At 33.3% G+C, this 72,089-nt stretch overlaps 5 protein-coding genes and 1 long non-coding RNA gene across 7 annotated transcripts in view; all 6 read right to left on the bottom strand.

Moving 5' to 3' along the window:
* Positions 1-906, bottom strand: part of LOC128205501 (uncharacterized) — a 1,326-nt gene extending 420 nt beyond the window's left edge. Inside the window, exons 1-3 of the long non-coding RNA XR_008256262.1 lie at positions 798-906; positions 537-592; positions 1-297 (exon numbers count right to left, since the gene is read on the bottom strand). The exon at positions 1-297 is cut by the window's left edge and continues 420 nt beyond it. This is a non-coding gene — a long non-coding RNA (uncharacterized LOC128205501). The remainder of the gene's footprint in view (positions 298-536; positions 593-797) is intronic.
* Positions 907-20,851: 19,945 nt separating this feature from the next.
* Positions 20,852-23,411, bottom strand: LOC128204681 (multiple epidermal growth factor-like domains protein 10). Its single transcript, XM_052906080.1, has 4 exons — positions 22,442-23,411; positions 21,888-22,002; positions 21,538-21,593; positions 20,852-21,054 (listed from the first exon to the last, which is right to left on the bottom strand). Exons 1-4 carry the CDS (start codon positions 23,358-23,360, stop codon positions 20,852-20,854), a joined length of 1,293 nt encoding a protein of 430 aa, XP_052762040.1. The 5' UTR covers positions 23,361-23,411.
* A 19,634-nt stretch (positions 23,412-43,045) lies between these two features.
* Positions 43,046-44,617, bottom strand: LOC128205494 (uncharacterized). The gene has a single exon (XM_052907188.1). The coding sequence runs from the start codon at positions 44,490-44,492 to the stop codon at positions 43,413-43,415; it is 1,080 nt and encodes a 359-aa protein (XP_052763148.1). The 5' UTR covers positions 44,493-44,617; the 3' UTR covers positions 43,046-43,412.
* A 16,022-nt stretch (positions 44,618-60,639) lies between these two features.
* LOC128205496 (receptor-type tyrosine-protein phosphatase kappa-like) lies at positions 60,640-64,660 on the bottom strand. Of its 2 annotated transcripts, none has more exons than XM_052907189.1 (5): positions 64,532-64,660; positions 64,217-64,357; positions 63,944-64,092; positions 63,258-63,393; positions 60,640-62,929 (listed from the first exon to the last, which is right to left on the bottom strand). In XM_052907189.1, the coding sequence occupies exons 1-5, from the start codon at positions 64,622-64,624 to the stop codon at positions 62,822-62,824; spliced, it is 627 nt and encodes a 208-aa protein (XP_052763149.1). In that variant the 5' UTR covers positions 64,625-64,660; the 3' UTR covers positions 60,640-62,821. The 2 variants fall into 2 exon arrangements, with proteins under 2 accessions (XP_052763149.1, XP_052763150.1); XM_052907190.1 differs by having other exon boundaries at positions 63,944-64,089.
* Positions 64,661-64,807: 147 nt separating this feature from the next.
* Positions 64,808-68,587, bottom strand: LOC128204680 (receptor-type tyrosine-protein phosphatase kappa-like). The gene is made up of 9 exons (XM_052906079.1): positions 68,428-68,587; positions 68,190-68,226; positions 67,830-67,933; positions 67,512-67,637; positions 66,842-66,990; positions 66,374-66,509; positions 65,705-65,833; positions 65,398-65,500; positions 64,808-64,929 (listed from the first exon to the last, which is right to left on the bottom strand). The coding sequence occupies exons 3-9, from the start codon at positions 67,926-67,928 to the stop codon at positions 64,808-64,810; spliced, it is 864 nt and encodes a 287-aa protein (XP_052762039.1). The 5' UTR covers positions 67,929-67,933; positions 68,190-68,226; positions 68,428-68,587.
* On the bottom strand, positions 68,179-71,462 carry LOC128204679 (delta-like protein D). The gene is made up of 9 exons (XM_052906078.1): positions 70,952-71,462; positions 70,409-70,532; positions 70,165-70,253; positions 69,846-69,944; positions 69,386-69,544; positions 69,019-69,182; positions 68,749-68,836; positions 68,428-68,492; positions 68,179-68,226 (listed from the first exon to the last, which is right to left on the bottom strand). Exons 1-9 carry the CDS (start codon positions 71,460-71,462, stop codon positions 68,179-68,181), a joined length of 1,347 nt encoding a protein of 448 aa, XP_052762038.1.
* Positions 71,463-72,089: the final 627 nt, after the last annotated feature.

Below are 72,089 nucleotides of genomic sequence, written 5' to 3'. Positions count from 1 at the left end.
GAATACTTTCAGAATTGCAACGCTCTGTTACTCCAGCTTCCCCTGACACTAACAGCATTGTGTAGGTATCATTCCTATAACGTTCCTTTAAATGAGTTGCATTCAGTGTTTCATATGGTCCAGGTTGGGCTATACTACCTCCTACAATATTCATTGTGATAATAACCGGGCTGATACCCTCTGTCATTTCAGCTTGTCTTGTCCCTACCAGACTGGTGTAGGTATCACTCCTGTGATTGTCCACCATGCTACTGTTACTTAATGTTTCGTATTGCCCAGGTTGAGTTGCTTTTCCTTCTATAACAGTTATAAAATCGACTTTAACAAAATACTTTATGAACACATGTATATCATTCCAATTTACATTAACACATAGTATGCGTTGAAATTTACGTCTTGCTGCAAACTCTACCAATATGTTTCGAATTTAGAAATACAATATTCATTCAATTTTGATCATGCGATACACATCAGGCAAATGTAACTGCATTTTAATAGACTATAACAAATAAAGTATGATTGAGTGTATTGTATACCAGAATATGTAGTATCTTGCTCGTCGTTATGGTCTTGTGTCTCCCTTTGTAATAATCTAAAATTGAAATTTTAATAACTGCCAATTCCAATTAACTAGAAGCAACAGTGTTATGATAAGGTCAATTTCAAGCATGAACAACACAAGTACACTTGCAGTTATTTTTTAGAGGTAATAAATCTTCCAATTGTATTATAGATCATAGCTCGAAATTACTTAAAATGAATGTTTTTCGTTATGAATTATTAAAAGTACATAATACCTTCGTTTGAAAATGATGACAACAACGACAACCGCTACGACTAATATAATAGCACCTATTGCAACACCAACAGCCGCGCCAACAGCCGCACCAACGTTTGGTTTATCTGTCGTAGTCGGTTCACTCTTTTCCGCTAAATGTATATGATAACGTGTTTGTGTTTTTCATCAAGAAAATCATAATGAAAAAAATACAAAAATGCATAAAAAGGACGATCAACTTGATAAAAACTTGACCTTTTTTATGAACGTATAACAATATATTTTAAAAGATGTCTTAATTAGCCATACTTCTCAATATTTTTCTCGAGAGACGATCACACCATTTTTTAAATGGTTGTATGTTTTAGTTTAAACATTCCAAAATTAATTTTCCTTAACTATATTGATTTAACAGACATACTTGTCTTATATTTTATTGCAATCAATAACGTAAGCGATTTTATAAGCATTGGTAATAAGTTATATTACAATGATATCAGAACTCACATGTTTCCAAACAATGTTCCCCGTACCGCCCTTCTATACAAACGACACATTTACCCCCTGTGTATAAATCTTTACATTTACACTTTCTATCAATAAAAGAGCAAGTTTTGTCTAAGCAGCCCGGACTACATGGTTCTGAACATTCATCTCCGATACAATTTTCACATTTGTCACCACTATAACTACTACTGCAGTTGCATGATCCATCACTTAAGTTGCAAATGTCCCCCTCACAACCTCGACTGCATTGCAAAGAGCAGTTTACTCCATACCTGCCCTCCACACACGAGTTACATGTACTTCCAGTAAAATTAGGCTTACAAGTATCACAGGTTCCGTTATTGTAGCATGCAGTACCATCGCATCCAATAGAACAGTTCTGTTTACAATTGTTCTCCAATCCGTAAGATCCGTCTTTACAAGAATGACAGTCATCTCGGTTTGTACATGTGCACGTTGGAGTAATGCATGTCATCATGCAGTAATTACTTGTGTCAAAATATCCTACTGCGCACGATAAACAGTCCAAATGTGTATTACAGAAGCAATGTGGAAATGTGCAAAACTGTTCACAGTGTTCACCAAATTTTCCAGATGGACATCTTCCACAAACAACGGTAATTATTAAACTAAATAATATTAAATTGATTACCATGGTGGTAATTATTTTATAAGCAAGTAAAGTTTATAACTCCAAATTTAATCAGAACTTAAATATTCCTTATCCAGTAACGCACAATAAATATGTCCTTCTTCGATTGATATTCGAAACTATTATACTTGCTGCGACAGATCAGGAAGTAAAATATCCAGGATTACAGAATATTTAACTAATGCCTCTCAATATCAATATGTCATGAGCGGTTAAACGGCGGTATGAACATTTAATATACCTACAAGCATGTTTAAAGCTGATTATATATTTTCCAAGTGGACAACAATCCAAGACTTTTATTAAACCTAATTATAGCACTATTGTGCCAGTTTATTTCATGTTCAAGTCAACAGTAAAGATATAAGACGCATACACTTAAATCTAAATTGAGGTATTTCTTATTCATAAACCTCGGTTTTTGCGGCTTCAATTGATATTTGAAACCAATGTTTTTATTGTGACTCAATGTTAGATCAGATGTTTGCCACTCTATTGTAATGTAATTGGTTCACTTTGATGTAGAGGTATGACACACAACCATTTACCCTGTTTTTTTCTTATTTTTTGAAGAAAAAAACGGACACGATAAAGGGCCCAGGCTAGAAAAGAAAGAAAAGTTAGAGTTGTATTTATATAGCAATATAAACTTCAGGAACACATACGGCATAAACCTTAACATTGCGCTTGTGTAACGGCACAGGCAGTAAAAGCCTCGCAGATATCAAACGAAAAAACACACACAGTCACAATGCAACCGGTACGTCATATTTCCCGGTACAGTAACATAGTGGGGGGGGGGGGTTCAATTTAGGTGACAAAATTATACGAAATGAACGGTCACAACAACTACTTCTTCGGTACAAACGCAGCTAGAAAACATACAATATTATAACCTTAACGATTTATCTTGGGTTTTTATAATGTTTTGAACGGCTCAGAGGTATGGGATTTGAGATAAGATGAGAATTGGAAATATTTTGTTATGATATCCATAGACTTTATAATTTTATAACAAGCGTGTCAAGCAGCCTCCAAGATATTGATTGGGCAAATATCTCTGACAAAATGATAAAGAGGGGCGGTTGGATAGAAAGTCAAGATTATAATAATGGGGGATGGGACAGTTCCTACGTTAAAAGAGGCGGAGAATGTCGGGTGGCGTGTTGCAATCTCCCTTGATTTGATGGGGTAACTTATATCTCTGACAAAATGAATGAGAATGGCGGTTGGATGGCAAAAAAGCTTTTGTCAATTGGGGGAAGATCGATTCCTATGTTGAAGAACGCGGACAATAACGTTGGTTTGTTGCAGTTTCTGAATATTTACACCTCAACTTCTATTCCTTAAATGAACAGCCTTTCGGCAATTGCGTTCATCAATCGATGAACGCAACATCTTCGGATATGTTCGGATCGCAATTCATTGCATAACAATATACATAAAAACTTGATCTTGTTATTGTTTGTATTGTGTCAGCAGGTCTAGTTAAATATAAATCAACATTTTAGAAGTCATTAAATTTTAAACGTTTTTTTTTGTCAAAAGTGTTTCAATTTTACTTTTAAAAATGATTTCAAGTGGTTGATCTTTTCCCGCGTTATTGTGACGTCATTTGAAAAAAATGTTTCCGGTAACAGTCGGGTCGTCCCATTTACAGAATGGGTAAGAAAGGATTACTAAAAGGTAATCCGAAATGAAATTAAGTATTTTTTAAACGTTTCTTGAATGAAAAAAATGAACTATTGGTGAAAATATAAGGAATGAATTGCGAGGTTGATGTCATTATCGGGGATATGAACGCAATTGGGCTGGTCAAAGTATGCGTTGAGTCCTTTGGACTCCACACACTTAGACCAGCCTAATTGCGTTCATACCCCGATAATGACATCAAGCCCGCAATTTATTCCTTAACAAAATAATGGAGAGGGGCTGATGGATGGCAAGTCAAGATTTTATCAACTGGGGAAGGCCAATACCTATGCTGAAAGAGGCGGACAATGCCGGGTGGCGTTGTGCAGTCTTATTGCTTGTATGGGAGCAAGAGAACATGGTCGATAGGGGAATTTTGTAAACAACTGTATATCACTTGGCTGATGAATGCTGAAAAATTGTGAAAAAAAAATGTAGGGTAACAAAATATTTCAAGAGAGTGAACATGTTAATGAATTCTTTTCTCGCAAAAGCATCTCTTCGTTATCTATGACATTTGATTATTTTTTATTATAATTAGTTTCTTTGAACAATTTACTAATAACAGTTAGTGCCCAGGTTGAGTTGATTCTCCTCCTACAACATTCATAAAATCGACATTTGTAACACAATACTTTAGAAACACATATGTATGATAGCTCTGTTTATTTGAACATACTATATGTTGAAGTATACGTACTGCTCTAAACTCCGCCAATTGCAAACGGATTTAGAAATACAACGTATGCAATTATATAATATTCATTATTTCTTTTATAACGCGATACGTACAGCAAAGATGTAACTGTTTAATTGTTAAGTAATAAATAACAAATAAAATATGATTAAGTGTATTGTGTACCAGGATGTGTAGTCTCCTGCTCGTCAGTATGGCCTTGTGCCTCCCTTTGTGATAATCTAAAATGCAATTATTCATAATTTAAAAACAATATAAATATTTTATTTTAATTAGCTAGAAGCAACAGTTGTATGATAAGGTCAACAAAATAATGAACAAAGAATGTCTATGAACGAACATGAAAAGAATACAATAAACGGATACCGAAATCAACTATAGAAATCAAACGTGGGCGCATGGCACCAAAATAGTTGTGTAACAATAAACCTTCTTCTAAACAAAACAGTTATAACGACAGCAGCATCAAACACTACTACAGCACCAATAACTTCCCCTGTAAGTGCACCAGTTGGAAAGTTGTTTGTTTTGTTGGGACGTCTCGATTGAACTGAAACGTAATGATGCTTTTAAATGCGAACTAAATAAAAATCAGTTTGTGAAGTGAGATTCAGCGCAAAACAGTGTCTTTTAACATACAAAGAATCAGATTTAGAAGATATTTCGTTTCACTTTTGTTTGCGTTTTAAAGAACAACCGAAAGGTATAATTGATAGTTGACAAAACGTACCGTCCGTCTTCACAAACGTCACACTTACCTCCCTTGTAAAAGTATTTACAATCACACTTCCCATCGGTAGAAGAGCAAGAATTTTCTAAGCAGCCAAGGCTACATGGTTTTGTACATCCCTCTCCATACCGATCTCTGATACAATTTTCACATTGTTCTCCACTATAATTACTCCTGCAATTGCAAGTTCCATCACGTATATTGCAAATGTTCTCCTCACAACTTTGACTGCATTGCAAGACGCAGTTGTCTCCATAGATGCCATTTATGCATGAGTCACACTTTTCACCATAAAAATAATTTCTGCAGTTGCATTTCCCGTCCCGTGAGTTGCAGACTTTTCCCGCACAACCTGGGCTACATTGCAAAGAGCAGTTTGCTCCATATTGGCCACTCACATTTACCACTCTATTTGTTATGTCAGATCAGGAAGTAAAATATCCAATATTTTAGAAGATTAAACTAATGCCTCTTAATGTGAGATCTGATATAGTTCACCCTATTGTACTTTAGTCAAATATTTTCTTCTTTAGTGCAGCAATAATACCATTATATTCTCATCATTATCTATGGATGTCCTTGTTTAAAAGAAATACAAAGACAAACGTTTACCAAACGGGTCCGATTATGAACATAAATTGATAGATGATTATATGAAACCGAAGTAGGAACACTAAGCAGCCTAATGTTAATTGTGCGATCGATTAAAGGCACATTGACAAAAGCCTAGACGACATTTATTGAGACGCACAGCCACTAGTAACACACGACTTTTATCGTCGTATTCCTTTACTTCAGGTGATGAATATATTTGGAACAAAGGGTGTTTACAGGGCATTTCGAAAACATGTATTAATGTAGAGTAAACAGTTCATCTCGGGTTCAACAAGAGTTGATTATTTGAGTGTTATGTGATATCACCTGATCTTAGATGTAATGCAAAACAAAGCTAAAAGAGAAATACCATTTAATAAGAGGTAAGCTGCAGTCGTCTTCACCGCCGTTGGGCACCTTTAAATCCGACAACATGGGGATGGGAAATAAATTGAAGGGTTAGGTTTGCTTTGGTAAGGGGGTTTCGAGACAACCAAAATACTTCAGTTGCAAATTATACATTTCATTTACAATAGCTATATAACATTAAAAGTTAATTATAATGTTTACGGTTGAACAATAAGGTAAAGCAAGGAACCAATTATGTCGATTCACATTTGCATAACGTAGAGTATTTTTTTCAAATATTCTCAAAGATATGTTTATAATAGTTTTTGCAGTAACTGCTTTTTATTTTGATACTTCCCATGCCAAGTACACGTTTCATACTCAAATTTTTTTTATGTTCATATGTTTTTTGTATGCGTATTTCACTATCATCTTTCAGTAAACACATTAAACTGAATTTAAATTATCTGTAGTTGGTATAACATTGACACGATAAACCTGGCCGAAGTCGTAGATATACGAGCTATGTTGTAATGTTTAAATACTTAATTGCGAAAACAACTGTTTTAAAGACAGTGTATAGTATAAGAACACACTCGTCAATGAACCGACCACCAACTCAAAGTGCACCCGTATCACCTTCTTAATACTCTTTACAATAACGTTTACATTTTATTGCGGATCAATTGATATGCAGGCATTTTTGACTAAATGCTTTTGAACAGTTACGCCAATTTCGGCTTTCAACGACCGCGTTGTATTTTTCATCTCCATTATATTCTTTATTGTACTACCTTAGTTACATTATCAAAGCAACATACGGTTGTCAAAGGGATTAAGTCCATTGTATCATTGCGACCACATATGATCTTGCGACGATACACTATTAGACATTACTTGAAGGTAATATCCGGTAGCATCCATATATATACCTGCAGGTTGCAAATTAAATTCCTTGTGTTTTTGTACAGCCGTGTTCAATAGTACTTGTTTCAAAACTTTTCAAAACAACCATTTTAACAAAATACCTTTTCAGCTTTTTTTGTTATTAAATCTAGGCAAATATAATAAGGCAAATCGTATACAAAGAAAATCATCCGGCAGTTAAAAGAATGCTAGAGTATAACATCCTCTTAATTGAAAACCTGTAAGTTGACCTTATATAATGTAAATACTCTCATTGTCAGTTCGGTATGATTTATTGCCTTCTCGTGTAGCGCGAAACGTTGATATTGCCATAAGTCTCACTGAAATCAGGGTCGGGTCACTACTGCTAACATATAGAATTTCGAAAATGCATTTAGCTGCAATTGACACACTGATCATTTTTCTAAAAATCAACGGTCCAAATAGCCCAGTTATTTAACCATTGCATTAATACACACCAAGTTATTCAAGGATCTCTGTTCCCGTCTTAAAAAAAAAATGTGATGTTGCAATAATTATAAACAGAAATAAAGAAATATTGTCGTTTAAATAGATTATTTTGTTATATTATTAGAACATTAAAACGATTCATGTATCACACCATATTTTTTACTCAGTTTTTGCCATAGGGCTATTGTAATTTAGTTAAACCCATTCAATTAGAAATAGGGTAAATCATACTTAATTTTTAAAAGTTAAAATCTTAAGACTATTCCAAATGGTACAGCACCAATGAGTCAAAGAAGTTATTCTATTTGTTTAGAAATATTTGCGAAAATGAAACTGCAGTTTTCGAAAGTCACAGAATCCCGATTGATTTGTTTTCGAACAATTACATAACGCTTGATATAAAATTTCAAGGCATGTTTCCTTTAAATTTCAAGTCTTAAAACGGTTTCATTAGGCCATATTTATACGTTCTGATATAGTGTGATCCATATAAGACCGTATTGCACTTAAGTAGAATACGAACTACTGTGTTCTGCGACTTGCATTGAGTGTGGATTTATGATAGGTATGTAATGAAAAAAGTTTAAGTTCAATTATAATCATTCGTTGTCATACATACAGGTGAAAGAATACATTTACAACATACTTTCGATATAAAAGAAAGTTTTCTATACAAAACTTAACTTTAGTATAATTTGAGAAATTATAAACGATTCATTTTTAAGCAATCCTCTAAGCAAAACTCAAATGTTTAAACATCATTTGAAATACAAATACTTCCTGATCTCTGTCCCTTACATGATGTCCCAGTGTTCGCAAGTTTCTTTTTGTATTCCGAACCTTTGAAAAGTGAATAGTTTGGTGAAACAGGAAGAGAAATGAATTTGTGAATACAAAAAAAAAACATTTGAACAAACATGAATAATCAAAACGATGTACATCCAAACATTGACCTTAAATCCGTGCTGTAGTATCGTCAACTTAAATGAAACATATAAGATACTAAATAAAGGCATTTTAAATTATGTTATTTTGAATAATTCAACTGTTAATGGAATAATTTATACATCTATACAATGCAGACTGATTACTTTCCGCTAAGAAACCTTATATCGCCTGATAATATGAATACGTTGACGTTTATATATTAAGAAAATGAATATGAACATTCTCAATGTTGTATCTATTATGAACATTTATCACTATATCTTCTTATTCATGATAAACAGTCATGTGTCATAAATGTATTTGTCATGGATGTATTTCTCTATCTATCCTTCGGCATGTTTCCTTTAAATTTCAAGTCTTAAAACGGTTTCGTTAGGCCATATTTATACGTTCTGATATAATGTGATCCATATAAGTCCGTATTGCACTTAAGTAGAATACGGACTACTGTATTCTGCGACTTGCACTGAGTGTGGATATATGAAAGGTATGTAATGAAAAAAGGTATTAGTTCAATTATAATCATTCGTTGTCATACATACAGGTGAAAGAATTATACATAGCAAATTGATATATAATGTTACCTAATTGTTAGGTTTTTGTAGTTTAATCCTAATCCTATACGGCAACAGTTTTAAATAATGAAATTACAGTTCGTCTTCTAGTATTCAATTTGTGAACAATCAGTTCTGAAAGAAAATATCTGCAGGAAATGAACAAGGAATCTTTGTAACCAGTTAATTTGATCTTTGTCAGCCGGTCGTTCATTTCTTTGAAATAATTTAGTATTCACAGTACCCTAACATTGATGTACGTTGAACAATATGTTTGTCCTGCTTGTGGTCTTAACAATGACTTTATTTTATGAAGGTAATACATTTAGCTACGTGCTTGTCTTGTAAACAATGTAGTTGTCAAGTATGACCAAATGTGGACTATTAAATGTTCTTGGATTTACAATTATTTACACTTCTATTGAATCAAATAGTCCCCCATTTACTCAAACATTCAATTATTATGACCAGCAATCGTCATATTGCAACTTCCCGATATTCATCATGAAAATATGAGCATTCACCATTCGGGAAATGTACTGACTGGAGTAATATTTTAGTTGCCTGACATAGAGAAATTATATGGTATAACTCCCGCTGTATCCCATACCTTTTGCAAAGATAGTTAAATATATTTAACTCTGTATCCAGAAGTGTGCAAGTAGATTCATCAGACAAGAGGTAAATACAGAATTTGTTCAGATAAAAAGGTTCAAACAATTGATAAATAAAAAAGAATATAGTTGCATAACGGATGCTTGTGGACCATTACTTTTAACATATTGCAATGCAGATTTTTGTCACCACCAACTTGCACATTACCTACAGCTGGAACGAAAAAAGTGATACATATGTCTTTCCTGTATATTAATACAATGTTTGACAAGATCAAAAGCTGTACGAAGGTCTAGAAAAAAACAGTTCCAACAATATTACCACTGTAGACAGCTATCTTCCAAAAATCCACTATTGTATAATTTCATTTCACTACAACTGTATAATACTCTGAACCAGAAAATTGTGTTTTCTTTTAATTTAATTATAGTACTTCGAAAGACAAACACCTTGAACAATAAACCAATTGTGTTGTCGTTTCTTGACCTGTGTTGTCGTTTCCAGACCTGTGATGTCATTTTTTCGCCTGTGATTTCATATGTTGGCTTGTGTTGTTATTTCCTCGACGATGTTGTTTTTGCCTTTGCATCGTGTTTGCGTAAGAGTGAGAATCCAGACTGATTGTTAGATGACCCATTGAAATATTTTCAGAATTGTCATTGTCTGTACCTCCAGCTTGTCCTGTTGTGAAAAGACTACTGTAGGTATCACTCATCTCATTTTCGTTTAAAATGGTTGCATTTAATATTTCATACGGTCCAGATTTGTCTCTTTTACCACCTACAGCATTCAAAAGATCCACTGTGCTTCTGTTAGGGCTTGCACTTGTCATTCCTGCTTGTCCTGTCGTGAACAACCTGGAGTAGGTATCCCTTCTGTCATTTTTCTCTATGCGGCTAGTATTTAATGTTTCGTATGGTCCTGGTTTAGTTGCATTTCCTCCTATAACAATGATAAAATCGTCATTTTAAACAAATTAAAATAACTAGAGCAATAAGAAATAAAACAAAAATACCACTAAAATGTTCATTGAAGTTTATTGACGTGATACATACTGATTAAACTGTTTTACTGTTTAATGAATTATAACAAATACAAAATGAAGTATATTTCATACCAGAATTTGTAGTCTCTCGTTTGTTTTCATAATTTTGTGCTTCCTTTTGTGATAATCTGAAGTTTGATTTTTAACAAGTTGAAAAAATTATCAATGTGTCATTTGCAAATAAACAGCATCAAACGTTTAAACTTCTTACCATAATTTCAACAAAAAATGAAAAAAAAGTTGCACTAGAAAATTACAGTGAAATGGGTACCAACACTTGATATACCTACAAACGATACTATAGGGGATATGACTGGACATGGTCAGTGAAAATAAACGGATACCAAAATCAACCTAATACGAAATCACATGTGAGCGATTGGTGCCATTAAAGTAGGACACAAAACGCTAAAAATAGCAATATTATTATTATGACAAACCTTCGTTTAATCAAAACAGTTATAGCGACAGCAGTCAACAGCACTACTACAGCACCAATAACTCCCCATGTAAGTGCACCAGTTTGAAAGTTGTCTGTTTCATCCGGATGATTCTGCTTAGCTGAAATATAGATACGGTTTACAACGACAACATTATTCCAATCATTTAGCTTCAGCACCTCACTGGGTTTATAGCGGGAGGTCTACAAACAATATTGAGAATCTAATATTTAATTAATGATTTTCGTATATTTGTTTTGGTGTTGTACTCCAAAAATAAAATAACTGCAACTTGATAAACTCAAGATGTGAAAGAGTGAACTTATCAAATATCATTTCATGTCTTTTGACATTGTATGTGTTTGCTTAACTGTAAGCAAAAAACGTAGTCATACTTGGTGCTAGGTATAAACTATGACCTCATTATGTCAGAATTAGAGAATATTCTCATTTGAATATCAGGTTAGTCGCATTGTTATTAATAACAAGCATACATTAAAATGGACAGTTGTTTTGCTCAAACAATTGTATTATATGTATTATTGTGACAACACAACGTTTATAGTTCACTTATCATCAAGTCAAACTTTTGTTGGTTACTTGGCGAAATATATATTAAACTAAAATAGAACAGTAAACTCTGTGAAAACGCTTTACTGTGATTTATTTCAATAACAAGACAGATAAAATAACGTTTTAAATGTGTCATTTTGTCGCGTATTTAACCTTTATATCTCATTGGCTTGTCAGTAAAATGTTATTACCTGAATTTGAATAAGGTTTACCTCGTCCAACAATGACACGATAAACATTGACCAAATCCTACATATATGAGTGGCTATGTTATTCTTAGCAACCTAGGTGTGTACACGATGATTGGTGTAAGCAAATACCCGTCGCCAAACCAATCATTAACAACAGCATTATATATATTATCACCATAATTGTATTTACAATCAGATCCGAAATACATAATTTAGAACAGTTATGTCCTTAGCATTTGTCTTGAACACAGACATCGCATTGAGCATCGCCATTAAACATTTACTTCTTCAGTTACTCACTAGCCGCCTATTGAGTATCTTTCAAACATTGGTATTATAATGCATTAAGGTTTATGCTTTAAGTTGTATGTCTTTCGTTCAGCTCAACTATGAAAGGGTATTTAAGTTTTGTCTTTGATGACTTGTTGGCAACAAGGGTTGTCTTTGTAGTTTCTATGTGATCTAATTTTTTATTACTCTTTTGTGCTCCGACATTGTTACATCTATTTCCACCACACCTAGATGAACAACTCTGATAAAAGTTGCTTTCAAGTCCATAAGTTCCGTCTTTGCTTTACAAAAGGCATTAACATGTTGGCACAGTTTGATTGTGAAAAGCAAAACCAATGCGTATACATACACTCACAGCTAGCACCAAAGTTTCCAAATTAACAACCTTTACAAACTACAATCTTAATAACTAAGGCAAAGCTTATTAAAGCGAAATCAACATGTCTGATTATGTTTGATTTATATTAATAAATTATTCTCATATTTAGTAAAGAAATAACTTGTCAATAAGGTTTGCATCTTTGGTTTAGTACAGTAATAGACTAAAACAAGTGTTGTTTTTTTTGTTTTTTTTAAACTATGTCAAGACTGTTATCTTTATATATTCAAAGCAAGCATTTTGAAAGAGTAACCAGGAAGTAAACAATACGATTTCCTTCGATAAGTTCTAGTATAACTGGATTTGACTTTTAAATTACTCAAATGTTTTTTCTTATATGCTCGACATAGTTGTAGTTTTCATAAAACAATCAGAAATGTTTTAATCAATACATAGGTTTTATTTAATTTATATACGTGCGTGCAATTTTTTATAACAACACAACGTAGTTATTGTTACTCGATACTTATACATTGTGTTTATTTTTCTTCACTAGTTTTTTATATGTTACACTCATATATATGCATATACTCGACATAGTGCTTTTGTTTGACGAGTTGTTTCGAATCCAGTTTACAACATATTTCAATGAATGTCACGTATAAACAATACCCAAAATGTTTTAGTTGTTCATAGTAAATTCCTTATTTGCTTTTGTAGATTAAAATTTATGCCAAGTATCGTTTTCCTTTTGCCGATAATGCATTCTGCAATTTACTCGGATCTAATGGAAAACATATTTTAAACACATTGTCTCCAAGTAATACCTTTATCATAAACTGTGCACCTCATCTTAACATAGATACCATGTATTAAAGTTTCAATAAGCATTTAGGTTCTAATGAGGTAGTTTAATAATCATTTCGAAATGCAGAAAGGCCATATGCCTTTGAGACTATGTCCAGACAATAATGCAATACCTATACACGCAAGTGATACAGTCTCTGCGGTTATCTCCCTCATCGCAGTGATCTTCCTTTCAATGCCGTCTAAAAATAACACACTTTGTCAATTTTATGCATAAGTGATATGTAAGATTGACTTAAAAAAATGATGCAGTATGTTAAACATGTAAACAAACTTAATGGCAATTACCATCACCGCTATAAGTATGAAAATTTAAAAGTTACTTCTTTCAGAATTCAGTAACTATTCCAAAACGTTGATCGGATCCAACAAATAGGTAAATTACATCATTGACAGAACTCATATTTATTCACACAGCAAACACTACAATCACACTACCTTTTTGTAAAGATCAAGTATTTTTAAAGCATTCTAGCGTTAACAACATTATTTATAAAACAATGTTCTGTCGCGAACCTATGGCAGATAAGTGCTTACGAAACTCGAATTGATGTGATAAGCGACAAATTATATGTAAACTTGTCATATAAGGTTTAAATAAACATCTATGTACTTAACAGATACAACTCTGGACAATGCCACATTACTTAAAAATTGGCACAGACAAACATAAACAATATTCTATTTTTAAAATAAACGTGGAGCCTTACCGATTTTAATGGGATTAGTTTATTTTCAATTTATGATATTAAATTAATATCTTCTTTTATACGAAATATTATTAATACACTTCGAAAGTAAGCTTACCTGGCTTGAGAAATATTACTTTGTGAACATAAGTTTTAAACATTTCTTTAAAGTAGCAAAACTTGTATACACATGTTCATCTTTTAAACAAAAAGGGTATGCCATGTGAACTTGTAGGCAGACACAAGTAGTTCAGGTATACTTTAAGTGTCAAAATAAAACATGAATATAGAATACAACTCTTATACAATATTACATTGTTCGCATATTTCCACTTGTACCCCTTATACTTTTGACAATGAAATGTTTAGTGAAACAGGAAGAGAAATTAATTTGTAAATACAAATATAAGTTTGTGTTGAGTGTCATATTTAGCTTTCGCAGATTATAAATTGATAAAATGAAGGCTTTTTAAAATTAACATCATTACTCATATTTCAAAGAATATAAATGCACGTTAGCATTATTTCATTGTTGAAACGAATTTCCTAGTTTTATATCATATTTAAACCAATGTAGAAAAATAATATATGACAATGTAGGAGATAATTAACTCTTGTAATGTATTAAATTACATAAATAGCAGAACTCACATGCATTCAAACAACCGTCTCCGTAACGCACGTCTTCACAAACATCACATTTATCACCTTTGTAAAAGTCTTTGCAAACACACTTTCCATCAGTAAGAGAGCAATTATTTTCTAAACAGCCCGGACCACATATTTTTGAACACTTTTCCCCATAACGCCCATCTACACAAACGCCACATTTATCACCTCTGTAATACTCTTTGCAAACACACTTTCCATTAGTAGAAGAGCAAGTGTTCTCTAAGCAACCCAGACTACATGGTTTGGAACAGTCTTCACCATACCAACCTGCGATACAAATTTCACATGTTTTACCATAATAATATTTACTACAGTTGCATGATCCATCTGAAGGGCTGCAATGGCTTTCCTCACAACCTCGGCTGCATTGCACTGAACAATTTGCTCCATACATGCCGTCTACACACGAGTCACATGTGTTTCCAGTAAAATTAGGCATGTCCTATTACAACTATTTTCTACATCATAATGACCATCTTTACAAGAAAGGCATTCCCAATGTTTGGTACATGTACATGTTGATGTAACACAAGTATAGGCACAACCCCCATTAACGTTCCAGAATCCTACTTTGCACTTAACACAAATCGACTGCGAATTGCAATTTTCACAGCGGTCACCATAAGTTGGACACATTTGACATACCACGAAATTAATTAAAAATAAGTATATACATAATAGCCATTGTTGTAATAATTTCATGTTCAAGTAAACAATAACGATATTAGATATTATTCCAAATTAACACACACCTGAACCATTCTTCATTCATAATCGCGCAGTAGATTTTACTACTTAAACTGACTATCGAAACAATGTTTAAGCTGTAACGAAAAGGAAGAAAAATAATTGGAAATACCGATAATCTGAATTTGAGATAAAATATATACCAGTAGTTTGGTTTGTAGTAGATGATTTACTCCTATACAGCGGTTTAAAATGTCATTATACATGGTTTAAAAGTTCATCAAAGTGGTGAAATAATTCAATTGAAACAATCACATTTCATGCCTACGACATCCTTAAGAGAGTGTTTGCTTAAGTGTCAATAAGCGTGTGTTTCAGTTAGCGAAAAAGCGAGACCTTAGAGTCACCTAAAATCGACCTTAAGCGAGAACGTTAGCAATCAAAATACGAAATATTCGAATACGTTGGCCAAGTATTAAAACATGTCGTTCACGTAACGCCAGTCGTATCCATATATGTATAATAATTGTTTTAGCATTTATGATTCGAAATGATAACATTCCAAGCAAGCAACACAATGGTTTATTTATTGTTGGCCTTTCCTACTTAATGAAGGGCCTCAATATAGGTAAGCGTATTATGACACTTTATAGTATCGCCAATAGCAAGTGTTTTTCTTTCTTCCTCGTCTAACGCCTCCTTTTACACTTAGCTTCACAAATAAAGAACCACGAGGTCATTATATGAATAGGTAGTTAAACCCTGTACGTTCTCCAGAACGATCTTGTTACTAAAACATAGGTAGGTTGTTATCAATAACAATAGTCCGTCGAACTGTATCGAACTACATTATAGCTTTATCGGTTGTCTGGTGTTTAATTTGATGGACACTTTTCCTGAATAAATTATCACATTTATATAGTTTTAGATCACTCAACAAGTTGAAATTAACACCGGAAATGTAAAAAGAAATATTATAACAATTAATCGTTTTGCGTGATTTCGTTCATTTGACCTTTCAAAAAATGCCTTCATAATTATTTCAAAATAAAATTGTTCCTTTAAAATTGACAATTTATTTTTCGCGATGTGATAATGCATACGTAATATTTAAAACCACTACTTGTACAGGAAGTGTACATATTTGGATTCATTTGTGTGCACTACATCGTCCAGGTACGTGTACGTGATGTGCAATATGTCATACAGTTAAGCGAACTTGATGTGCACCATGCGTTAAAGTACGTGTACGTGATGAGTACTTTATCATACATATACGTGTACGTGATGTGCACTATGTAAATCAAATACGTGTACGTGATGTGCACTATGTCATACAGGTTCGTGTACTCGACATGCAATAAGTACAAACCGACTTTAAACTCAGTTGCCAACGCTTACTTCAAAGTGTTCGCAGCCCCGCTACAAAAATGTATTGTGGTAAACTAATGGCATTTTAACTCTCAAACACACACGGTACTTAGATCCTTAAGCTAGTTTGTGCATACTTATTTATTTAAGCTCAGTCAGATTCCCCTAAAAAGCGTGTACTGAGTTAATTTTAGGTTAGAGGCAGCCAAATATACATTAAGCAATTTGCACGTAACACAAGTTAATTACGGGCAATGTTCGTATTTTGTGATAGCAATTGCACCTTATTTTTCAAACCATATATTAGATGGAATGTCATCATGTGCAACCTTTATTTCAATAATATCGTTCTTTTTCTTCGACAAATATTAGCATATTTACCGCCTAGCTTTTTCAATATTTGGGTTTAATGTTATAAAATATTGTGTGATGGCTTGTGAATTACCTTTAATTGAGAATGGATTAATGCGATTAGTGTCGAGAAGGTGCGAATTTTATGCAAATCTTTAAAAATTAAATGAAAATGAAACAAAAACAAAATATATTTCGTATGAAAAATAAATAAGGCAGGTTTGGACAAATTCTGATCAATTTTGTATTTTTTTTGTGTGTGTGCTATTCGATGTAATTATTTTCTTATTTATGTATCAAATATCCATATCTACATGGTAATGATATTAAACCATGGAAACCAAATAATATGATCACATTATTAAACAGTAATCAAAATGTTTAAAGTATATTTTTTATGGATAAACATTCATGTAAGGTTCGCCTATAATACATATTTCTGCCAAATACACTTTTTTGCATTAAATACAATCAAAGTTTAAAAAGATAATCTGGTTTTATTTGGTGCAGTCAAGAAAAACTTATATTATAAACCGATAGCATAATAATTCAACGACAGGGACATTCATGTTTTTACTCATCTTAGGACTATTAAACATCATGGTTCATGATGGATGTTTTGGCACTAGCCACTGCGGAATCAAATGTAAATAACTCAATATTACAGGAAGCTAAGAGACCGTTTAGATAATAATCTTATGTAACTGATAATGATGAAATCTTGGTTTTGATTATTGGTCTCTGTTGTGAATCTATTTTGTTTTCTCTTTTCAAGTGAGCATTACATTAAATGCAAGCATTCATACATATTCACCTTTCAATTGATTAAAATCACTTTACACGAATACAACTATATTTCCAATGACTTTTACATTTTCTGTGTTATGTTCGTGATCATAACATTTAAATTTCCTATTGAACACGCACTATAGTAATTATCAATCTAGAAGTACAAAGTAGGACGTGTGTGTGGGACCTTGATCCATGTACTACCAAGTATTGAATGTTACTTATTAAGAGGCTCCATTTGTTTGATATTCTAAAACAACAAAAATCACTGAACATTTTATAGTCTGCTCTAAAATAGTGCACCATTTATTGATGACCTTGTATTTCATTATACGATCTTGTTCGAAAGACATGTTTGTTTGAAGAAAAGGAATTTAAACTTAGTTCAAACTGAAGTGCACTTGATTTTGTGCATTGTAGTGACTGAGACGCAGACATCCGGGAGATATTTCGACTTCTGAACATTAATTTAAATGTTCAAAATACAAGCCGACTGCATTACAGCGAACAGGCGATTTATCAGTTCAAAAGAAATAAGATATTTCAAGAGATCAAACCGCGATAAATCTGTTTAAGGAAAAGCAATTGTCCTCAAAGTAGGGATTAACATGCAATTTATTTTCAGGGTCGAAAACTCGACTGTAAAGAATGGTCAAAGCAGAAATTTCTGACAAAAAAACACACTATTTTTTTCTGTACTTAGCCTTTCTAGTTAACATATACAGGAATTATAACTTGATCTTTATTTTAAATATTAAAGTTATTCTTTGAGATTTTGACCGTGTTTTAAATGTTAGATCATTTCGGATTGACTTGTTTCTATTGATAATATGCAATTCATATACCGGAATTTGCTTACAAACCAGCTACTTCTACGTATATTGTACTTGGAAAAGGATGCATTGCATTCTAGTTGTAGTTTTACATTATACTATCGTTGATTTTACTTAAAAAAACACACCAGCTGAAAAATGGTTTTCGAAAATTATTGGAATACATTAAAATACGTTCTGATGAAAAAGGGGTTATGTTATTCAATATACCATTGAAGAACCTGCTTGTATACATATTTTACCACTAAAAAGGACAGGTCAGTAGTGTCTAAGCTAAAGACAAATTCTTGTAACAGATTGTAAATATTAAAATTGATTTGGTATGATACCATTTTACGTGTACGAAATGTATGTGTCCGAACAACTGACCCTCGGATTATGAATTCTTAACGCTAATAATTGAGATTTCGTGTCTACTTCTTAATGGTGTAGCAAAATACAAGAGATAAACTCGGGTTAATAAGAAATATAAGTAACTGATTTTGGCTAATTTTATGACGACTGAGGTTGCAATTACATTTCGGTTTCACTATCTTAAAGTTTAATTAATATTGTTCAGCACGAATTACTGTGAACAAAACAAGCAGCTGTCTTGCCACGGCTTAAAATGCCTCTCACGTGTACACTAGTGCTTTGTATGATCTCTTTTTTTTAATCATTTTTAGTTAAATATTGTTCGTCGATATTGACCTATACATATCAAAGTACTGCATTAATGAGGAGTTCCCTTTCAATAGGTTCGCAATTTTGTCATATACTTATTAATCTAAAACATGTGCTGATTCTAAATTTTGTTTGAAATCATGAATATTTGTTGCTATAGGAATGAGAATTAAATTGAACAAGGAAGTTTTCATTTGTAAAACAGTTTTGACATTTTACCATTACATCAGGTGCTTTATATTCTTTACTTCCAACATAAATACTATCGCGTGAGAACGATCATGTAATTGAATACAATAAGTGTATACGTCGTTCTCAAAGTAAGCTGCAGTCCATGGAAGTATTTATTGTATTGAGCCGAATCATACAGAAAGATATTGCGGTGAATGCTACATTTTACCTGCGTAATAGAATACATAACGGAGGGTGATACATAATTTTAAGGATGGTAGCAGTTTCGACAGGCGTAATGCTTGTCTCCCTGATCTTAGTGCAGCAACTTTAAATCTAAGTTCATTGGTGAGAACAATCTGATTCTATTCACATTCATGTACAGTTGCGGTGAGACTAAGTAAATCATTAGTTGGATATGCCGAACACATTTCTGATAGAGAAAGGGCAATGCCCATTCTTCCCCCACCCAGTTTCACTAAAGTGCAAAGAGTGGTATTTATTTGCGATCTTCTTAAATGTTCTATTTTAAATCAACAGCATGTTTGCCATAAACTATGTATATGCCTCTGTCTACCTTCGATTTACAGCATGTCAAACAGACACCATGAACAAATCATACTTACTGTATCTATGATTCTTGTTATCTTTATTATACTCAACTCGGGACGCGAAAATTGCATAGCCTTGATGTATTAACAGTTTATATAAAAAAATAGAGGTTGTTTTGAAACATAAAAGAAAACGGCCCTAAGTCAAGTGATGTTACATTATAACTTACTGTATATGTAACCTAAATTTTAATTGATTTTTTTTCTTTCCATAAGATATCTTGCCATTGTTTTAAACAATGTAAACGGTCTGATTAAACAGTTCGTGTATTTCATATCTGAAACAAATGTAGTGTAAAGGATGTTTTAAAAAGTAAAAAATATACATAAATAAATTATTTAATCTCCGAAGTCCTTTTTGGCAATCTCTGCTGGCACCCGATCATGTTTTATTGTATTCTATTTCTTTGAAATAGTTTAGTAGCAAAAGTATCAAAACATTTATAAACGTGTTAACATAAGATTGTCATGCTTGTGTTTGTAATCTCTATAACCGCAGATTAGTCAACGTTTGTGTTTCTATGTATTGAAGTATACTGTCTTGAAATTAAGGCACTTCGACCAGTAAATATAGGTATTATTGTTATAGGAAGTGCGCATGTGTGTGTTGTCATTTCTCTACAAACGATCATTTCTTGAGCTTCATGTTAGCGTACGAGTGAGGATCCGAACTGATTGTTGGATTATACATTGAAATATTTTCGGAATTGCAACAGTCCGTATATCCAGTTTGTTCTGTCACTAGCAACGTTCTGTAGGTATCACTCCGGTCACCTTCTTTTAAACGGGTGGCATTTTATGGTTCATATGTGTTCGATTGGGCTGCTTTACCTTCTATAACATTCAACATATTCGTAGCACTACAGTCAGGGTTGACACGTTCAGTCATTGCAGTAGGTGCAGTCATGAACAGTCTTGTGTAGATATCTCTACTATCACTTTCTTCCATGCGGCTGCTATTTAATGCTTCGTATGGTTCGGTTTGAGCTGATTCCTCTCCTGTAACATTCATGAACCGTCATTTAAGAAGAAAATATGATTAACAAATATGTGCATAAAACGCTATCATTTTCTGAAAATGTTTCCATTTTCTTCAATTGATTTGACCTAGTAAATTAATTTTCTATTATTTGTGTACATTTACACAAGTTTGTATGGTTTTAACGGTTCCGTCTCACTGGGATATATGAAAAAAAACTGTATGCCATGAACACGCATATGTTTATCACACATTACAATGAACCTATTTGCACTTGTATAGCGAGTAATTAATGGGACGTCCTATATAATAAGATAATCATTGGAGTTCAGTTACATTTGATAATTGGGTTGCCCGAGCAAACGATGTGTTAATATACACACTTTTAGAAAAATACTTATACAATGATACACTATCCATACAATATTCACGAAGTCATACATACAGCACTGACGTTAATATTTTATTTATTATAACTCATTAAATATTAGTGTATTTTGTACCCTGATGTGTAGTACTTCGCTCGGTTCTATGGCATTTTGCTACCTTTTGTGATAATCTGAAATTGAATTTGTAGTAAGCTTTAAAATAAGATAAATAAGTCATTTCAATATACCAGAAGCAAAAGTATTACGGTGTACCGATAATGTCAACAACACCAAGAACAGCACAATCACACTTGCAGTAAATGTGATACAAAGATTAACTGCACATGATTGTATAGGTATATGCCCAAATCTAATCAGTCGAAACAAACTGATACCGAAATCAAGTTAAGATACCAACACTAATACGAATAGTGTCATGATGAATTAGAAAACATAACAGTTAAAGTATGTTTATTTCTACAAACCTTCGTTTGACCGTTAGAGCGGCAGCAGCAACTAGCACCACCACAGCAGTAATAACTCCCCACGTTAGTACACCAGCTGGAACACTGTCTGTTTTGTTGGCAGGATTTTGTTCCACTAAATGAGGAAATTGTTTTAACGTCAAACTTATTAAAACCAAAGCGTAATGTCAGTACTTTACGGTGTATATAGCGCGACGTTTATAAGCGAATACTCAAAACGAGATTAAGTTCATAGTTTTGAAAGTGTTATTTAAAACTGAAAGGTGATTATTTAAGTGTTACTTATTAACTTATTAAATGAAACAGTCAACTGATAACAAACTGGTTTAAAGACATTTCAACCCGTTTAAATGTTATTAATGCATAACATAATTGCCCATTTACAAAATAAAACGTAGGTTTATTTTAACCCATACCATACAACCCATGAAAGTACAACAAACATCAATGCAACAAAACTTTGAACTCGTAATTGTTGCCTCCTTAAGATATTTTTTTTCAAATTATTGATCGCATATAATAGAAAGACAAAGAATATCGATGACAGAACTCACATTTATTTAAACAATGTCCACCGTACATCCCGTCTACACACATGTCACATTTATCACCTCTGTAAAAGTCTTTACAATCACACTTTCCGTCAGTATGAGAGCAAGTATTGTCTAGGCAACCCTGGCTACATTGTTTTGAACAGTTATCTCCATACCAACCTGTCATACAGTTTTCACATTTTCCACCACTATAATGTATATGGCAGTTGCATGATCCCTCTGTTGAACTGCATGTGCTACGCTCACAACCTCGGCTGCATTGCAATAAGCAGTATGCTCCATACTTGCCATCGACACACGTATCACATTTATCACCTTTGTAATATTCTTTACAATCACATGTTCCGTCGGAAGAAGAACAAGTATTTTCAAAGCAACCAATGCTACATGTATTAAGACAGTCTTTTCCGTAGTGACCTTCTATGCAATATTCACATTTTACACCACTATAATTTCGAATGCAGTTGCATGTTCCATCACGCAAGTTGCAAATATTCCCCTCACAACCTCGGCTGCATTGCATAGAACAGTTCGCTCCATATCGGCCATCTACACACAAGTCACATTTACTGCCAGTAAAGTTTGCCTTACATTCACACGTTCCGTTATTATAACATTTATTAACATTGCATCCAGAATAGCACTTCTTGTCACATTTACTCTCCAATCCATAATATCCGTCTATACAAGAAATACACTTTGTATAGTTGGTGCATGTGCATGTTGCAGGAATGCATGTAGACGTGCAGTTTTCACTAATGTTCCAATATCCTTCTTCACACGACCCACAGTGTGAATATGAATTGCAGAAACAATGAGGGTATTTGCAAGTATATTCACAGTTGTCACCATACTTAGCAACAGGGCATCTTTCACAAACCACGACATTTATTAAACACAATAACACTAATATTACCATTATAGTAATTATATTATGTTCAATTAAACTACAAAGATATAAAAAATATAACTCCAGCTCCTGTCATAACTTAAATAGTCTCTACTTATCACTGCACCGTTGATTTTTACTTCTTCAATTGATCTTTGCCGTGACAAACTAGGAAGTAAAATAATCAGAAATAAAGATCATCTGACTAATGCCTTCAATGTGAGATAAGGTATGATTTATGCAGCAATATAAAATAACAAAATAATACAAAGTCAAACGTTTATAAAACAGACCCGTTAATATGCATAAAATTAAACTTGTATGAACAGTACAATCATACTAGATAGACACATCCATTAGCCTAATTTTAAAGTGTGAACTTATTGAAATGTACAAAAGACTTAAAAATTTAAGAATGGACACAACAAGTCGTAAGGCCATATCCATTTGTCATTGTTTCAGTTATAAAATTTCTGGTCAGATTTTTTCACTCCAAGTGAAGATGATATTCGAAAATAACGATATGAACAACTTTATCTTTTGTATCAAGGCAATTCGAAAATAGGCAATATAAAACAGTATGCAACAGAGCTGGTATTCAATATAAAACATAAAATAACTTAAAATTGGCCTTATCGTACTTTTTAAATCTAAGTTTTAAAAATAAAAATACGGCTGACATTCATCTTAATCGACAGCTGTATAGCTGTCTCCCTGATCGTAGTGCGGCAACTTTAACTCTGAGAATATGAGTGAGAAAGATTGTTTTGTATGTGACCCAATAACGACATTTATCTTTATCAATCTGATTCTATTCACTTTCATTATTGTGTACAGTAATAAATTGAGGTGAGGCAAAGCAAATAAATAGTTGGACATGCAAAACCCATTTCAGAAAGGAAAAAGGGCAATTCCCAACCTTCCCGACCTAATTTAAAGTGCAGAGAGTGGTTTTTATTTGCGATGTTCTTCAATGTTCTATTTTAAAGCTGCACTCTCATAAATTGACAGTTTTAATTTTTATTTTTGTCTCAGGATCATCTCATTTTGGCATCAGTGACTTCAGTCATATATTAAGATAACTCTCTTTAGAACTAATCTCAATTGTTTGGTAAAATGTAACGCTTTAAGCCATATAACATCTATTTTTAAACGTAAACATAAACTGCAATCTGCTCTTTTGTCAGTGGTCATATATCACTGGTTTCCAGACATATGCGCAAAAATTGGCTCATCAAAAACAAAAATTTAAAACAATGTTTTTTTTTCAAAACAATCAATCTCTGAGAGTGCAGCTCTAAACCAACTACACGTTTGCATAATCTATGTCTATGCTTCTGTCTACCTACGATATACAGCATGTCAAACAAACATCATGATCAAGTCATACTTACTGCGCGTATTATTTTTGTTATCTAAATAATATCAACTCGCTAGAGGCGCGAATGAGTTTGTATAACAAAAGAGGTCGTTTTAAAAAATAAAAGAATACGGCCCTAACTGTAATGATGATGCATTACAACTTACTGTATTATGTTATCAAAATTTTAATTGATTGAGTAGGTTTTCTTTCCTTAAGATATATTACAATAGCTTCATACAATGTAAATGGGCTGATTACACATTTCGTGTATTTGATACCTGAAACAAATGCAGTGTAAAAACTGTTTAAAAAAACTTTGAGATAAGAGATTTAGTTTTATGCGAGACCCAATTTATCAACTAATTCTACATCTCTGTGAAGTTTGTTTGAAATACCATCAAAAAAAAGAAAGTAAAGGTTAAGACAACGTGTTAATATACCGACTGGTAGAATATTAGAAGATCAGTTTTTGGTCTTTGATTTCGTTAAATTTAGCAAAATCTGTGTGTGCATTTTGGTTATAATTATTGCAATATAAATATATAGTTCCCGTACAGTTCACAGTTTATTTCCCGTACAGTTCACAGTTTATTTTGTTTCGTTTAACTGTTTGTTCTTGCCAAGCTGTCTTGAATGACCTTTTCCTATATAATCATTGATACCCTGGTCCAGATGTTTATTTTAGGTTTATTTTATGGACACTTTTATAAAATGTAAAACTGTACAGAAACTAAAATGAAAAGTGTGCTCATTTAACATGACTCGCAAATGATGATGACGTTATCTCTGTATGTATATATATATATATATATATATATATATATATTAACAAATGCTATGAAATAGAAGTAACGAACCAAATGCATTGCATTTCCGTATACTAGTAACGTAGCCATAGTGGCCCATTCCTTTTTTATTCGGTATTGATAATACGTACCATGTTCATATGCAACATACACACATTGCAAGTACTTGCTACTTGAACAAATACACTGATGCATGTGGATAACTATAAAAACACGTTTCATACCATGGATGTCCGCTTTCGGCCATTTCTTTGTAGTCTGTTTAATGTTCCTTTCAACTGACCTCATTTCGTCATTAACATTCTTTCAGCAGTCTAGTTCATTTTACAAAAATCTAAATAGGTTTTAAACATTCAGTCATTTTGGTAATTTAGATACCTCGATACTCTACAATGCTTGTTTAAGTATCTCAATTAGTAATAGTTGTTTTTTGTCCGACATCGCATGCCTGACATAATTTATGGATATGACATCATCGGGAACTCTTCTCTCGAGTCAGCACATCAAGTGTCGATAATGCAGCTTTGTTCAATGAACTATGGGCTTAACAGTACACTATTCAAGTCAAAGGGGTTTAATCAATTGTATCATTGCGACCACATATACGTTTGCGACGATACACTATAAGACAACACCTAAAAGTAGTATACGTTAAGGTTGCAAATTAAATTCCTTGTGTTTTTGTTCAGTCATGTTCAATAGCACTTGTGTCAAAAAAACTATTTAACGAAATACCATTCAGCTTGGTTTTGTCATTAAATCTAGAAAATCATGCAGCAGTTTAAATACATCCAGATTTTAAGATCCTTCTTATTGAAAACATGTAACTCGACCTTATATAATGTAATACCCTCATTGTCAATTCTGTATGATTAATTTCCTTTCTCGTGAGGCGCGACACGGTGATATTGCGATAAGTCTGGCTGACACCAGGGTCGGCCACTACTGATATCATTTATATTTTGAATATGCATACATTGTAACCTTCTTTATTAAATCTGCAATTGACACACTGATCCTTTTTCTAAAAATAAACGGCCCGAATAGCCCCGTTATTTAACAATTGTATTAATACATACCAAGTTATTCAAGGATATCTTTTCCCGTCTAAGATATTAAATCAATATTTTCTTGCAACGAAATATAAATGATGTCACAAAACATTTCAATTTACTATTCATTTTATTGCAAAACATGTTTCACCCCCTGTTACCATAGCAATTTTAATTAAAACATTTGCTAACAAAAAACAATACTTAAAGGAAAATAATACAATTTAAGGCACAAGGCAAGTTTCCAAGATGCTTCTACATGGGATTTTGCAATAATTTTAAAAAAATAAACAATTATTGTCGTTCAACTAGTTTATTTGTATGAAATACTGAATCGATGCATGTGTCACACCATTTTATTAACTCTGTTTTTGCCTTAGAGTAAAGGTAGATTAGTTCAAACCATCACTTAAATCCGTTCAATGAAAAATACATTGAATGATACTTAATTTGTAAAAGTTGAAATCTTAGACTATTCTTATTGGTATATAAACAATAAGTCACAGAAGCTATTCTGTTTCTAGAAATATTTAAGAAAATGGAACTGCAGTTTTCGATGTCACGTAATCCCGATTTTGTTCGGAACAATTACATAACGCTCATGTTTTCAACAGATTTAATAGTAAGTGTTCTATACAAACCTTAACTTTATTATAATTTGAGGAATTATAAACGACAATTTTTAAGCAAACCTCTTGTTTTATTATACATGTAATGTATACAGAAGCAAATATTTCAGGTTTCCTTTTTGGTTTCAATTGTCAAAACATCCTATGAAATACAAATATTTCCTGATCTCTGTCCCTTACATTATGTTTCATTGTTCGCAAGTTTCTTTCTGTATCCCTATCCTTTGAAGAGTGAATAGTTTAGTGAAACAGGAAGAGAAATGAATTTGTAAATACAAAAAGGCATTTGAACAAACATGAATAATTGAAACGATGTACATCCAAACATTTATTGATGAAATCTTACGCTCCGCCTTTAATCCGCGCTCTTGTACCGTCAACTTAAATGAAACATATAAGCGACTGAGTAAAGTCATTTTGAATTAAGTTATGTTGAATAATTTAAGAGAAAGCGAAATAATTTATATATTGCAGACTCTACTTGCCCCTAAGGAACCTTATATCGCCTGATAGTATGAATACGTGGACGTTAATATAAGAGAATGAATATGAACGTACTCAATGATGTGTCTATTATTAACATTAATCACTATTATCTTCTAATACATGATTAACAGTTATGTGTCATAAATGTATTTGTCATTGAATTATTTCTCTATCTATCATTCGGCATGTTTCCTTTGAATATATATTTTTTATTTTATTTTTATTTTTCTTTAATGGCTTCTTAAAGTTTGGAACCTCAATCGGTCTGGACCCGGCGACACCCCCCCCCCCCACATCACCCCCCCCCCCCCCCCAAAAAAAAAGGACTGGCCTGTTCAAAAGTTCGATTACATAGAAATGTCGCACATTTTTGCGACGTGTATCTTGTCACTTTGTTTCGCGATTTTGCTATTCTTAAGAGGCCTCTAGAGCAATCATAGCCGATTAAGATAGTCATTGATACAAGCTTAATTCAAAGGAGATTCTCATCGAGTTCAGCGGCGTTTCTAACAAGAACGACTGCGACCGTAATTAACTGCGGCCGGTGGGAAGCGGTCAGACGACAAAAAGTGAAACAGTATTATGATTTAATTGCTTATTGCTTCTACAATGGGTCCATAATCAACTGATAATCTTGAAAAATAATATATGTCTATATTTTTAATCGGGGATTCAAGCTAATATTGATATCGACGACGATTTTTTCATTACTGCGAATTAAAAAAACCCTAAGCGGCGCACTCAGACTATGTAGTTAGCCAAGCGTGTCGCTGTTGATATCCTGTATGACTAGGTTTATTAATTAGGAGTTTTAATGTTTTCGCGGATTAACAATGGCAATTGCATTTATTGTTTTAACCGTTTTTAACCAGCAATGCATCTTTATTACAATTTAAGTTTGGTAATCAACAAACAGATGTATCATGCAACGATCGACGACGACATAGCATATTGCAATGTGAAAATATGGACCGATTAAATATACTAATATCAAACACTTAATCAGGATAGCTGCAAGCACATAATTAACACATAGTTTGTTTAATTATGTCTTCTGCGACCTACCAATACACGTGATTATACCGATTGCAAGCGTCTGCTTATTAACATATTTGCTATAGAGGGTTCAGCGTAGCAGAAAAAGCGGCTGCTCGCATTGGTCTGATGGCAACTAGTACACTTTTATTGGGGGTAATTTTGAATGTGTGAATGACCAAAGAATGTTTGTGTATTACAATTGTTACTGACTTAGCCGTTTTTGACCGAAATTATAAAAAAGGGAACCATTCGGACCGATTTTTTCACACTTTTTGAAACTGAAATCGGTCTGGCTTGGTCAAAATCGGTCAAGACCGGCAATTTGCCGGTTTTTAGAAGCCATTATGAAATAATGTGATCCATATACCTCCGTATTGTACTTAAGTAGAATACGGACTACTGTGTTTTGCGAATTGCATTGGGTGTGGATTTATGATAGGTATGTGATGAAAAACTTTTAAGTTCATTTATTATCATTCGTTGTCATACATACAGGTAGAATAATGATACATAGCAAATTGCTATATCATATTTTTGTAGTTTTATCCTAATGCTATATCGTAACAGCTTCGTCTACTAGTATTCAATTTCAGTTCTGAAAGAAAATATTGGCAGAAAATGAACAAGGGATCTTTGTAACCAGTTAATTTGATCTTTGACAGCCGATCGTTCATTTGTTTGAAATATTTTAGTATTCACAGTACCCGAACATTGATGTACGTAGAACAATAGCTTTGTCCTGCTCGTGATCTTTACAATGACTTTATTTTATGAAGATAATACATTTAGGTACATGTGTATCTTGTTTACAATGTAGTTGTCAAGTATGATCAAATGTGGACTATACAATGTTCTTGGATTTACATAGAATAATCATTTTTTTAAACTTCCGCTGTTTCCAAAACCTTTTACTAAGATAGTTGAATATCTTTAACGCTATATCAAGATGTATGCAAGTAGAATCATCAGACAAGAAATAAAAATAGGATTTGTTCAGAAAAAAAGGTTTAAACAATTGATAAATAAAACAATATGGTTGCATAACGGATGCTTGTGGACCATTACTTTTAACATATTGCAATGAAGAATTTTGTCACCACCAATTTACACATTGCCTACAGCTGGAACATAAAACGTGATACATATGTATTTCCTGTACATTAATATAATGTTTGACAAGATCAAAAGCTTTACGAAGATCTAAAAAACAATAGTACCATAGTCGACAGCTATCTTCCAGAAATCCACTATTGTATGAATTGTTAATTATTAAATAAAGTGTTTTCTTTGAATTAAATTATAGTGCCTCGAAAGATAAACACCTTGAACAATAAACCAATTGTTTTATTATTTCTTGACCTGTGTTGTCGTTTCTAGACCTGTGTTGTTTTTTCTGTGAGTTTATATGTTGGCTTGTGTTGTTATTTCCTCGACGATGTTGTTATTGCCATACCATCGTGTTTGCGTATGAGTGAGAATCCGGACTGATTGTTAGATGATCCATGAAATATTTTCGGAATTGTCATTGTCTGTACCTCCAGCTTGTCCTGTTGTGAAAAGACTATTGTAGGTATCACTCATCTCATTTTCTTTTAAAATGGTTGCATTTAATATTTCATACGGTCCAGATTTGTCTCTTTCACCACCTACAGCATTCAAAAGACCCACTGTGCTTCTGTTAGGGCTTGCACCTTTTGCCATTCCAACTTGTCCAGTCGTGAACAACCTGGTGTAAGTATCATTTCTGTCATTGTACTCCATGCGGCCAGTATTTAATGTTTCGTATGGTCCTGGTTGAGTTGCATTTCCTCCTATAACAATCATAAAATCATCATTTTAAACAAATTAAAATTAATAAAGCATTAAATAAACTTCTTAAATGTTCATTCAAGTGTATTGACTCGATTCGTTCTGATGCTACTGTTTTACTGTTTTAATAAAAAATAAAGAATGAAATTTGAACTATATTTTTTACCATTAGTTGTAGATTCTTGTTTGTTTTCATAATCTTGTGCTTCCTTTTGTGATAATCTGCAGAATGATTTTTAACAAGTTCAAACAAATATTGATTTGTCATTTGCAATTAAACAGCATCAAAGGTATAAACTTCTTACCATAATTTCAACAACAAAAAGAAAAAAAAGTTGTACTCGAACATATCTGCAAATGATAATTATATAGGAATATGACCAAACATGATCAGTGGAAATAAACAGATACCGAAAACAACTTATATGAAATCCCATATGATCGAATGGTGCTACAAATTTAGTAGGACACAAAACGCTAAAATAGCAATATTGTTATTACGACAAACCTTCGTTTAACCCAAACAGTTATAGCGACAGAAGCCACTAGCACTACTACACCACCAATAACTCCTCCGGTAAGTGCACCGGTTTGAAAGGTGTCTGTTTCGTCCGGATGATTCTGCTCAGCTGAAATATAGATACGGTTTTAAACGACAACATTATTACAATCATTTGGTGATCATGTTAGTTTCAGTAACCAACTGGGTTCATAGTAGGAGGTCTTCAAGCAATAATGAGACTCTGATATTTGATAATTGGTTTTTTATTTACTTGTGTTGGCGTTTTACTCAGAAACGCGAATTACTGCAACTTTATTAACTAACGAGTTGAAAGAGTGAAAATATCATTTAACGTGTTCCGACATGTCAAGTGTTTTACTTAACACGCGTAGTCGTACTCGGTGCAAGGTATAAATTATGACATAATTACGCCAGAATTAGGAGCAATTTCTCAATTAAATATCAGGTTTATCTCATTTGTTATTAATAACAAGCATACAGTTAAAAGAGCAGTCGTATTTTCGCGTCAACAATAGCATTTCATGTCCTAAGCATTCGTCTTGAACACAGACATCGCATAAAGCATATATATATATATATATATATATATATATATATATATATATATATATACTCGTTCTCGTGCTTTTGTTTCACGAGTTGTTTCGACAACAGTTCACAATATATTTCAATGAATGTCACGTCTGTTTGCAATATATAATTGATATTTAATTCTCAAAACGATTGGTTTTATGATTTAAGATAAATTCCTTACTTGGGTTTGTAGATTGGATTTTTTTACCTAGTACCGTTATCATTTTCAAATAGTTCATTCTGCAATTATTCTTATCTAATGGAAAACATATTTAAAACATGTTGCCCCAAGTAATATTTGTAACATATACTGTGCACATGACCTTATCTTAACATGGATACCCTGCATCATAGTTTGCCTAAGTAAACCTACATTTTAACGTAGTTTACTTTAATGTTTGTGTTCTAATGTGGTGGTTCATCAATTAATTTAAAATGCAGAAAGGCCATACGCTGTTGATACTATGCTCAGACATCAGTGCAATACATATACACGCAAGTGAGACAGTCTCTGCGGGAATCTACCACACCTCAATTTCAGTGATATTCCTTTAAATGACGTCAAAACATGATGCACTTTGTCAATTTAGTGCAGAGGTGACATGTTAGATAGATAACAACATTTAGTGCAGTATGTTTAGCATGTTAACGAACTTTATGGACAATTACTATCACCGCTATAAAGTATGAACATTTCAAGGTTACTTCTTGTAGTAGCTATTTCAAAACGTTGATTGGATCCAACAAAAAGGTAAGTTACATCAATGACAGATCTCATATTTATTTAAACAGCAAACTCTACAATCAAACTTCCTGTCTGTAACGAGCAAGTAATTTTTAAGCATTCTTGCGAAAACAACAATGTTTTTGCCGTGGAGCTGTGGTAGATAAGTGCTAACCAATCCCGATCTGATGTGAAAACGATCCAAGGGTACAAATTATGTGTAAACATGATATGTATTGTTAAAATTAACATTAGCAATAAACTTTACGGATGCAATTCTAAACACTCCCACAATGCATAATCATTTGTGGCAAAGATATATATAAACACTATTTTATGCCTAAATTAAACGTTGAGCCTTAACGATTCTAAAAGGATTCTTATATTTCTACTTTATGATGTAATATGATGGTATGTTTTTTTGTTTTATTTTAAACGAAAGCATAATTTGCACACTTCAAAGGTACGCTTTCCTGAACATTAGATGCTTGAATCATCTCTTTAAAGCAGAAAAACTCTTATATGCATGTTCATCGCTTAAACAGAAATGGTATATTATGTGAACTTGTAGGAGACACAAATTGTTTAGGTATATTTTGTCAAAATTAAAACATCAATATAGAAACCAAATACTTTCTGATCTCTGATACATTCTTCGCATATTTCCTCTTGTACCACTTGAACGTTTGACAGTGGAAGGTTTAGTGAAACAGGAATAATAATTAGTTTGTAAATGCAAATACAAGTTTATGGTGAGTATTTTATAATACGCGATTGCAGAAATGAATTGATAATATGAATGTTTTTTAAAGTGTACATTATCAACCGTTTTTCAAAGAATATAAATGCACGTTTGCCTTTTGTTCATTGTTTAAACGAACTTGCTTGTCTTATATCACATTTAAACCAATGTAAACTAATGGTATAAGTCAGTGTAGGAGAAAATAAAAAGCTCTTTACTTAAAAAAATATAATATTATATGAAAACCTTACATGTATTCATACAACCGGAACCGTACCGCCCCTCTACACAAACGTCGCATTTAGCTCCTGTGTAATACTCCCTGCAATCACAACTTTCATCAGTAGAAAAGCAAGTGTTGTCTAAGCATCCAAGACTACATGGTTTTGAACAGTTTTCCCCATACCGACCTACGATGCAGTTTTCACATTGTTCACCACTATAATTTCTCCTGCAGCTGCATGTTCCCTTTGATGATCTGCAAGTGTTCCCCATGCAACATCGACTGCATTTCAAAGTGCAGTTTGCTCCATACTTGCCAGCAACACATAAATTACAAGTGTCTCCAGTAAAATCAGGCTTACATAGACACGTACCGTTAGGGTTACATGTTACCTTATGGCAACCAAAAGAACATTTCTGATGACAGTCCATTTCACCGTATCGCCCGTCTTCACAAACGTCACATTTATCACCTGTGTAAAACAAATTACAATCACACCTTCCATCAGTAGGAGAGCAAGTATTTTCTTAACAACCCAGACTACATGGTTTTAAACAGTCTTCTCCATACCGACCTGTGATACAGTTTTCGCATTTCACTCCATTATAATATTCTCTACAGGTACATGATCCATCGATTGGACTGCAATTATTTCCCTCACAACCTCGGCTACATTGCAAAGAGCAATTTTCTCCATACTTGCCGTCTACACACGAGTCACATGAGTTTCCAGTAAAATGAGGCTTACACAAACACGCTCCATCGTTGTTACATGGTTGACCATTGCATCCAGAAGGGCATGACCTATTACAGTTATTTCCAATACCGTAATATCCGTCTTTACAAGAGAAACAATCAAAAGGGTTGGTACACGTACACGTTGGTGTAACACAAGTATAGGAACAGTACGAAGTAACGTTCCAAAATCCTACTTTGCACTTAACACATTCCGAATGCGTATTACAATTTTCACAGCGGTCACCATATTTAGCTGGACAACTTTTACAAACCACGAAATTTATCAAAAATAGTATATACACGATAACCATTGTTGTATTAATTTCATGTTCATGTAAATTATAAAGATGTTAGATTTCACTTTAATTTAACACAGAACTAAACCATTCTTCATTCTTAACCGCGCAGTAGAATTGTAATACTTAAATTGATAATCGAAACCAATGTTTTAGCTGTGAAGAAAAGGAAGTAAATTTTTTTTAGAAATATCGAATACCTGACTAATGCTCCCAAATATAAAGTTAGATATAAACCAGTAGGTTTAAAGTATATATTTACCCCTAAAATGTCATTTTGCATTGGCTGAATGTTCTGCATTTTATTAATTACATCGTTATAAAAGTGTAAACTGTCAACGGCAAAAAGTGAAACACTACAACTTTTAGATATTCCCGATCGTTCTATGCGATATGACAGTCAAATGTTTTTGTATGTATTATTCAGGTAGAACTGAAGTATGTGTTGAAAAGTTACGTGTACATGTTATGTACTATGTCATTAAGGTACGTGTACATGTTATGCACTATTTCATTAAGGTACGTGTACGTTCTGTGCACTATGTCATACAGGTCCGTGTACGTGATGTGCTTTTGGTAATAAATGTACATGCACGTGTTTTGCAATAAGTCATAAAGGGACGTGAATGTGCTGTACATTATGTCATAAAGGTACTTGTACGTGCTATGCACTACGTCATACAGGTACGTGTACGTACTGTGAACCATGTCATAAAGGTACGTGTCCATGTTATGCACAATGTCATACATGTACAGATACATGTTTTGTACTCCGTCATAAATGTATGTGTACGTGCTGTTCAATAAGTCATTGATGTACGTGTACGTGCTGTTCAATAAGTCATAAAGGTACGTGTACGTGCTGTGATCGAGTCAAAAAGGTACGTGTACGTGCTGTGCAGTTAGTCATAACGGTACGTGTACGTGCTTTGCACTAAGTCATTAAGGTACGTGTTGTTCAGTATATCACAAATGTACGTGTACATGTTGCGCACGATGTCATAAAGGTACGTGTACGTGTTATGCACTTTGTCACAAAAGAACTTGTAAATGTCATGCACTATGTCATAAAATTTCGTGTACATGTTATACATTATTTCATAATTATAGGTACTGATAAGTGTTTTGCACCGTGTCATGTTGGTACGTGTTCATGTTTTGTACTATTTCATAAAGGTACGTGTACGTTCTGTGCACTATGTCATACAGGTCCGTGTACGTGATGTGCTTTTGGTAATAAATGTACATGCACGTGTTTTGCAATAAGTCATAAAGGGACGTGAATGTGCTGTACATTATGTCATAAAGGTACTTGTACGTGCTTTGCACTACGTCATACAGGTACGTGTACGTACTGTGAACCATGTCATAAAGGTACGTGTACATGTTATGCACTATTTCATAAAGTTGCGGATACGTGTTCTGTGTAAAATGTCAAAAAGGTATGTGTACGGACTGTGCATTTTGTCATTAATGTACATGTTCGTGCTGTGCATTATGTCATAAAGGTACGTGTCCATGTTATGCACAATGTCATACATGTACAGATACATGTTTTGTACTCCGTCATAAATGTATGTGTACGTGCTGTTCAATAAGTCATTGATGTACGTGTACGTGCTGTTCAATAAGTCATAAAGGTACGTGTACGTGCTGTGATCGAGTCAAAAAGGTACGTGTACGTGCTGTGCAGTTAGTCATAACGGTACGTGTACGTGCTTTGCACTAAGTCATTAAGGTACGTGCTGTTCACTATATCACAAATGTACGTGTACATGTTGCGCACTATGTCATAAAGGTACGTGTACGTGTTATGCACTTTGTCACAAAAGAACGTGTAAATGTCATGCACTATGTCATAAAATTTCGTGTACATGTTATACATTATTTCATAATTATAGGTACTGATAAGGGTTTTGCACCGTGTCATGTTGGTACGTGTTCATGTTTTGCACTTTTTCATAAAGCTACAAATACGTGTTTCGCTCTGCGTCATAAAGGTACACGTACATGTTATGCACTATGTCATAAAGGCACGTGTACGTGCTGAGTACTATTTCATAAAGGTCGTGTACGTGTTACGCACTATGTCATAAAATAACGTGTACATGTTATTTATGCAGTATTTCATCATTATAGGTACTGATACGTGTTTTGCACCGTGTCATGTTGTTACGTGTACATGTTATGCACTATTTCATAAAGCAACGGATACGTGTTTCGCTCTGCGTCATAAAGGTACGCGTACATGTTATGCACTATGTCACAAAGGCACGTGTACGGATACGTGTTTGTACTGTGTCATTAAAATTACGTGTACGTGCTGTGCACTCAATCAAAAAGGTACGTGTGCGTTTTTTGCACTTTGTCAATCAGGTACGTGTACGTGATGTGCACTTTGTCATAAAAGTACGTGAATGTGGTGTGCACTAGGTCATAAAGACACGTGTACGTGTTGTGTACTATTTCAGAAAGGTACGGGTACGTGCTGTGCACTATGCCAAAATGATACGTGTGCGTACTGTGCGATATGCTTTATAGGTACGTATTATTCACTATGGCATATATGTTCGTATATGTGTGGTGTTCTATTTTATATAGGAGCGTGTTCGTGATATTTACTATGACATTAAGGTCTTTTATTGATGTTCACTATGTCATACAGTTACGTGTACGTGTTGCTACAATTTTGTGTTGTATGTCATCCAAGTGAGTGTTTTGTTCGATACTAGAATGGCTTAAACGATAAGAGAACATGTATCTATGCCAGTATCAGGAGGCAGATAAATGCAAGTACAAAACCACTAATTGCCATGTTAAAATTTAGAAATTGCAAATCTAGCGCATGAATTAAGTTTTAAGACGTAATACACTAATTTCAAGAGATACGATGCTCACATGAGAGCTTCCAAAGCATTTGTTTTGTATAAGTATACTTGTGTACACTTTCAACCGCTAACTGATTAAAGGGTACTTGTAATACCGATTACACGCAGATTTTAATTAGACGCATATTAATGCTACTACTATGGTTTGATAAAATCATGAACGCTATGTTTAAAGTTATATATGTACTCAATTGTAATGAGCTTTTAAAGATTTGATTTCAAAATTCGAGCATGCGTGGTCGTCTGTATTTTTGTCATACTGTAAATAACACAGTTATCTGATATATGATAACAAATGCATTGCAATGGAAAAGAAAAGAGCTTTAAACTAAACCATAAGCAAATATCTTTTCCCGCAACATTTACTAATCGAAGTTTCATCGGGGGGGGGGGGTCAAAATGCTACCCTTTTTGCAGTCCAAAGCAGCAAAGCTCAAATGCAATATTAACCTAAATATAGAAATAGTGATACACTTCTTGTACGATACATTTGACAACAGTATTTAAATTAAGAGAATGAAAATTACTCAGGCAAAAAGGACACACAAAAATATAAAATGTTTAACAATACAGTATAGTTTATGGAATGCACTGTTCTATTTTTGATAATGGAAATGCAACCTATACTGCATGCACTATAGTTCAATCAACAAATAAATGGTCTCAATATGTTTGATGAAAACTAACTCGAAATTTCCACGAATTTCACAGGCATTTTGTGAAATGTCTACATAAACGTATTGAAAAGAGGATTTAAAAACAGAATAAAACAAACACTATTAGTCTAGGTCAGATTAATTAATATTGAGATGACCATTTGGAATGATTCCTAGACTAAGCCCCATATGGGCTTAATGATCTTTATATGTCTCGGCTCGACGAATATAGTGTGCCGTGCATGAGTTCATACCTTTCGCATGTATTAAATAAATAATATTATATTAAGACTTTATGAGTTGAATATTGCATTTGAAAGAGACATGCTAGTTTTTTTTTAAAAGTTGGCAACTCAACTCGTAAAATGTAAATCTATATGACTTGTGATGAAAGATACCTATTTTTGATCAAGTATTCAACAAAACTTTATATTTATAGTTTGATATTCTTCGAATATTTAAGACTATATTGATTTACAATTGTGTGATAGGATAAAAAATGCTTTATGTCTTGTTTCAAACATAGCAACTTTAGAAACGCTAAGTGGACCTTCTGATGTCCACTTCCTCTATCAATGTTGTGCTGTTTAATATGTATGTCGAAATGTTATGAAATGCTATGAAAAAGACGCAACAGTGTTGTAAAACAATAACTAAAGATATATGTCCAGAATACTATATTATGGTATTTAAAAAATGGTTTTGCATATTTTGGATTTCTGAACCCTCTTATACAATAATTTGACAGATGGCTTCGCGGCTCCATTGGTGATTTTTCAATTGAACATTGTGTTGGGTTCAAATAAAAACTATTTGTACAAATATGTGGTTGAACATTTAGAAGTAAGTCATCACATTTCTTTGTTTAAAAATGAAGGAAATGTGTACTCGCATATCATCACTTTACAGGTATTGAATATTTAAAATGGCATCATCGATCGCAACCAAATGCGTGAAATTGTTCAAATCTCCTTGAACGATTTGGTTATATGTTTTTTTCAACGAGTATCTGAATGGTATGACTTTGCATTAAACAGAATATGTGTAACAAAAACAACATCAAGCTGGCATTCAAATTCAGAATTTCTTCAAAGGTTTGCAGTAGCTGTGTTTTTGTAATATTGAACAATTACCTTAAATGTGAAAGAAATATATTTAGACCATATAAAAGTTCACTATCTGTGTTAAGTTCGTGATCATAACATTTAAATTGGATATCGATATCGCACTATAGTATTTATCAAACTAGAAGTAAAAATCTTGACTTGAATGTGCGACCTTGATCCATGTACTATAATGGATTAAGTGTTATTTGTTGAAAGGCTCCATGACTCGTTTCCGTAAATTTGATTGTTTTTTTAAATCAGCAAAACATTGAAAATGTTTATTTTTAAATTTGTAGTCTGCTCTAAAAAAGTGCACCATTTATCAATTACCTTGTATTTCATTATACGATCGAGTGCGTAAGATATATTTGTAGAATAAAAGAAATTTAAACTCAGTGCAAACCGAAGTTCACTTGATTTTGTGCATTGTATTCATTCAGACGCAGACAACCGAAAAATATTTGACTTTTGAACATGTATTTAAATGTTCAAAATGAAAACCGACTTAACAGAAGCAGACGTGCGGTTTATCAGTTAAAAATAATGTTTTTCATGAGATCAAACCACAATATAACTGTTTAAGGAAATTTAAAGAACAAGCAGATTTGTTACAACGGCTTGAAATGTCCATCACTTGTACATGCGAGTTTTACATGATTTAATCATTTTTCGTAATATTCGCTGCTATATGTTGGTCGTCGACATTTGAACATATCAAAACACTTCCTTTATCAGGGCTCCCTTTAATAAGTTTGCAATTTTGTCATAAACTTATTAATTTGAAAACATGTGCTGATTCTTAATTTAATTTGAAATCATGAACATGTGTTTCTATAGGAATTACAATTGAATTGAATAAGTAAGTTTTCATTTGAAAAAATTCTGTTTACGTTTCACAAGTGCATCCAGTGCTTGATATTTTTACTTTCAACCATAAATACTGTCGCGTGTGAAAGATCATGTGTATAAATAAAGTAAGTGTATACGTCGTTCTCAAAGTAATCTGCAGTCTTTCACAGGATTCATTGTATTGGGCCATTAAACAGGAAGATATTAACATAAATGCGTGACACATAATTCAAAAGGAAAACATATTACCTGCGCAATAGAATACCTAGGTTAGCCAATACCTAGTTTTAAAGAAAATAGCAGTTTCCAGAGGCGTACAGCTATTTCCCCGATCGTAGTGCTGCAAACGTTACTCTTAGAACATGGGTGAAAAGAGGTTTCTGTATATGACCCAATAACAAAATATATCGTTACAATTTGATTATATCCACTTTCATTGTTTTGTACAGTAAAAAAATGAGGTGAAGAAAGGCAACTGAGTAGTTGGACATGCCGAACCCATTTTGGAAATAGAAAGTGTATTGCCAATATTCCCGACCCAGTTTCACAAACGTTCAAGGAGTGGTTTATATTTGCGATCTTCCTAAATGTTCTATTTAAACCAACTGCATGTTTGCCATACACTATGTCTATGCTTCTGTCTGTTGGATAGACACCATGAATAACTCATAGTAACTGCACCTATTATTCTTATTATCTAAATTATACTCAACTCGCTCGAGACGCGAAAGATGTATAGTCTTGATGTATTGAGTTTGTATAACAAATAGAGGTGATAAAACATAAAGGAAAACGGCCCTAACTGCAATGGTATTACAACTGACTATATTATATAACCTAATTATTAATCGATTGTGTCCTTAATATATATTGCAATAGTTTAATTTCAATGTAAATGATCCGATTAAACAGTTTGAGTATTTGATATCTGAAACAAATGCATTTTGGCAATCTCTCCGCTGGCATCCAATCATTTTTATGGTATTTTATTTATTTGAAATAGTTAAATAGCAGAAGTACCAAAACATTGATGAACGTGTTAACATAAGATTGCCATGCTCGTGTTTGTAATCACTATAATTGCAGATTAGTCAACGTTTGTTGTTCTGGGTATTGTAGTTTATTGTCTTGAAATTGATGCCATTTGACCAGTAAACAAATATTGTTGTTATAGTGTTACGTGTTCTGTCTTTTCGTCAGCGATGGTGTGATTTCTTGCACTTGAAACTGAAAATAACGTCATATTGTTTGTTTAAGTCATTCCTACTATAAGACGTATTTCGACTTGTCGCCATTCAATTTGATGCATGCATCTTGCACAATTGATACACGTTAACTGTTGTTATTAGGTTATTGTATACTATGTATAGTTTGTCTCGCATATCTTGCAAATGCAATGGTGCAGAAAGATGCAACACTTCAAATCTTCTCACGCAACAGTTGATGTTTACAGCCAAAATTATTAAACTCAAAGTATGTTCACTGAGATAAGAGCACAAATTGTCTACTCTATAAACCGGCGTTTGAAGAATGGCTACTAACACTGAGTATGGCTAGCTTTGTTATCACGCAACAATGACCTTGATTATCTTTGAGATGAGAGCTGTAGTTTTATACGAGACCCACCAACCCTTGGAATTCTACAACTCTGTGAAGTTTGATTGATATCCCATCAATAAAAATAACGAAAAGGTTGAGACAGCGTATTAATAGGCGGACTGATGAAATATTAGATGTTCGGTCTTTGGTTTATGATTCCATTAAATTCAGCAGAATCTTTTTTTGTACATTTCGGTTATAACGATTGCAATATCCGTATACTGCTCGAGTTTCCCATACAGTTCAAAGTGTTTTTGTTTCGTTTGACTGTTTGTTTTTGCCTAGCTTTCTTGAAATCCTTCTTTCTATACTATCATTGATATTCTGGTGCAAATGTTTGTTTTAGGTATATTTTATGGATTCTTTTAAGAAGTGTAAACATGTAAAGAAACTAATATGAAAACGTGCACACATTTAACATGATTCGCAAATAACGATAAAGTTATCTCTGTTTATATCCAAAACACAAATGCTGTATAATATAAATACCGAACCAAATTATCACTTAAGCCAGCTGGACTTTTTCACTTTCACAATGATGTTAATCTACTTTCAGACTGGGATTAAATGCATTGCATTTCCGTAGACTAGTAACGCCATAGTGGCCCATTCCCACTAATCGATTAGTTTTGGTACAATTACATGACGCTCATGAACGATATGAAAGTAAGTAGTCTATACAATACTTTTTTTTTGAATTTGTGATATTATAAACGATTCCTTTTCTAAGCAATATTCTTATGTTATATTATACATGCAATGAAGACAGATGCAAATATTTATTTTTGGTTTCAAATGAAATACAAATACTTCCTGATCTCTGTCTCTTACATTATGTTTCATTGTTCGCAAGATTTCTTTTGAATCCCTATCCTTTGAAGAGTGAATAGTTTTATGAAACAGGAAGAGAAATAAAATTAGTAAATACAAATAAAAGCATTTGAACAAACATGAATAGTCAAATCGGTGTATATCCAAACTTCAATTGATAAAATCTTACTGTCCGCACTCGTTTATCGTCTTCTTAAAATGAAACATGAAAGAGATTAAGGAAATTTATTTCTTTATTGTATAATGCTGAATATTTGTACTCAAAATGGAATAATACATATATCCGTACATTAAAGACTCATTAAATTCCCCTAGTTATAAGGAAATTTATATCGCCTGATTATATGAATACGTGGACGTCTATTTAATAGAATCAATTTCATATTCCATGATGTGTCTTTTATTAACATTTATCACTATTCGTTCTGATACATAAGTTACAGTCACCTGTCATAAATGTATTTGTACATGGATGTATCCCTTTTATCAATCAGTCGGCATGTTTACTTTGAATTTCGAGTCCTAAAACAGTTTCGTAAGGTCATATTTATACGTTCTGAAGTAATGTGATCCATATACGTCCGTAAGGCACTTAAGTAGGTTACGGACTACTGTATTTTGTGACTTTCATAAAGTGTGGGTTTATGATAGGAATGTAATGGGGAAAAAATAAGTTCAATTTTAATCATCCGTTAGTTTAAACATATTTATTGAGGAAAATAACACAAGACAACATATATACATCAATGAAAAACAAAGAATTTGATCGAAAGGATAGCTTATATAGATCATTTTCGTATGCATGTATACTTTACGAATCAGAAAAAGGTTGTCGCACAAAATATCATTTATTATATTTACCAATAAGATGAATATGTCTAAAATAAATGTAGAAGAATAATGCTATTATGAAATTTAAGTATTGTAATAAATCAAACATAGAGCAAGTTTTAAGTTGAGCGGTACTACAAATGAATATTGCTATAGTAAAATGTAAATATTTTAGTAAGTCAAACATATAGATAAAATGAGTTAAGCGCTCATAATACAAAATCATTAGAAACAGTAGAAGATTATGGGAATGATGTGTCTCATAGTAAACAGATTAGATGAATTTCAACGCACACATAAGCTGTTTAGAGAGTTAGTACTCAAATAAACCTCTTGGTAGAATCAATGTATGAGTAAACAATAGAAAAAAGCTGCGAGTTGAAGGGATCAGTAAATCGAACGTTACCCTTTAGCAATAAGTCGAGCGTGATAGCTGTACCAGGGACGAGCAAATTTATTGACTCGAACATATCCTCTCTGTAGGAGGTATAAAGGGGACAAAATAACATAAAATGGCGGACAGATTCAGAGTCACCACAGAGACAAGCTTGTAAGGAAATAATATTCTTCCGGTAAAGATCATAATTAAGTAGACTACAGTCTAGCCTAAGCCTAGTGTGATGGACTTGTAAACGCCTAGGGCCTGTGTTAAAATAATGAGGAACCTTAGGAGTATTACTAATCAGCCTTTTAAAACTTTGTATTGAGTCAGCGGACTTGAAACTTGAATCGAGAGTATTCCAAGCACGAATGGCAGACGGAACAAGAGAGTTATAGTATAGTGTGGATCTGCAATGTATAAGTGGAATATCCGAAGAGTTTCTAAGATTGTACCTAGGATCGGCTGGGCGTAAAGGAATGAGATTAACAAGGTATGTAGGACTAATATTGGATTTGATTTTAAACATAAAAATAAGTTTGTGGTTGGTGCGGCGATCTGAAAGGGGCTGCCAGTTCAGGTCACTGTAAAGTTTATCAATAGAAACTAGCTTTGTTGCACCTGTGACGATTCTCGCAGCCTCGTGTTGTATTTTGTCAAGTTCCTGCTTTTCCCCTGCAGTGCAGTTGTCAAATATAATATCGCCGTATTCAAGCAATGGTCGGATAAAGGTCATATTAATTGTCTCAAGGGTGAGACGATCAAGAGTAAACTTGAGCGAACGTAGAATATTAACACGGGACCATGCTTTGTCTTTGATATAATCAATATGGGCAGACCAGGAGCAGTCACTAGAAAGAAACATACAGGTGTCTAGTGACTTTAAGTTCACAAGCACTGAGAAAGCGAAGATGGTGTTGAACACTATTACCAGGGAAAACAACAGGGTTAAGAGACGAGTAAGTCTTGATCCTATGTCAAAGGTTTGTTGAGTAGGGGAATGAACAAACTCAAGGGGCATATTTAGGTTATATGTGAAACAAGTGTACAGAAGAGACGCAGTCGCATAAGGAAGTATACAACAGTGCGGTCGCTGAATTCATATCTGTTTACAGAGTAAAGTGTAATATCTTGGAGACACAATGAGTGAACAAAAATGTAAGTAAAAAGAAAAACGGAACAAAAATATAATGTTCCACGATACATGATAATGGTGAATTGGTCAAAACAATAGTGCATAAAATATCTTACAAATAGGACTTGTATTGTTTTCTCTTAAAATTTGGCAACAAAAGTACTTTATCTACACTATATATATTATAGTTATGAAAAATATTATGTTGGTATAATCCAAATGTTTAAAAACAAGTAACAATATCTTCAATATTTTATGGATATTACCAAATATATCTTTAAGGCTATATTTAAATATCAAGATCGATAATTTATATATTTAAACATAGCTTAGAGTGAATAGCTTATTATTTAATCAGTACGATGCATGTTATACCAGTTTATAAAAAGCATATGGTGACATAATAACACTGCTATTTTTCAAAGAATAGTAACGGATTATCTGTTCAGTCGTCACTTAGATAATTTATCAGTATTACAATCACTTTATAATAATAAAAGATAAATGATATGTTGAACATAATTGTTTAATTTAATAGTATATGATCACGGATGCAGAACGGCCAGTAAGACAAGATTACAATGAATATGGTACAGGTGAACTCGCCAGTTGACGAGCAAAATAACGATCGAAGTATACTGCAGAACAAAAAAGTCTGTGTCATATGACGAAAATGTGTATTATTTCTGCACCGCTGAGGCATAGGACATTGCAGGTAGAGCAGCGTACAGTTCATCAGGACAGTTAATAGCATGTATTTTGCCTGCCTTGTCCTTAATAAGCACTTTCCCGTCGGACGACCAAGCGCCTAACAGGTAACCAGTTTTGGCGTGTCTTCTAGCTTCATAAAGAAGAGAGCTTCGTTTTCTGGTGAGGTCTTCGTTGACGTAGACATACGAGTGCTCGCTAGACTTTTTGAGAGCTGATCTACGCTGGTACAGTTTTTGCCTAGAGCGATACGAGACGAACTTCACGATGATGTCGCGCGGCTTTTTATCGTTGCGCACCGGCCCAACACGATGGCTGCGGTCAATTTCTTCGATCGATAAGCCGCTCGAGACAGCATTAGATATGCCCAAAACGATGTCGTCAGTATTTTCGCTAGTCGTTTCTGCGACACCAGCAACACGCAAGCAATTTCGCCGACTATATTGTTCAGCTCTATCGGCTTTATTTTCAAGCTTAAAGACTTTGCTTTTAAGTTCTGCATTTTCGTATTCCAGAGCATTGATGCGTGATGTTAAGTCAGCATGAATACTCTTGACAAGAGGAGGCACTAACTTTGATATCAGTGTCTCAACCAGAGTGGACATGTCATCATGAAATGTTGCTGATATTTGCTTTGAGACATAAAACAGATCTTCTTTGGAAAGTGCACAAGGGGCGATGCCACTGGTATCTTCAATATGTACTGTTGTGTTTGATTCAGACAGTTTATACTTTTTGGTGTCTGCATCGTCCATGGGTGATGATAAGTCCCTTTAGGAGGCCGCCGACTTAGAAATCGGGGTAGATGTACTATTTGGGTTAGACATAACTTTCGCTGCGCAGTGTAGTTTAATGAGCGACCAGAACTATGAGCGCAGAAAATAATCCTTTGTAATCCTCTACACTATTATGTACTGATGTATTCAAGTTTTTACATGTAACAACAGCTATCACACATGTATGTCGTGGTCACAATAAAATGGCTATTAATATCCAGGTGAAAATTTTGAGAACAATGCGTTTTTTATTACTTCAAGTTACAGTACCTTTAGTTCCAGTTTTTATATATAAGTCCAGTTACATTATCCCAATCACATTTGCAAGTTTTGACACTTTAAAAACCTTTAGGTCATTTTATATTTAAACATTTCACGGAGCGAAAAATTGACAACCATTTCCTGAAGGGAGGTAACAACGACGCTGTCATCCGTTGTCAATCATACAGGTGGATTGATAATACACAGCAAATTACCATATCGTATAACCTAATTATTAGGTGTTTGTAGTTTTGTACTAATGCTATATTGCAACAGTTTTAAATAATGAAAAACAGTTCGTCTACTAGTATTCAATTTGTGAATAATCAGTTCTGAAAGAACGTATCTGCAAGAAATGAAAAAGGATCTTTGTAACTAGTCAATTTGATCTTTGTTAGGCGATCGTTTATTTTTTTGAAATATTTAAGTATTTACAGTTCCCGAACATTGATGTACGTAGAACAATAAATTTGTCCTGCTCGTGATCTTAACAACGACTTTATTTTATGAAGATAATACATTTAGGTACATGCTTGTCTTGTTTACTTTGTAGTTGTCAACTATGACTTAATGTGGACTATACAATGTTCTTGGATTTACAAAGAGTAATTATTTTTTATAACGTCCGCTGTATCCAAAACCTTTTGTAATGATAGTTGAATAACTTTGGCTCTATATACAGATGAATGCAAGTAGAATCATCACACAAGAGGTAAATACAGGATTTGTTTAGACCATTACTTTAAACATATTGCAATGCAGATTTTTGTCACCAATAACTTACACATTGCCTAAAGCTGGAACGAAAAATGCCAAACATATGTCTTTCCTGTACATTGTTAGATCATACTGTGTTTGACAAGATCAAAAGCTTTACGATGATCTAGAAAAACAAACAGTTCCAACAATACTACCACAGTCGACAGCTATCTACCAAAAATCCACTATTGTTGTTTAAGTTGATGTCACTATGACTGCATAATACTCTGAACTTAAAAATTGTGTTCTCTTTTAATTAAAGTATAGTGCCTCAAAAGATAAACAACTTGGACAATAAACCAATTGTTTTATTTTGTCTTGACCTTTGTTGTCGATTCTTTACCTCCAGCTTGTTCTGTTGTGAAAATACTTTTGTAGGTATCACTCTTCTCATTTTCTTTGAAAACTTTTGTATGTAATATTTCATACGGTCCAGATTTGTCTTTTTCACTACCTATAACATTCAAAAGATCCATTTTGCTTCTCTTATGGCTAGAACCTTTTTTCTTTCCAGCTTGTCCTGTCGTGAACAAATTAGTGTAGGTATCCCTTCTGTCATTTTTCTCCATTCGGCTGATATTTAATGTTTCGTATGGTCCTGGTCGAGTTGCATTTCCTACTATAACAATGATAAAATATTCATTTTCAACAAATCACACTTACAAAAGCATAAAGAAAACTTCTAAAATGTTCATTCAAGTGTATTGACGTGATACCTACTGGTGATACTGTTTTACTGTTTTAATAAAATTTTAATGATAACACATAAAAAATGAAGTATATTTCATACCAGAATTTGTAGTCTCTCGCTGGTTTTCATAATTTTGTGCTTCCTTTTGTGATAATCTGAAGTTTGATTTTTAACAAGTTTTTACAAATATTCATGTGTCATTTCAATTAAACAGCATCAAACGTATAAAGGTCTTACCATAATTTCAACAACAAAAATGAAAATTACAGTGATATGTGTTAGAACACATGACGAGTGGAAATAAACAGATAAAGAAATCAATTGAATATGAAATCCCATGTGAGCGACTGGAGCCAAAAACGAAAGACACAAAATGCTAAAAATGCAATATACGAGTAATTAGTATGGCAAACCTTCGTTTGACTAAAATAGTTATAGTGACAGCAGCCACAATCACTACTACAGCACCAATAATTCCCCCTGTAATTGCACCAGTTTAAGTGTTGTTTGTTTCATCCGGATGATTCAACTCGGCTGAAATATAGATATGGTTTTCAAACTCAACGATATTACAGTCACTTCGTGTTGTTAACTTCAGCACCTTACTATGTTCATAGCGGGAGGTCTTCAAACAATATTGAGAATCTGATATTTAATGAATGATTTTTATTTTTTTTGTTTTGGTGTTGTACTAAAAAATTTGAGTTACTGCAACTTCATTAATTCATGATGTGAAAAAGTGAACTAATCACATATCATTTCACGTGTTCTGACAGTGTAAGTGTTTGCTTAACTGTAAGCAACAATCGTAGTCATACTCGGTGCTATGATATCATTAAGTCAGAATAAGAAGCAGTGTCTCATTCAAATATCAGGATATTCTCATTTAACAAGCATACAATAAAATGAACATGTTTTTTTCGTCAACAATTGCATTATAATTATAATTGTGACAACACAACGTTGAAATTTCACTTATTATCTAGTCAAACTCTTGTTAATTACTTGGCGAAATATATATTAAACTACAAAAGAAATGTATCGTCTGTGAAAATGCTTTACTGTGATTAATGTCGATCACAAGACAGATAAAATAACGTTTTAAATGTGTCATTTTGTCGCGTATTTAACCTTTATATCTTCTAGACTTGTCAGTAAACACGTTTTTGACTGCATTTAAAGTTTACCTCGTCCGACAATGACACGATAAACATTGACCAAATCCTACATATATGAGTGGCTATGTTATTCTTAGCAACCTAGGTGTGTACACGATGATTGGTGTAAGCAAATACTCGTCACCGAACCAATTATTAACAACAGCGTCATATTTTTATATATAATCTCCATAATTGTCTTTACAATCAGATCCGAAATACATGCTTCAGAACAGTTGTTTCCTTAGCATTTGTCTCGAACACAGACATCGCATTGAGCATTGCCATTTAACATTTTACTTCTTCAGTTACTCACTTGCAACCTATTGAGTATCTTCCAAACATTCGTATTATAATGCATTAAGGTTTATGCTTGTATGTCTTTCGTTCAGTGCAACTATGATAGGGTAAATAAACTTAGTCTTTGTTGGCTACAAGGGTTGTTTTTGTAGTTTCCATGTGATCTATTGTGATATTACACGTTTGTGCTCCGACATTGATACATCTATTTTCACAGATGAACAACTTGATCAGTTTGATTGGGAAAAGCAAAACCAATTCGTATACGTTTACTCACAGCTATCACCAAAGTTTCCAAATTAATAACCTTTATAAACTACAATCTTAATAACTAAAGCAAAGCTTATTAAAGCGAAATCAACATGTCTGATTATGTTTGATTTTTATATTAATAAATTATTCTCATATTTATTAAAGAAACAAACAACTTGTCAATAAGGTTTGTATCTTTGGCTTAGTGCAGTTATAACATGTGTTTTTTTAAACTATGTCAACACTATTCGCATTATTTATTCAAAGCTAACATTTTGAAAGAGTAACCAGGAAGTAAACAATACGACTTACTTCGATTAGTTCTAGTATACATCGTGTTTATATCTCTTCAATAGTCTTTGATATGTAACACTCATATATATGCATATACTCGATATCGTGCTTTTGTTTGACGAGTTGTTTCAAAAACAGTTTACACTATATTTCAATGAATGTCACGTATAAACAATACCCAAAATGGTTTCATTGTTAATAGTAAATTCTTTATTTGCCTTTGTAGACTGGAATTTATGCCAAGTATCGTTATCTTCTTGCAGATAATGCATTCTGCAATTTATTCTGATCTAATGGAAAACATATTTAAAATATATTGTCTCCAAGTAATACCTTTATCATAAACTGTACACATGACCTTATCCTAACATAGATACCATGTATTATAGTTTTAATAAGCATTTATGTTCTAATGAGGTAGTTCAATCATTAATTTGATATCCAGAAAGGCCATATGCCTTTGATACTATGCCCAGCCATCAATTCAATACACGCACGTGGGACAGTCTCTGCGAATATCTCTAATCGCAGTGATCTTCCTTTAAATGCCGTCAAAACTAAAAAATCAATGCAGTATGTTTAACTTGTAAACAAACTTAAGGGCAATTACCATCACCGCTTTAAGTATGGACATTTTAAAGTTACATTTTTCAGTAACTATTCCAAAATGTTGATCGGATCCAACAAACAGGTAATTTACATCATTGACATAACTCACATTTATTCACACAGCAAACTCTACAACCAGACCTGTCTGTCTTTTCAAAGAATTCTAGCGTTAACAAACCTATTTATAAAACAATGTTTTGTCGAGGAGCTATGGTAGATAAGTGCTAACGAATCTCGATATTATGTGATAAGCGACAATTTCTATGTAAACTTGTGATATATGGCTTAAATAAACTTGATCTATGTACTTTACGGATGCAACTCTGGACACTTCCGGAATGCATAAAAATGGCACAAACAAATATAAACAGTATTATTTTTCAAAAACAAACATTGAGCCTTACCGAGTTTAATAGGATTAGTTTGATTTCACTTTATGATATTAAATTAATATCTTCTCTTTTATGAAAACATTGTTAAAACACTTCGAAAGAAACTTTTCTGGCTTTAAAAATACTATTTTGTGAGCATAAGCTTTAAACATTTCATTAAAGTAGAAAAACCTTTATACTCATGTTCATCTTTTAAACATAATGGGTATGTCATGTGATCTTGTAGGCAGACACAAATAGTGCAGGTATATCTTTAGCTTAATTTAAAATAACGAATATGGAATATAAATGCTTTCTGATCTCTGACTCTTATACAATAATACATTGTTCGCATACTTCCTCTTGTACCCTTATACTTTTGACAGTGAAACGTTTATTGGTTTAAACCGGAAGATAAATTCGTTTGTAACACAAGTTTGTTTTGAGTTTCAAAACATTAACGATTGCAGATAATAAATTGATAATGTGAAAATTAACATTACCATCCATATTTCAAATAATATTTAACTTCAGTTCATTGTTTAAACAAAATTCCTAGTCTAATATTATATTTAAACCAATGCAAACTAATGGCATAAGACAGTGTAGGATATAATTAGCTCTTTAATTAAAAATATATTATAGTACATGAACAGCAGAACTTACATGCATTTAAACAACCGTCACCGTAACGCCCATCTTCACAAACGTCACATTTAGCACCAGTGTAAAAGTCGTTGCAAACACATTTTTCAGCAGTAGGAGTGCAAGTTCTTTCTAGACAACCAAGACTACATGGTTTGGAACATTCTTCTCCATAACGACCTGCGATACAATTTTTACATGTTTTACCATAATAATATTTACTACAGTTGCATGATCCATCGATAGGGCTGCAATTGCTCCCCTCACAACCTCGGCTACATTGCATTGAGCAATTTGCTCCATACATGCCGTCTACACACGAGTCACATGTGTTTCCAGTAAAATTAGGCTTACACAAACACGTTCCATCGTTGTTACATGGTTGGCCATTGCATTCAGAGGGACATGTCCTATTACACCCTTTTTCTTTAGCATAATGACCATCTTTACAAGAAAGACATTCCCAATGTTTGGTACACGTACACGTTGGTGTAACACAAGTATAGGCACAATCCAGAGTAACGTTCCAATATCCTACTTTGCACTTAACACAAATCGACTGCGAAGTGCAATTTTCACAGCGGTCACCATAAGTTGGACACATTTGACAAGCAACGAAATTAATTAAAAATAAGTATATACATAATAGCCATTGTTGTAATAATTTCATGTTTAAGTAAACAATAACGATATTAGATATTATTCCAAATTAACACACACCTGAACCATTCTTCATTCATAATCGCGCAGACGATTTTACTTCTTATACTGTCTGTCGAAACAATGTTTTAGCTGTAACGAAAAGGAAGAAAAATAACCAGAAATACCGAATATCTGAAGTTGAGATCAAATATATACCAGTAGTCTGTTTTGTAGTAGATGATTTACTCCTATATAGCGGTATAAAATGTCATTATACATTTGTTAAAAGTTCATCAATTTATATATTACATCGTTATAACAGTCTAACAATGTGGTGGAATAATTCAATAGAAACACTCACATTTAATACCTACGACATCCGTAAGAGAGTGTTTGCTTAAGGGTCAATAAGCGTATGTTTCAGTTAGCGAAAAAGTGAGACATTAGAGTCACCACAAATCGACCTTAAGAGACAACGTTAGCAATCAAAATACGAAATATTCGAGTACGTTGGCCAAGTTTTTAAACATGTCGTTCACGAAACACCAGGCGTATCCATATATGTATATTATTTGTTTTAGCACTTATGATTCGAAATGATAACACTCCAAGCAAGCGACACATATGATTATTAATTGTTGGCCTTTTCTACTTAATTAAATGCATCAAAGTGTATCATAGTATAGGTAAGCGTATTATGGTACTTTATAGTATCGCCAATAACAGATGTTTTTCTTTCCTCCTCTTCTAACGCCTCCTTTTACACTTACCTTCACAAATAAAGAAACACGAGGGCATTATATGAAAAGGTAGTTGAACCCTGTACGTTCTCCAGAACGATCTTGTTACTAAAACATATGTAGGTTATTATCATTATTATAATAATAGTCGGTCGAACTGTATCGAACTTTTAATTTGATGGACATTTTCCTGAATAACTTATCATATTTATATAGTTTTAGATCACTCAACAAGTTAAAATTAACACCGGAAATGTAAAAAGAAATATTATAACAATTAAGCGTTTTGCTTGATTTCGTTCATTTGACCTTTCAAAAAATGCATTCATAATTTTCAAAATAACAATTGTTCCCTTAAAATTGACATTTTATTTTTCGCGATGTGAGAATGCATACGTAATATTTAAAACCACTTCTTGTTCAGGAAGTGTACGTGTTTGGATTCATTTGTTTGCACTACATCATCCAGGTACGGGTACGTGATGTGCAATATGTCATACAGTTAAGCGAATTTGATGTGCACCATGCGTTAACGTACGTGTACGTGATGAGTACTTTATCATACAGGTACGTGTACGTGATGTGCACTATGTTAAACAAATACGTGTACGTGATGTGCACTATGTCATACAGGTTCGTGTACTCGACATGCAATAAGTACAAACCACCTTTAAACTCAGTTGCCAACGTTAACTTCAAGGTGTTCGCAGCCCCGCTACAAAAATGTATTGTGGTAAACTAATGGCATTTTAACTCTCAAACACACACGGTACTTAGATCCTTAGGCTATTTTGTGCATACTTATTTATTTAAGCTCAGTCAGATTTCCCTAAAAAGCGTGTACTGAGTTAATTTTAGGTTAGAGGCAGCCAGCTATACATTAAGCAACTTGCACCTAACACAAGTTAATTATGGGCAATGTTCGTATTTTGTGATAGCAATTGCACCTTATTTTTCAAACCATATAGAAGTTTCCCTTATATTTAAGGAATGTCATCATGTGCAACCTTTATTTCAATAATAAAATATTGTGTGATTGCTTGTGAATTATCTTTAATTGAGAATGGATTAATGCGATTAGTGTCAAGAAGGTGCGAATTTAATGCAAATCATTAAAACATCAAATGAAAATAAAACAAAAACAAAATATATTTCGTATGAAAAATAAATAAAGCAGGTTTGGACAAATTCTGATTTGTATTTTTTGTGTGTGTGTGTGTGCTTTTCGATGTAATTATTTTCTTATTTATGTCTCAAATATCCGTATCTACGTGGTAATGATATAAAACCATAGCAACCACATACTATGAACATATTACTTAACAGTAATCAAAATGTTTAAAGTATATGTTTATAGATAAACATTCATGTAAGGTTCACCTATTATACATATTTCTGCCAAATACACTTTTTTGCATTAAAAACAATCAAAGTTTAAAAAGATAATCTGGTTTTATTTGGTGCAGTCAAGAAAAACTTATAAGCCGATAGCATAATAATTCAACGACAGGGACATTCATGTTTTTACTCATCTTAGGACTATTAAACATGGATATTTTGGCACTAGGCACTGTGGAATTGAATGTAAATAACTCAATATTACAGGAAGCTAAGAGACAGTTTATTTGCGGCAGCAGCTTTAAGATAATAATCTTATGTAACTGATAATGATGAAATCTTGGTTTTGATTATTGGTCTCTGTTGTGAATCTATTTTGTTTTCTCTTTTCAAGTGAGCATTACATTAAATGCAAGCATTCATACATATTCACCTTTGTTTAAAATCACTTTACACGAATACAATTATATTTCCAATGACTTTTACATTTTCTGTATTATGTTCGTGATCATAACATTTAAATTTCCTATTGATATCGCACTATAGTAATTATCAATCTAGAAGTACAAAGCAGGACGTGTGTGTGGGACCTTGATCCATGTACTATTAAGGATTACATGTTACTTGTTAAGAGGCTCCATTTGTTTGATATTCTAAAACAACAAAAGACACTGAACATTTTTTAAATTAATAGTCTACTCTAAAATAGTTCACCATTTATCTATGACCTTGTATTTCATTATACGATCGCGTGCGAAAGATATATTTGTTTGAAGAAAAGAAATTTAAACTTAGTTCAAACTGAAGTTCACTTGATTTTGTGCATTGTATTGATTTAGACGCAGACATCCGGAAGATATTTCGACCTTTGAACATTAATTTAAACGTTCAAAATGCAAGGCGACTACATTACAGCGAGCAGGCGATTTATAAGTTCAAAAGAAATAAGATATTTCATGAGATCAAAGCGCGATAAATCTGTTTATAGAAAAGCAATCGTCCTCAAAGTAGTAAGTTTCTATTGATAATGTGCAATTCATATACCGGAATATGCTTACAAACCAGTTACTTGTACGTATATTGTACATGGAAGGGATGCATTGCATTCTAGTTGTAGTTTTACATTATTCTATCGTTGATTTTACTTAAAAAAACACACCAGCTGAAAAATGGTTTTCGAAAATTATTAGAATACATTAAAATACGTTTTGATGAAAAAGAGGTTATGTTATTCCATATACCATTGAAGAACCTGCTTGTATATATATTTTTCCACTAAGAAGAACAGATCAGTAGTGTCTAAGCTCTAGACAAATTCTTGTAACAGCTTGTAAATATTCAAATTGATTTGGTATGATACCATTTTACGTGTACGAAATGTATGTGTCGTGTCTGTGGCCCGAACAACTGACCCTCGGATTATGAGTTCGTAACGCTACTTATTGAGATTGCTGTGTCTGCTTCTTAATGGTATAGCAAAATACAATAGATAAACTTGGGTTAATAAGAAATATGAGTAACTGATTTGGGCTAATTTTATGACGACTGAGGTTGCAATTACATTTCGGTTTCACTATCGTAAAGTTTAATTAATATTGTTCAGCACGAATTACTGTGAACAAAACAAGCAGCTGTCTTATCACGGCTTTAAATGCCTATCACTTGTAAATTAGTGCTTTGTATGATCTTTTCTTTTTTAATCATTTTTGGTTAAATATTGTTCGTCGATATTGACTTATACATATCAAAGTACTGCATTAATCAGCAGTTCCCTTTCAGGGTTCGCAATTTTGTCATATACTTATTAATTTAAAACATGTGCTGATTCTAAATTTAGTTTGAAATCATGAATATTTGTTGCTATAGGAATGTGAATTAAATTGACCAAGGAAGTTTTCGTTTGTTGAACAGTTTTGACATTTTACATCCGGTGCTTTATATTCTTAGCTTCAATCATAAATACTATCGCGTGAGAACGAGCATGTAATTGAAACCAATAAGTGTATACGTCGCTCTCAAAGTAAGCTGCAGTCCATAAAAGTATTTATATGTAGCCGAATCATACAGGAAGATATTGCGGTGAATGCTTGTCACACAATTCAAAAAGAAAACATATTACCTACGTAATAAATTACATAGAGAGGGTGATACATACTTTTAAGGATGGTAGCAGTTTCGACAGGCGTAATGCTGTCTCCCTGATCGTAGTGCAGCAACTTTAAATCTGAGTACATTGATGAGAACAACCTGATTCTATTCACATTCATGTACAGTTGCGGTGAGACAAAATAAATCAATAGTTAGATATGCCGAACCTATTTCGGATAGAGAAAGGGCAATGCCCATTCTTTCCCCACCCAGTTTCACTAAAGTGCAAAGAGTGGTTTTTATTTGCAATCTTCTTAAATGTTCTATTCTAAACCAACAGCATGTTTGCCATAAACTATGTCTATGCCTCTGTCTACCTTCGATTTACAGCATCAAATCATAGTCACTGTATCTATTATTCTTGTTATCTTTATTATACTCAACTCGAGACGCGAAAATTGTATAGCCTTTATGTATTAACAGTTTATATAAAAAATAGAGGTTGTTTTGAAACGGCCTAAATTTCAATTGATTGTTGTTTTTTTTCTTTCCATAAGATATCTTGCCATGGTTTCAAACAATGTAAACAGTCTGATTAATAGTTTTATGCATTTGATATCTGAAACAAATGTAGTGTTAAAGATGGTTAAAAGTGTGAAAAAAATATATAAATAAATTATTTAATCGCCGAAGTCCTTTTTGGCAATCACTGCTGGCACCCGATTATGTTTTATTGTATTCTATTTCTTTGAAATAGTTTAGTAGCAAAAGTACCAAAACATTGATAAACGTGTTAACATAGGATTGTCATGCTCATGATTTGAATCACTGTAACCGTAGAATATTCAATGTTTGTTCTTCTGGGTGTTGTAGTATATGGTCCTACAATTGAGACCCTTTGAGCAGTTAACCAATATTCTTGTTATAGAAAGTGTTCATATGTGTGTTGTCTTTTCCTCAGCGATGGTGTCATTTCTTGGACATGACACTTATAATAACGTCATATTGTTTGTTTAAATCATGCTCACAATAAGACCTATTTCTGCGTGTTGCGATTCAATTAAGAAATGAATTGCGTGATTGATGTCCTTATCGGGGTATGAACGCAATTGGTGTGTGGTCAAGTGTGTGGACATCAGTCCCGCAATTCTTTCCTGATATTTACACCAAAAGTGCATTATTTCCTTCAAGATTTGTTAAAAAATACTTCGTTTTATCTAAGAAATCCTTTCAGTAATCCTTTCTTACCCTTACAGTTGATATAATGACCCGACTGTAACCGTATTTATTATATCAAATGACAATGTCACAATAACGCGGAAAAAAATCAACGACTCGAAATAACTTTTGGACGTCAAATTCAAAACACTTATGGCAACAATACATTTAACATATCATAAATTATATAAAAAAAAATTCTAAAATCCTAATTTATAATTTACGGGACCTGCTGACACGATACAAACAATAACAAGGTGAACAATTTTCATTTATATTGACATGCGATGAATTGCGATTCGGGACATATCCGAAGATGTTGAGTTCATCGGATGATTACCGCAATTGCCGAAAAGCAATTCCTTTAAGGAACGAAGGTTGAGGTGTAAAAATGTGATACGCGTTAAATCTTTTGCTTAGGTTAGTGTTAACTATGCATAGTATGCCTGGCACGTCTTGCAAATGCAAGAGATACACATATTTCATCAAGACCACAGTACACATCATGTAAAACAAAACTGAGAAACATGTAAATATATTCCATAGGAAATGCCTCATTAAACTCGTCTTCAAATGAAATTGCCATCATTTTATGTAGCGTGTATTAGCATTTGAATATGGTGATTGCTTTCCATAACAATTATATTAACATAATGATATTTAATAAACGGTCCATAATTGTAAGCATATTTCTGTTAATCAAAGGAAATCAACTCAGCTAAGATACCGTCACTTACATCCCAAATGTATGTACTTCACACATGGTAATGATTGTATGACTATGCAATTGATATAAGACTGGACAACCCTCATATAAATATTCATAATTTTAAACCAATGGAGAGATATAGTAGTCAGTTTGACTCAATATACCCTTTGTTAAAGAAGGAAGATATCCATCGAATGCGGTCAGTCATATCAATTGAAATATTACAAAAGTGATCTGCAAGTATTCATCTTACTACCGAGATAAGAGCACAAGCTCGCGTTACAGATGCATGGCCAAGACACATAATAAGGCTAGCTTTGTTAGCATGCAACAATGACCTTGATTATCTTTGAGATGAGAGCTTTAGTTTTATGCGAGACCCACCTAAAAATCGACTTCTACAACTCTGTGAATTTTAATTGAACTCCCATCAAAAAGAGAAAGAAAGTAAAGATTAAGACAAGGTGTTAATAGACGGACTGATAGAATAATAGATGGTCAGTCTTTGGTCTATGGTCCCATTAAATTCAGCAAAACCTTTTTGTACATTTCGGTTATAAAGGTTTTAATATCCGTATACCGTAAATTTGTTTCGTTTGACTATCCGTTTTTACTTAGCAGTCTTGATTGCATTGAATGCCTTCTTCTTATATTATCATTGGTAACTGGTCCTTATGTTTGCTTTAGGTATACTTTGTGGATACTTTTAAGACATTTAAAAAAATGCTAAAAAACTTATATGAAAACGTGTGCACATTGTACAAGATTTGCAAATGACGATGAAATTATCTCTCTATACCAAAATACCAAATGGAAACTTAAGCCAGCTGGACTTTTTTACTATCACAATGATGTTAATCTACTTTCAGACTGTGATTTAATGCATTGCATTTGCGTAAACTAATAACGCCATAGTGGCCCTTTTATTTTTATCCGGTATTGATAATACGTATCAAGTACATATGCAACATACACATTGCAAAGTACTTGCTACTTAAACAAATACAATGACACATGCTGGTAATTATAAACACACGTTTCATACCAGGAGTTCAGCAGGCAAGCTCATTTTATGAAACCCTAAAAAGGTTTCAAACATCCAGTCAGTTTGATAATTTAAATATGCAGCCTCGATACCTATAATGCTTTTGTAAGTATCCTTATTATGAATTGTTGTATTATTTGTCCGACATTGCAATCATGACATCATTTATGGATATGACGTCTTCGGGAACTCTCCTCTAGGGTCAGCACATTAATTGTTGATATGCAGCATTTTTCAATAAACCCTGAGCAATACAGTACATTATTCAAGTAAAGGGATTTAATTAATTGTATCGTTGCGACCACATATGAGCTTGCGGCGATACACTTTAAGACAACACTTAAAAGTAGTAACGGATCACCCATATATTAACCTGAAGGTTGCAAATTAAATTCCTATTTTTGTACAGCCGTGTTCAATAGTACTTGTTTCAGAAATTTTCAAAACAACCATTTTAACATAATTCGTTTTCAGCTTGGTTTTGTTATTAAATCAGGCAAAAATAATAAGGCAAATCGTATGACAAAAAAAATCATAACGCAGTTTAAATACATACAGATTTTAACATCCTTCTTACTGAAAACCTGTAACTTGACCTTATAAAATGTAATACCCCCATCGTCAATTCGGTATGATTTATTTCCTTCTCGTGTAGCGCGACCCGTTGCTATTGCCATAAGTCTGACTGACATCAGGGTCGGCCACTACTGCTATCAAGGATATCTGTTCATGTGTTAAAAAATAAAAATAATTTCTTGCAACTAAATATAAATGATGCCAGGAATCACAACACATTTCAATATACTAATAACTTTATTGGAAAATTTCAAGAGCATACACCTCCTTGTAAACCACATGGCAAGATGCTTCTACGTGGGATTTTGCAATAATTATAAAAATGGTCGTTCAACCAGTTTATTTGTATAAAATATTGAAAGATGCATGTGTCACACCATTTTATTAACTCTGTTTTAGCCATAAAGCTATGGTAGATTAGTTTGAACGATCACTTAAATCCGTTCACTTAGAAAAATGTTAAATAATTCATAATTTGTAAAAGTTGAAGTCTTAGATTATGCTTATTGGCATAGAAACAAAAAGTCACAGAAGTTATTCTGTTTTTAAAAATATTTACGATAATGGAACTGCAGTTTTTGATGTCACAGAATCCCGATCGATCTGTTTGAAATAATAATGTGAGGCTCATGTTACCAAATGATATACAAGTAAGTATTGTACACAAACATTAACTTTATTATCATTTGAAAACTATAAACGATTCATTTTTAAGCAAACCCATTATGTTATATTATACATGTAATGAAGACAGAAGTAAATATTTAGGGGTTTTTTTTCAGTTGTTGAAACATCAAAAATACAAATACTTCCTAATCTCTGTTCCTTACATTAAGTTTCATTGTTCGCAAGTTTCCTTTTGTATTCCTATCCTTTGAAGTGCGAATAATTTAGTGAAACAGGAATATAAATTAATTTGTAAATACAAATAAAAGCATTTGAACAAACATGAATCATCAAAACGATGAACATCAAAAATTTCATTTATGAAATCTTACTCCCTGCCATTAATCCCCGCTCTTGTATTGTCAACTTTAATGATACATGTACGAGACAAACAGTCATTTTTCAATTATATAATGTTGAATAATATAGCTAAAAACAGAATAATACATAGACCTATATATAACAGACCCATTAATTTCCCCTAAGGAAGCTTATATCGCCTTATAATATAAAAACGTAAACGTATATATACTACAGTTAAACTGCTGTCGTTCGAACAGGCGGTCGTTCGAGAACCGCCGGTCCCTCGAGGTCGGAGTTTGGTCCCAAACATTTTTTCTTTTATTTTCATATCAAATATACTGACGCTGCATCGAAACCGAATTAAGTCGAGGAATCGAGCACAATAGCGGGTCTCAAACAAACAAATCATGCACATAACCTTATGGCTGAAAATAAGATAGAAACTACAGGGACAAGTCAAGCAGACAGACACCTTTTACCTAGCCAATAACACACCCCGAACGATAAACAATGCCTGAACAAACACAGGTACAATATCTTTGTTAATTAATGTAGGGAAACCCGCCCAAAAGAGGAATAGCTCCATGGAAGTAGTATGTACCAATGTTGTGTTTTACGGCCCCGAGAAGGTAGTTCATGGCCTCATAAAACGAGTGCAATACAGACAAGAATCGCGCTAACATCAGAAATCTCCAACAATTATTCGTCCTATTTCCTTAGTTAATCAGTTTATATCCTCAGGAAACAAACATTATAAAACCAATTTAACGCTGGAAGACACCATACATGTACAATTCAAGCATAGCACTGATTTTTTAATTTAGCCTCTATACATCCGGGACTTTCGGCCGAAGTATGTACATATAGTTTTGTGACGATGGTACTTTGCTTTTCATTCCTAAAGGTTAAAACAATATTTCAATAATTAATTTAGGATTTAACAACAATGGTAACATAGCTAATCTATCAGCGTTTGCAACTTTTAATGAAAAGAACAAACAGCAAAGGAATTTAAATTATAATAATTTTTAAGACAAAGATTCATGAGCAATAAATGAGTTTGTTACTATTTCATTTTCCTGATTTTATTGGCATGTAAATTCCGCAATGGAGAGTTGTTTATTTCTGCACTCATATCAACAAGAAAACAAAACGCATTTACAGAAAAAAGTTATAATGGAGGCAGGAGATGATTCAATTGCATTGTTTTAATGGAAATGATATCGAACCTGTTAACGTTCACAATTATGGTTCTTAATTTATATTCCCCATGGAGTAGTTTGATTGCTAATGATGAGATGAAGCACATGAGCCCGTAAAAACACTAACATCTTGAGCCTGCGTTTTTGACACAAAACTATTAAAGAGAGTTTGCAGCTGATTAACAATGAGATATAATATATAAATTAAGATCACAAATGTTTACCCTCGAGCTCAGACTAAAAAGCTAGTGAATACAACCCTGTGTTCCCTGCCGGAACAGATCCATTCACTTGCATTTCGAACCTGGGTTTCACATCTACATTAGAATACCACTTTTTATCAAGAAAGACCATACTTTCTACAATTAATATAATTATTTACAAACAAACAATAAGCTAGTAAGACAAATCATGAAAAAAAATCAAATGGAATTTTAGAGGGGTAAATTTGCAATGTCAACGTCCTTAAATCTGGACAACGTATCAAGCTAACATATCGGTAAATAGTGCGATAAAGTAGGCTATCGATAGCTCACTTTGTTATCCAGTTTGGCAAAATTCATGTTTATCGAAATACAGCGTGTATCGACTCAATTGAATTATATAGGAATGTATATTAAGAGCTCACTTTGAAACCGTGATGTCAAACGATACAAATCCCATTATGTAACTACCGACGTTTAGGCAGGACTTCTGTACAAGTATTGGCAATCGTTTTGTATTAATGTGGTCCATTCTTTGGAAAAGTGTCAGTGGATCAGCCTTTCCTCATTTTCAGAAATAGTAAACACAGTTGTTTGTTTTCATATATTTGTAATAATAAGAACACATTGTCATTTTCACTGTTGTCGCTTGTTCAATTAGTTTAAGCATCTGGTACACTTGATATACTAGTAGTGAAATTTGCATATTGGCTGTATTCAAATGACTTCACGTAGGACAAAACGCATTCGTGGCAGAATTCAAACTGTTCCTGGGGATAAATAACAACATTCGTGTTAACATTTGTAGGAATATTTCAAAGGTACCAAGAGACGTCATAGATACTTGTAGTAGTGTTATCCATGCAAAATGGATAACCACCTTAAATTCGTATTTACATAAAATCAATAAAACTTTCACTTGCTTTATAATATTTCAACAATCCAATTATATTGTTTAAATGTCAGATTTGAAACGTCTGGAAATGAGAACTTCAGCGTTGGTCTCAGGCCCATCCAGCAAACCAGATCAAAGAATGGTAAGGTATGTTTTAAACGCATTGCTTAATTATATTAATCACCAATGATAATAAACACTACCTTGCTAGGGATTGCTGATTTCCGTCTCGACCTGACTTTTCTGATTGTGTTAACAACGCTGACTTCCTGGTATATGTCCATCTTTTCCAACAGAATTGAAACAACACAAAACAAGGCGCTTTTGCCCGACCCGTCTCTGCAATGAAATGGTATAAGTTTAGTCAAAGAACGTCCTAAATAAAAAGGATATATTAAAGTATAAATAACTGTTGGTGATAACTGGTCAGGGTAATTTTAAGCTATGACTGGCAAAATTGCTTTGCAACAATGATTTTGTCTTCGTCGTTAAACCTTTTGCCAAGATCGTAGTCAGTTGAATATCTGCTAGTTGTTCCTCTTCAGCTACCATTACATTAACACACACCTATACGCTGATGTTGTTATAATTAATATATTGATTTCCCAAAACACTAAAAAGAGATCTTACGAGAGGACAAAAAATGGTTACGACAGCCTTCGTTTCGTTGAGAATCTGCCTTGACAGTAAAGGTAGTTTAAACATTGCAGACTCATTTCAATGGCTCAAGAGGTATATTTTGTAAACAACCGTCTTGTCAAATTCTTGAAGAATAGAAATTATAATGTTAAAACACAAGGATATTTACATGTATTTTGAAAAAGTTTTGATTTTAAGGCGTGCGTGCGTAGGTCTGTAGATAAATTCATAAGGTAAATGCTGTACTCACAAACAGTGAACAAGAACCGGGCCTCGGTTAGAAGTTTCTCTTAAAGTGGAATCAACGCTTTTGATAAGATCAAGGTAATCCTTACTCGACTTCGGGACGTCACTGGTATAATCCCATGCATTGAATTCAAAGTGAGTCACGGAACGCTGCTGTTTAAAATTTTAGTTTTTAGACTCAACAAAATGTTGGTAAAATGTGTTGTATACTAACAATCTTAAGTAAAATAACTTAAATATATCCCAACTTTGCTCATGAAAAATAAAGTATAGTTACCCCTTTAGTATCATTATGTGTGATCGTTAGGAGTCTTTTTGTAAAAATGTCTTTGTTTTCTTTTACCGAACAGCTGACTTGAAACATGCCCTGTTTCAAAATGTGATTGTCAGCAGGATAATACAATCCGACATTTGGTTTCTGAAACGAAAAGCATTACATTACATTTATCATAATATGAAGACGGACTCATAGGACAACAGTAGAATTTATCTTATAAATATACATAATTACGTGTTTAAGTGTTATATAAATGCAAACACATTCAAACATAAATCAATATTACACCATTATCGTAATTAAAGAAAACCATACTTTTTGTTTGATTTTTGACGTTTGAAAGCTTACGACACAAGTACAATTTTCCTGGTAGAGCAGTGTCAAAAAGTCGGTCACAGTATCCTTCATAGGACTTTGTACAACCAGAAAGCGATTTCTTGCTTTCAAGCTCTGAAAAAAAGAAATTACATAATTGGCGGACCGATACTGTCAATAACAATTGAAGACGCATTGCATTACCTATTGATAAGCCTTTTTTTTATAGTTTAGTTCTTGTAGCCGTGTACTGTTAGTTTGAACACACTTGGTATGTTACATGCATTCACTTAAAGAAATTAAAGAGTAAATGCTACCCACGTCGATGTAAACTGCATTCATATATACAGAAGCTCCAGGTGTGCTATCAATTAATAGACAAGGTATGTTGCGATCTCCTGAAATATATTCAATAAAGGCATCTGGAGTATTTAAGGTATTAATTTTGATAAAATTAAACTTTAAACGGCAGATACAGCATCATTTTACGAAAGAAATGTGAAATGATATACAACTAAAATAATAGCATTTGTTGTAGAACATCAAACCACCAAAGAACTAGAACTTAAGCATTTTATAACCTGTGCTTCATTCTGTAAATATGAATACAAAAGCATCCAAACGTCAGGAAAACGTCTGAGGGTATTATCTCAAAATATTTATAATAAATGAACGTCAATAAGATTACACATGTAAAAACATAATTGGTACATATCTTTAGTAAAAAAAAAAATGATAACGTTACATCATCCTTAATATTGAAGTTGCCGCCTGCAGGTGACCACTGAAAATAACTATGGGTGTTTATTCTCTTGTCGAGCGAATGTAATGATCACACACGGACACATTAAGCAACAACATAGTACCTGGTATGTCTGGAGATGGTCGGATATTGCCTTTTATTCCCCTTTTCTCCTCAACGGCATGCATTTCATTATCTGATGTTTTTCCTAAAACGTTTTGCATCTCCTGCATAATCATATTAGAAGAACTATTTGTTTTTTCTTTGTTATCACAACGTATACATTTATCTGGTATTGGACTAAATCAGGGTAGTAAGAAAAGAAAACGTAAAATAGTGTTTCATTTATACGAGAATGCATTTGAATATTTATAAGGATAATGACACTGTTACTAAGTAGCATATCTATAGAGTAAAAACATCATATAAACCTGAAACTGTCCATTGATGTCTTCATCACCCATCTGTTTCATGTATTGGCGAAAATATTTTCCTCTTACTGGTTTGCTGATATCACTCAGCGAACAGACGAGCGCTCTATGTAAGAAAACGTACTGGTTCTAAATAGAAACATGCAAAACGACTTAGACATTTGTTATACTCATTTAAGTTCACGTATTTAAACAAAATTCAATCAGACGAAATGTTCATGTTTTTTTATACATATAGTGTGTATAATAACTATTAATGAACACACACGAATATTTGGAGGGTGACGGAAACAACGTTTTAAACAGTAAACAGCGAAGATAACACGAAGGGACTAAACAGAACTTAAAAACGTATGGTTTAGACGCTTTCATTAGACGTTAAAAATATGAAAGTGCTACAATCAACACAATTGTCATACCGGTTAGTAGTGTGAATGCATTATTATACATATACAGTTCAAAAGCAATTACGATAATTATGTTGAAATGCCAACTTCATTGTATAATAGATGGTCCGTTCAGCCACAGCGACACAACTATTATAGACATGTTACACTATACGACAAAAACATAACATCTACTTCTTATATCACAATTATGATTACTGGCACTAAGGGCAATGGCAACATAATTTAAGGACTTCAAAATACATATAATATCATAACGTACCGTGGTCTGTATCATGTTGGCCCTATCGTGTCTCATGTTAATCACACAGCCTGGGATGTGTATTGATCCCTCAATCTCTCCCTCCTTTGTCAAAATATCTAGAGCAATGTATGTTCCAGTTCTTCCAACCCCAGCACTGAATGAGCCAATGACAAATGTTTTGAAATACGTGAATGCACACGAGATTAACCAACACTTCTGTTTCTATGGCATATAAACAAACACGAATATGGAAATTTTATTAAAAATACATTATTTCATTCACCTGTGTGTTTACTAGTCATAAGAATGCTGAAAGCACTGTCGCAACAAACATAGCCTATAACGTACTAACAATATTATTTCATAAAAAAGTGTTAACATTATTTAAATAAAATAAAAGATATGGAGGGAAAGTTGGCTTAAAACGATTGCATTATGCTACCTATATATGTGAACAATGAGTTAGTCGAATAGGACAAATTTTACCTGCAGTGAACGAGAACAGGACCATCAAATTGGCTAGGAATGTTCTGGACTCTCAGTCTGAACTCAACGATTCCTGTCACCTCTTCCGGCACACCTTTGTCAGGCCAGCAGGTAAAGTGAAGGTGATGAAGCTCTCTGGTCTCGCGACCCTTTCAATTTGTGCAATTAAGAAGCACTTATTATGCCTGTTAACTTAAGTTCATTGTTTGCATAATGTTCACTAAATGATAGATATACATGAAATTTATCTTACACAGCTCACGAATACATATTAAATTAATAAAGCATTGACATTTCAGATGATACAATATGAACGTTGAATAAGGAAGTTTTATTTGAACTCTTTTCAAACGGAAGTTATCTTGACGATGTGTATTGTATCGATTTAGTCCCTCAACAAGGAAAAAAAATCGTTCATATGAATTTTAAACGTAACACAGCTAAATGGAAGTGGATGGGCGGTTTATATGATAAAACAAAATGAGGTATTTACTGAAATTAAATGTCAGCCAATAAATCTAAGGTAAAAGACGTCTGAACGTGTTGCGTTTGTTCTATATAGGGTTGTGATTGAATATGATGGTTCTTTCAGTGCAGAACTGCTAAGCTATAACAAATAATTAACATAATTATATGATCAGAATACTGTTGTTAGTTTCAATAGCAACACCTTTGAAATTGTGAATTCCCTCCTTATATAGTCGACATATTCGTCCTCATTTAGACAGGAAATATAATATATTCCATAGTCTTTACTGGTTCCAGGATGTGGCCAATATTGCTCGCATTTGTCCTTCTGAAAGGCAATGCAAAATTGTTGTTAACGTTTATGGGATTTCGTTGATTCGCAAAAAAAGCAAAAAAAACATGTTTTAAATAAAGGGTATTTTATGCCATCTTTGATGAATATCAATGCGATTAAATCGAGGATTTAAACTATATAATTTCAAATGAATCTTTAAAGTGTATGTGTTGTGCAAACACTTACTCCGTCTTCAACAAGATTGGTCAACATGACAATTTTCTCAACTTTCTCTTGCCAGATCATCTGCCAAAATGGACTGAAATCCCCGAGCTGCTTTGACATGGGACCTGTTAGTATACAGTCAGTATGATAACAGCTTGCATATGTAATAAGACATGTCCTCAATAATGTAAACTAATATATTTGTAATGCACGCTTTAAGCAGTTTTGAGTATCTTTAAAGGACAATATTACCTTCTTGTAAACATATTTTCGCAGTAAGAAATCGTCTGATCATGTTGGCGGATAGTGACTTTCAAGTGTCTATTTTCTATAAATTGTTATGATTCAAACATTTCAAATAAATGAAAGCCTATATTTTACCTAGGGCTGCAATGTACGCATGTCGTTTATTGTAGCCCTGAAATAATCGTATATTGTATGAGTTAAGTCAGGTACCTCACAATTTTCACCTTCTATGTGACAAAAACACTGTTAGATACTAAAAATACTGTATATTTTATATGTCATTTAATTAATTTTTAAAATATACATCGTTCATCTGATATAAAATGAAGGTTTATGGGCAACACATAAGAAACACAAATTACGACTCACTTACATCTATGAAACTAGCATTAATGTAATCTGTCTCAAAGTCATGTAGTTTGACCCTTGTGTCGTCGTCTGTAAAAAGATACTATTGTGTGTCCAATGACAATACACATAAACATTCTCATGATTGATGAATCTATATTTTGAATAATTCATATAAATAAATATTGAAACTAGACTAGCATATGACACATATACATCGAAGCATAAACATGGGAAATTTGTAGACATGCAACACGATTACAGGGAGAGATAAACATGTCCAACCAAATGCATTTTTATGTTAATTTTGCTTAACGCCAAAATGCTAGTAAAAGGCAAACCATACATGGATAAATCCCTTTATATCTGTTTCGTTGAATATGTTCGTGCATCTGCGACACGGCGTATGGTTTTGTCAATCCATAAGGAAATTTCTGCAAGAAAACTTCAACAGTTATAAGTATGCACTTTGTCTGTCAACTTTCAACAATGTAAATTACTTTACTTTTCCATTCAGTTGTCAATAGTTTTTAATTTGGAAAAAAACATAACATATTTATGAAACATTAAAAGAATGATGGATAGTTTTCAGTTCACAAAAAAATAAAGTTTTTACCTCAAATTCTTCTTCAATATCTATGTCAGTTTTCTCAATCACGTATTTCGTAAAGCTGTTAACAGCAACTTTTTGTTTATTTATTGTATCAGCATTGTTGCAATATATACCGCCCTTCTCTTCAAACTTGACTGCTATTGCTCGTGCTATTTGGTCATCTTCATCTAAATGATGTTTATGGTATTATTATAACAGTTCACAAGTTCACACTGTACAAGTGTGCGTCTTTAACGGTGTATGTTTTTTGTCTTTCTTTACACATTTTAAATCCGAACAAATATGTACACACATCAGAAAGCAAACATTAAAAACATGACAGCAAATTCTTTGTACAATGAAATACATTTAAAACTATTGTAAAGAATACCAATTTCAAGGCTATCATCTTCAGTAGTTTCCTCTAGCATCACCATTTCAACGTGTTCTGTTCGTATATTTACTCTGTGTCCTTCTTCTTGTTTGACATTCTCTTGAACAATGTTTGAATTATCAGTGGCTTTTGCAATTTCTTCGTATAAGTTGTTCCCTGCAAGGTAAATACATGTTGACATTGCTCATATCTTAAACTCATAGAATAAGGGATATGTGGTCGAAAAATGTTACCGGTCAAGTATATCATACGAGAATGTATTTTAATGATTTAATGCCTTACTCTCAACCCAAATGCCGTTGATTCGAGCCCCACCAAGGTACGGTCTCCAAAAGGCAGGACATCGTCAATAATATCTACCCAGAACACTGCCTCGAAAATGGTGTTTATTAGCTTATACCTGTCTTCACACTCGAGCTAAACTACAAACAAATAAGTTTCAGTTTTATTATTTTACCAGTTTCAGCATGGTGCTCAGTAAATGAAGTGTGCGCTTGTTGCGCCTGATGGCCATAATGACTTGACTCCCTTTGTAGAGCGGGATCGGGTGTGTGTCCTGGAAACACAGATTGAGCACAGGCTTTAAGAATGTATTCAATATATAAAAATATAAAACTGGTTTCAAAAAACGACGTTTATTTGTTCTTTGCCAATGTTTTCCGTTTTACTGTATACGGCAACCATGTGTTGTTTAAATGATGTTATTGCAACATTTAAACATAAATATATTAATGATAAGTTGAATATGTATTACTAAAAGGACAATATCACATTACTTCTGTTTTGCACTGTAGCGTACACAACTGGCTCAGGTGATTCTTCGCTGACTTCTTCATCTCGTGGCTTTTTGCAGCATAACTTATTTCTTTAAAATGCATACATGAAAAAAAATATTCGACACGATATTACGAATTTAACGGTAACTGCATATATTATCAAGATTAATTATTTTGTTCAATATGCAAGTTTTTAATAGCCAAATATGAATGTTCGTTATAAATTGTCATATTTGCACTATACCTTCGTTTTAGAATGATGACAGCAAATATAGCCACTGCTGCTGCTACAAGAAGAGCACCAATTGCTCCCCCAACAGCTGTACCATCGTTTGGTTTATCTCTCTCTGTCGGTTCATTCAAATCAGCTGAATATAAATGTTATAGAATATTTTTAGCTTTTTTATCATGTAAGTCATAATATATTCTATTTTAATAATACATAAAACATGACGTTCGAATAAAAAAAAACATATTTAGTTGTTCTTATGACTTTAATTTACAAAAACGAAACGGTAAACAAGTAATGATACAGGGTGTCTTTATTATCACATTTGCATTCGACTGATTAATAAAAAAAGAATTAAAAGCATGCAATAAGATGACAAGATACCTAAGCATCTGTGTTCATAAGAAAATAAATGCATGCCGTATGTTCATTGGTTAACCGAACCTCTTAGTTTTAAATTAGATAAATATCAATGTAATCTAATATCATAAGAGACTGTAGGAGATAATTAGCTCATTAATTTAATATGTCTTATATAACATGAATAACAGAACTCACATTCATTCAAACAACCGTCACCGTAACGCCCATCTACACAATCGTCACATTTAGCTCCTGTGTAAAAATGTTTACAATCACACTTTCCATCAGTAGATGAGCAAGTGTTGTCTAAGCATCCAAGGCTACATGGTTTTGAACAGTCTTCTCCGTATCGACCTGCATTGCAGTTTTCACATTGTTCACCACTATAATTTCTCCTGCAGTTGCATGTACCGTCCTGTGAGCTGCAATTGTTCCTCTCGCAACCTCGGCTGCAGTTCAAAGAGCAGTTTGCTCCATATCGGCCATCAACACACGTGTTACATGTATCTCCAGTAAAACCAGGCTTACATATACACGTTCCGTTAGGGTTACATGTTAAGCTTTCGCAACCAGTAGAACATTTCTGAGTACAGTTCATTTCGCCGTAAAGCCCGTCTTCACAAACTTCACATTTATCCCCTGTGTAAAACTCTTTGCAATCACAATCGCCATCAGTAGGAGAGCATGTGCTCTCTAAACAACCCATACTACATGGATTTGAACAGTCTTCCCCATACCGATCTGATATACAGTTTTCACACTTTTCACCGCTAAAATATTTACTACAGGTGCATGATCCATCGGTTTGACTGCAATTATTCCCCTCACAACCTCGGCTACATTGCATTGAGCAATTTGCTCCATACATGCCGTCTACACACGAGTCGCATGTGTTTCCAGTAAAATTAGGCTTACATAAGCACGTTCCATCGTTGTTACATGGTTGGCCATTGCATACAGAAGGGCATGACTTATTACATCTTTTTTCTACATCATAATGACCTTCTTTACAAGAAAGACATTCATTATAGTCGGTACACTTACAGGTTGTTGAAGTACAAGTATAGGCACAACCCCCAGTAACGTTCCAAAATCCTACTTTGCACTCAACACAAATCGACTGCGTATTGCATTTTTCACAGCGGTTACCATATCCAACTTGACATATTTGACAAACCACTACATTAATTAGAAATAATAGTATATACATAAGAGCCATAGTAGTAATAATTTCATGTCCAAGTAAACAATAACGATATTCGATATTATTCCAAATTAACACACACCTGAACCATTCTTTATTCATTACCGCGCAGTAGATTTTTACTACTTA

Source organism: Mya arenaria, chromosome 10 (assembly GCF_026914265.1).
Source record: "Mya arenaria isolate MELC-2E11 chromosome 10, ASM2691426v1".
Classification (NCBI taxonomy): domain Eukaryota; kingdom Metazoa; phylum Mollusca; class Bivalvia; order Myida; family Myidae; genus Mya; species Mya arenaria.
This window is presented reverse-complemented; position numbering and strand designations above follow the sequence as displayed.

Excerpts from the sequence above, each read along its gene's own strand:
- LOC128205494 (XM_052907188.1), bottom strand. The coding sequence starts at position 44,492 with ATGCCCCTTGAGTTTGTTCATTCCCCTACTCAACAAACCTTTGACATA.
- LOC128204680 (XM_052906079.1), bottom strand. The coding sequence starts at position 67,928 with ATGTCAAAGCAGCTCGGGGATTTCAGTCCATTTTGGCAGATGATCTGG. Across the intron at positions 67,638-67,829 it reads CCAATCTTGTTGAAGACGGA|AAGGACAAATGCGAGCAATA; the intron begins GTAAGTGTTTGC and ends ATTGCCTTTCAG. Across the intron at positions 66,510-66,841 it reads CCTGTTCTCGTTCACTGCAG|TGCTGGGGTTGGAAGAACTG; the intron begins GTAAAATTTGTC and ends TGGCTCATTCAG.
- LOC128205496 (XM_052907189.1), bottom strand. The coding sequence starts at position 64,624 with ATGAAGGATACTGTGACCGACTTTTTGACACTGCTCTACCAGGAAAAT. Across the intron at positions 63,394-63,943 it reads CCGGTTCTTGTTCACTGTTT|AGACGGGTCGGGCAAAAGCG; the intron begins GTGAGTACAGCA and ends ATTTCATTGCAG. Across the intron at positions 62,930-63,257 it reads AATCAGCAATCCCTAGCAAG|GAACAGTTTGAATTCTGCCA; the intron begins GTAGTGTTTATT and ends ATTTATCCCCAG.
- LOC128204679 (XM_052906078.1), bottom strand. The coding sequence starts at position 71,462 with ATGGGTTGTTTAGAGAGCACATGCTCTCCTACTGATGGCGATTGTGAT. Across the intron at positions 70,533-70,951 it reads TGACGGTTGTTTGAATGAAT|CTGATTTGAATGAACCGACA; the intron begins GTGAGTTCTGTT and ends ATTTATATTCAG. Across the intron at positions 70,254-70,408 it reads GTCATCATTCTAAAACGAAG|AAATAAGTTATGCTGCAAAA; the intron begins GTATAGTGCAAA and ends TGCATTTTAAAG.
- LOC128204681 (XM_052906080.1), bottom strand. The coding sequence starts at position 23,360 with ATGGTAATATTAGTGTTATTGTGTTTAATAAATGTCGTGGTTTGTGAA. Across the intron at positions 21,594-21,887 it reads GCTCTAACGGTCAAACGAAG|ATTATCACAAAAGGTAGCAA; the intron begins GTTTGTAGAAAT and ends ATTCAATTTCAG. Across the intron at positions 21,055-21,537 it reads GCGAAGTACTACACATCAGG|GAGAGGAATCAGCTCAAACC; the intron begins GTACAAAATACA and ends TGAATGTTACAG.